The sequence below is a fragment of the Salvia splendens genome, chromosome 4 (genome assembly GCF_004379255.2).
Source record: "Salvia splendens isolate huo1 chromosome 4, SspV2, whole genome shotgun sequence".
In the NCBI taxonomy this organism is placed as follows: Eukaryota; Viridiplantae; Streptophyta; class Magnoliopsida; order Lamiales; family Lamiaceae; genus Salvia; species Salvia splendens.
The window spans coordinates 12780874-12851958 of NC_056035.1; the positions used below are offsets into that span (position 1 = coordinate 12780874).

Consider the following 71085-nt stretch of genomic DNA (forward strand, 5'->3'; position numbering starts at 1 on the left):
ATTGCTAGAAAAAGAATGTATGTTTTCTTAAATAATCCTACATCTACACAATACTTAAACACTTTAGCATTGAAAATCCTAAGAAAAGGTTTTTCTTTTTCCAGATGGAATTATTTTGTCTCTAGTCAAGTGTTTTTCGACATTGAATGAGATCAAGAAGAATGAGACAAGTTCCATAATTGGAAGTCTCATATATGCTATGATGTGTATTAAGTTAGATATTAGCTTTGCCGTTGGCATAGAAGCATGATATCATTTTAACCATGGCCAAGGACATTGGATTGGGTAAAGAATATACTATAGTACTTGAAGAAGACTAAACGGTATGCTCTAGTTTACCAGACATCCATGTTATGTCCTTTAGGTTATATCAACTTGATTTTATAATTGATTGATGATCGAGTTATCCTCTGACTATGTGTTAACGTTAGGAGTTGAAAACTGAGTCATGAAGGAGTGTGATTACATCACAGACTCTATCATGAAAATTACAAGTGTGGTTTCATCATAAACTACTAAGGTAGTTGTTAATCTCAGTAACTTCCTAATAGCTTTGACCGTGAATCCGAGTATGCCTATGAGTATTATATTTTGTTATGATTACTCTAGCCAAGTGTCTAACTCGAGGGAAACACGATCTGATAAAGCTAAGCAATCACATAGAGATGAAGTATGAAATTAATTAAGGATTAAGTGCGCAGCAAGACGTTATGGTTTCCAAGATATCATCAGAGAACAACCTGGCAGAACTTTTCACAAAAAGTCTATATGGCAACATGTTTTACACATGAGGTGAAAAGTACGGTAGTTCGATGTATCATGGCCCGAGACCTGCTTAGAGTATAAGTGGGAGAGTTTTGGCAGTGGGTATACTCGAAAGCATGATTTTTTGTATAAGTGGGAGATTGTTAGGATTGGTATACTGAAAAGCATATTTCGAGCATGTTGCACGGATAGAATTGCTTGTATACAATAAACTCTACAATCCACTTTTAACCCAAGGCGAGAAGAATTAATTTTATCGCATTGGTGTTTGCTTGTGCATTTATAAAATGTATCTCAAACATTTAAATGTATAAGAAGCAAATAAGCCTAATTCTTCTGCATAGTAGACTGGTCGTGAACGACGTTCACAGAAGGTAACGCAGTCGGTCCTTTGTAGAAGAGAAATAGAATTTCACAACCTAGATAGGCTTTGGCTACCTATCGTGAAAGGTTGCAGTGTCAGTCCGCATGTTTCCTTACCTTAGGAAATAAACGACACTGGTGTGGTATGGCACTGAAGGATCTAACAGTTGAGATAAGTCTTTCTTGCTATTTACTGAAAGACGAGGTCTCGGTGATTGTTATTTCTTAATCATTGTTGATATAACATTGAGCATACGATATTGATTATGCACTACTTTGATTTATCAAATGGTGCGGATTTTTTGCAATCCAAGAATCCTGGTATCTTGGGTAGTGGTGATCAATGTCTAGAGGTGCTAGTATTGTTATTGCAATGAATCGTGTGTTGGGTGAGTCCAGTTTGATAATATTCTCAAGAGGTGATCGAAAAAGGTTTTATTATTCAGAAACCCGGCCGGTTGGAATTTATTCCAGAATAATAAATAAAGATTTTGAACTAGACAACTCTTGGAAAAAGATATTAATTAATTAAAGTCAAATAGCAGACTTAAATTAATTAATGGATATTTATATCTTAAACACGGGAAATAATAAGTTAAAGAGGTAAAGCTCGGATTACTCGTAATTTGGGATTGGACGGGCAGTCAATATTATTATACTATAGTGGATGATAATAATATTCTATTGGACTTGTATTAAATTGGGGCTCAATTTAATTAGTAAAAGTCCAACAGGTTTGGCCCAAGTCCAACCTCCATGGATCCCTAATCTGGCCCATCATAACTCTATATAAAAGGAGATTAGAAAGGAGATTCAATGACAATTTAAGAGTTAATTTTCGTGCTCCCCTCTGGGAGTGGACGAAAAAATCGGTTTTTGACAAAACTGATATTTAGTCTCCGTTCTAATCAAGTCCTTTTCGATTCTGACAAGCTTTGCCCACCCAAAGGTCATTATCTGAGTTCGGGATACAGATTAGAAGATTCGTGGTTGAGTACAAAGATCATCACGTGGAGAAGGCGCAAGCAATCGTCGATTCTTTGGAGAATCAGATCGGTAATCCTAAACCGTAGAATATCATGTATTAGGATTTTAATTCCATAAGCATGAATTATGTGCGTTCTTGTGTGCAATTCAATGTTTAACATGTGAATCAATTAATCCCATAATCGGTCAAATAGATCCATTTGTATGATTTATTTGTGAATGCATGACTTCCGCTGTACAAGGGGCACCAAACCCCAACACACGATCTCTTCCCTAACTTGCCCAACTTCCATCCGTACGTTGTGTACTTCCGTTCTTACTCCCGTGACCTCCTTCCGTACTCTCTCACTTTCAGCACTGTCCTTTCCTTTGCCCCGTAGGGCCACGATCTCTTCTCTCACCATTTTAATTTCGGATCTTATCCATCCGACTTCCTTCCTCATTACTTCCACTTCCACGACTGACTGTCTGGCTCCATCCACATCAGCAACTTCCTTCACTCCCGCAACCTCTTGCTCTTGTTTGATCTGGGCATCCGACTTACCAACTTCATAGAAACAGACGTCCTTCCCGTGCGTGATTAGCAACCCCTTGTTAAAGAAGTAATCCATGTTGAAAACTTCTGGGGGTAGACACATCTTCACTTCTCGGCAGGACTTGTGGATTTTCATAATCACATTCCGCTGTAGATACGCCCCAAGAAGATGGCATGTGTATAGATGCCGGGAAGGGTTGGCAGTTACTTGGTGGTGAGCCTTCGAAAAGCTAGTTTTAAATTGACCCACCCTCGGGTGAGTCAAGAATTCCCATGCGCTCTGCGCTTTGAAGCCTGGTGTGAACTTTGGTGGGCCAACCATTCTCTCGTTCCATAATCCTTCGTCATCTTCTGTACGCATCAACAGACCCATTCGTAAAGTCCACTCACGGATGCTCATCACATGCTCTTCATTGAAAAACCAGAAGTTGATGGAATCGGCATCCAAGTCAGTGGTGGATTTAAACCGAAAAGTCAAGAAAAATTCCCGGGCCAAGTCTATCGGAACCTCAAGGGTGCTATGTTTTAGCAACCAGTCAAAGCCGATTGCCTCTATATACCCCCAAAATTCATCGTTGCTCGAGATCTCCTTTAGTTCCGCCGAGTCATACATCTTCCCGGACTTAGCAACCTTTCCTAAACCACTCTTCTCCGTGTATATTGCTGTGCGTTTTGGATCCACGAACTCCCTCATCTCATTCAGCAGCTCTCTAGTAATCCAGATTTCTTTCGGCTCAAAGTTGAGCTCCACCTCTTGTTCTTCGTCGGAGTCACTGGACTCAGCAGCGTACGGTACTTTAGCAGGTGGAGTGAGAGAGTGTTCAACGGTCTTTCCTTTTGCTTTCTTGATCGAGGAAGGAGCAATCTGTTTTCCTTTCCTCTTTCTATCCACCGCCTGGCGACGCTCCTCCTTGTCACTCTCCTCATCGTTAAGACTATGAGAGATTACCTGCTCAGGGGCTGCAGTCTCTAGACCCAGCGACCCTTCTTCCGTCTGCTGGACGGTTTCATCTATCTCATCAAGTAGGCTCCGGCGAGCTTGCCTCCTTGCTTCCCTTGCGTTAACCGGCGAATCGGTCCCTTCGGGGACATCAGTCAGGTCCACTATCAAATTCATCCCGTCGCCGACGGGTTCCTGTACATTTCCAAAGACGAGGGTTTCTCCCTCTTCACGCAGTAAAGGGGTTGCCCCAGTGATGTAAATAGGGGTTTCTGTCCCCTCCAAACCATCTTTATCATGGGCTTTGGCACCCACCGCTTGTACAGGGGTTTCCCCCTTACTAACGTTTTCTTGGGCGTCATCGCCCTTTGGAACATCATCACCAACAACAGGGGTTTCCTCCTCAACAAACTCCTCCAAAACAGGGGTTTCCCCCTCTGTACGACTATCAGTAACAGCAGAAAGATCCACACCCTCAGATTCAGGTAGGGATTCTCTCTCAACAAAATCCACAGCGGCAAACACAGGATTCACCTCTTCAGAAACGTCAACCACGTTACCTTTTACCTCTAAAACAGGGATTTCCCCCTCAATGACAGAACCTAACCTGGGTTCACTTACGACCAACAATTCCAACCCCGCGGTCAGATCTGCTTCTTCTTCACGAGTTTCCGCGGCGGTGGTTTCTTGAACGGCAGTAGTGATTTCTGGAACTGCCTCCGGCTCAGTGGTGGCTTCTTGAACTGTCTCTGGTGGCGGTGTGGTGGATGTTGAAACGGCTGGTACGGATTTCCCCATCATAGATGCGAACATGGCGAACGCCTCCATAGCTTTTTCTAGCCCCCCAAATTTTTGTAGTAGATCAGCCATGAATGCCGCCGCGTTAGAATCGGCGGAACTCGAAGTGTTTCCGGTATTCTGCTTGTTATCCATGAAGAATTCTGTAGAAATTTTGACAAAAACTTGGACAGAAATTTTCTTGGATTAGGGTTAGAGAAAGAAAACCTAGAGAGAAATTTGGGAAATTCTGGATGTAGAGAGAGAGAGTGAGTAAGGAAAAATAAAAGGCAGCACACGGTTATTAGCTGATGGGTATGGATGAGGACGGTTTTGCAGGCATGACGCTAGCAACCGTACGTCTCCTCATAAAGGTGCCCCTTTAGTTTTGAAATCCGAACCGGTGCTAATTCCCGCCAATGTTTTGCTCCTCAACTCCCTGCCCCAGTAGATACTCTCTGCAGAACTACACATAAGAAGAATCAAACTAAAAAATTGAAACGCCAGACCCCCCAGATCTAGGATATGACAATATCAAAAATATTCCCAAGGAGTCTGGTATTTCGAAAATATTTTTAGAAGATTATTTTTTTCTGATTTGTTTGAGTTTTCTTGATTTAAGGAAAATAATTAAATATTTACAAATTGTGTTCAAGTGTTCTCACGATTCCTAGGTCAGGTCATGATAAAACTTTTTGGATACATGGACCTAGGAAGTCATTAAGAACACTCTCTTCCTAGACCGATAAGGCGATATTAGGGAGTGCGCGTAGTGGCATTTCGTCCACTACACACAGCTCCGAGTTATCCCTAAATACCTTCACACGATGACCGTTGACAAGAAAAGGAGTTGAGTTTGAAGCACTTCCCTGGATCTCTATTGCTCCATTTGCACGAAGACTCACAATAGTGTATGGTCCAGTCCATTTGGACTTCAGCTTACCAGGCATTAACTTGAGTCGGGATTGGAACAGGAGAACTTTCTGCCCAACTTGCAGTTCCTTGGTCCGGAGATTCTTATCATGCCAAAGCTTGGTCTTTTCTTTGTACCACATCGCTGATTCGTAAGACTCAAGCCTCAATTCTTCCAACTCCTGGAGCTGCAGTTTCCTCTCTCCCTCATAGGCTTGAGGACTCATATTAATCTCCTTGACTGCCCAGTACGCCCTATGCTCAATTCCCACCGGCAAGTGACACATCTTGCCAAATACTAACCTATAAGGAGACATTCCAATAGTGCGTCATCAAGTCTCTTACTCTAGTTCTTCCTTGACGGATTAACCGTCTTTTCCAGAATCGCTTTGATTTCCCTGTTTGATATTTCAGCTTGCCCATTTGATTGAGGATGATATGGTGTGGAAAGGTGATGGTGAACTCCGTACTTTCTCATTAGAGCTTCAATAGTCTGGTTACGGAAATGCGTCCCATTATCAGATATTATAGCTTTGGGCACGCCGTACCTATTAAAGATGTTAGCTCTAAGAAATTTCGCTACCTCTTTGGCTTCACACGATGCGGTCGCCTTGGCCTCGATCTACTTTGAAACATAATCAACTGCCACAAGTATGTATGCGTTCCCGTATGAAGACGAAAATGGATCCATGAAATCCATTCCCCAGACATCGAAGATCTCACACACAATCACTGGAACTTGTGGCATTTCGTCCCTCCTGGAGATTCCCCCTGTCTAATGACACCTCTCACAGTTCTGACAAAACTCGAAAGCATCCTTATGCAATGTAGGCCAGTAAAAACCACTATCTAACACCTTCCTTGCGGTCTTCCTAGGTCCAAAGTGACCTCCACAAGCTAGGGCATGGCAATGGTTCAGCACATCCCTTTGTTCCCATTCTGGTATGCATCTTCTAATCACTTGGTCAGCTCCCATTTTCCACAAATACGGGTCGTCCCAGAAATAATACTTGGCCTCACTTTTGAGCTTCATCCTCTGGGCCCGGGAAATTTTCTGCGAACTGGGCACCTCTCCAGTGACTAAGTAATTTGCCAGGTCAGCGAACCATGGCTCATCGTTTTGATGACATTCCCCTTTTTCGGCTTCCCCTGGACCTGTTAACGCCATAATCTCTTCCCAGCTGATAGGTCGAGGAAATTCTTTCACATAGTACAGATGTTCCTCGGGGAATGCATCCGGTATTGCTTCCTCGGTCTCCCCTTGAAATATCCTACTCAAGTGATCGGCCACCTTATTTTCTGTCCCCTTTTTATCTCTGACTTCCCAATCGAATTCCTGCAAAAGCAACACCCAACGGATTAATCTCGATTTGGACTCTTTCTTCGCCAACAGGTACTTTATAGCCGCGTGGTCGGTGAAGACTATCACCCTCGACCCAAGCAAGTACGGGCGAAATTTCTCAAATGAGTACACTACCGCCAGCATTTCCTTTTTAGTAGTGTCATCATTTCTCTGAGCCTGATTCTGCGTTTTTGAAGCATAAAAGATCACATAGCTTTTCCCATCGACTCTTTGACCTAGCACCGCTCCCACGGCATAGTCGCTTGCGTCGCACATGATCTCAAAAGGTAGATTCCAGTCGGGTGCTCTAATAATGGGAGCAGAAACTAACCTGTCATTCAACAACTGAAAAGCTTTTTTGCACTCCTCATCGAAAACAAAATCAACATCGTTATGCAACAGGTGAGTGAGTGGCTGAGCAATTCTCGCAAAATCCTTTATAAACCTCCTATAAAATCCTGCATGCCCTAGATAACATCGATTTTTGCTTGATCTGCCTGTATGCCTCTTTCCGATACCACATGCCCTAGGACAATTCCCTCGGTGACCATAAAGTGGCATTTCTCGAAATTCAAAACCAAGTGCTTCTCCTGAAACCTCCTCAGTACTACATCCAAACTTGCCAAACACGAGTCAAATGAATTCCCGTACACGGTGAAGTCATCCATAAAAATCTCGATGCAATCCTCCAGGAAATCCGAGAAGATACTATACACCGCTGAAAGGTGCCGCTGAAAGGTGTCTGGCGCATTGCACAGACCAAACGGCATCCGTCTATAAGCATACGTTCCAAAGGGACACATGAAAGTCGTCTTCTCCTGGTCCTCGGGATCCACATAGATTTGAAATACCCACTATATCCATCCAGGAAGCATAAATATTGCTTACCCGCCAACCTCTCCAACATCTGGTCAATGAAAGGTAACAGGAAGTGATCCTTCTTAGTAGCCTCGTTCAGCTTCCGGTAGTCGATACACATCCTCCACCCAGTAACAAGTCGAGTGGGGACCAACTCATTTTTATAATTCTTAACCACCTGTATTCCTGACTTCTTTGGTACCATATGTACTGGACTAACCCATTCACTGTCTGGTGTAGAATATATGATTCCAAGGGATAGCAGCTTCAATACTTCCTTCAGCACTTCTTCCCTCATGTTCGGATTCAACTTGCGTTGCGGGTCCCTGCAGGCTTTTGCTCCTTCTTCTAGACGAATGTGATGCATGCACATATCTGGACTGATCCCAACTAAGTCAGAGAGTGTCCACCCAATAGCCTTCTTGTGTCTCCGGATCACCTTCAGCAATTTCTCTTCTTGTCCCTCGGTCAAGCTGCTGTTAATAATTACCGGGAAATTTTCATTTTCCTCCAGATACGCATACTTGAGCCCTGGTGGAAGTGTTTTCAATTCTTTCTTGGAACGTCTTTTTCCTGGGGCAAGGGATTTTTTTCTGTTGCTTCCGTTGTCATTCCCTTCGTCGACCCAGCAGAACCTTCCACACTCGCCACATAAGGTGTATTCCTTGACCTAGCTACCTCAGGGTTTGCACAGAATTCCAGAATTGCTTCAGCTAACTCTTCATCTGATAACTCACTTGTGTTCATTGCTTGACACCAACTGGCCACTTCTCTATCAATGGCATGACTCATCTCGGAATTCTCAATCTGTTCCTGCATTAATTCGGTCTCAAGATATTCCTGGACCAAGGGGTTAATAACATCCATAGCATGCAGATTTTCGACGTCAAGAGGTTTCTTCATTGCCTCATCTACACTGAATGTATATTTCTCCCCATTATAATCAAGGCAGATGGTTCCATCAAAGACATCAATGATAGTCTTAGCGGTACGTAGGAACGGTCTCCCTAAAAGTACTCCGCCAGATTCTGCAGATTCATTATCGCTCATTCTAATCACATGGAAATCAGCTGGGTACAAAAAGTCATGTACCTTCACTATCACATTCTCAAGTACCCCTTCAGGACAAATGCATGACCTGTCTGCCAATTGGATCACAACTTTCGTGTCCACCATGCCTACCCCCACTAACTTCTTGTATATAGACAGTGGTAACACATTTATCGATGCACCCAAATCACACATAGCATGCTCGATTATCACATCACCAATAGAGATGGGTAAGGTAAACATACCTAGATCATTGCATTTCGAAGGCATCCTTCGTTTTTGAATCACTGCAGAGACGTTCTCGCCTATCAAAATTTTCCCACTGGGTCTAGCCTTCCCAGCTATGAATTCCTTGATGAACTTGCTAAACACCGGCAGTTTCAAGGCTTGTAAAAATGGTAGATTAATCTCCAATTTCCCGAAAATATCCATGAAGTCCACCGGTTCTTCCTTCTTCTTCTTGGCTTCCCCCCGGCTTGGGAAAGGCTTCAGTCGCTTCCCTGCTCCTGTAGAGCTTTCAGCTAAGAATTCTCCAGTTTCCTCCCTTACTGCCTCGTTCTCCAACTCCGGCTCTGGATCGAGGAAAAAAAACTCAGCGACCTTGGCAAGGGTTTCTCCACATTCCCTGTCTTAAGGTCATCCTTGATCCAGGAAGTTCCTAGGCCTAGGAATTGTAGCTTCGTCCTTGCCTTCCTTGGGGCTTGTCGCTTCTTTCGTTCTTACCTCTGGCCAATCATATCCTTTCCCGGATCTCAAGGTAATCTGACTTATATTCGCTCTATCCGGTGGCCTTACGGAGGCGAGAATCTTCCCTTCATTTCCCCTCATATCACTCAAAGAAGTGGCTATCTGGGATAACTGCTTGGCCAGCATATCCATTGCTGCCTTTTGCTCCTGTTGAGCTTCTTGAAGCTTGTGCACTACGTCATTGTTCGATTGCAGGTTGTTTTGTATATGCTGCTGAGAACTGACGAGATCGTGCACCATATCATCGATACCCTTTGGTGATTTCGATGGCTGACTGGGCCCTTGCCCTATGCTCAGAGTCGGTCCACTCACTTGACCCTGACAAACGTTTCCCTGACCTCCTGAAGAGTTGTTGTATTGATTTCCTTGACTTTGGTAATTGTTCTGAAAATTCCTTTGGTGCGGTGTTACATAAGAGTTCCCTTGACTGTTCTGATTTCTGTTTCCCCAGCTCGAGTGGTCTCCTTGGTTCTGATTGATCCAGCTGCCCTACCCCTCTTGATCCCTTCCTGACCAGTTACCTTGTCTTTCGGGCTGAGGTGCAAAGTGCTGACTTTGTTGTGGTGCCGGCTGATTCTGCTCATTGTCAGTCCATCTGAAATTTGGATGGTTTCTCCAGGGTGCATCTCTCTGTCTCCCTGGATTCCAGCTCCCATCGGGATTCCAACTTCCCATTGCATTGACTTGGGCTTGATAATCTCCGTCCTGGGTCCCGTAATATTGTTGAATTTGATTATCTCCTGAACCAGGAGGTTTCTCCTTCCCTTGTGAAGCCAGTGGAATCGTCTTTTCAATCGCGTTCAAAAGAGCTTTCTCGAGCCTATCAATTCTTGCTTCTACTTTGTCATCTTCCTGCTCTCTTACAGCATGCACCGATCCTCTCCTCACTGCATTCCTAGGGTTATCGTATGCTTTTTTAGCGTCGATCAACTTTCCCAGGATTTCTCTTGCCTCACTTCCTCTTTTTCTTGTGAAATTCTCTCCACTCGAGGAATTTATTAAGTCCTTTGACTCAGGAGTTGCCCCTTCGTAAAACAGAGAGTAGGTCTCTGCCTATATCATTCGGTGGTTCGGGCATTCATCCAACAACCCCTTGAATCTCGACCAATATTGACTCAGCGATTCCGCGTAATCTTGCTTACACTCTAGTATTTCTTTTTTCAGGGCATTCGTCTTGTTGGATGGAAAGAAATAATCTAAGAATTCCAAATTGAAGTCCCTCCATGTGCGGATAGAATCTGGGGGCAACCTCAATAACCACGTATTAGCTTCCCCCTTCAAGGTAAATGGAATTGCACGTAGGCGATAATCCTCCTCTGTTGCATCATTCGGCCTCTTCTGAATACCACACAACTTACTGAATTCGTTTAGGAACTCATACGGACACTCATTCCTACGCCCAGAGAACGTTGGTAAGATGCCGAGTACGTTTGTCTTGATCTCAATAGTCCTCTGGCGTGGATTCATCACTATTGCTTGAGCTGGTTCTCCATCTAAATGGGCAGTGTGCGAACCGATTTCTGGATCTGGATCTACTACTTGCGCCATGACTACTCCCTCTGCTTCCCCTGTTTCTGACTCTATTTCTGATTCGGGTGGTGACTCTGGATCTTCGCGTCCTGACGACGTCCAAGATTCGTCGCTAGTAGATTCACTCGGAAACGGATCTCCAGTGGTGAACCCTGATCTGGTGGTCACAGTAGAGACTGTATCCTTAATCCGCCAGTTAAACTGGTCGTGCTTCCACCCAGATGAGTTGCTCCAGTAGGTAGATCTTGAGCCTCTGCTCATAAACTACAAATAAAAGAGAGAGAAAATAAATCAAAACTATTTACACCACAGGCTCTGAACACTATCACAAAGCACGCCATCCATCCCCGGCAACGGCGCCATTTGAAGGTTGTGCCCGCGAGTGCTCGCTAAGATATGACTCAGGAGCGGAGTGAGCAAGTGTGCACAGAGAAAGTTAATGCAGATACTCGGTCAAGACTCCGCGCTTCTTAAATCCACTGGATCACTAGGTCCAAGAACTCAAGGAACACAGAGTGTTTCTGTCGTTTGACACACTCGACTCCCCTTTAACAATTAAATCCCTCAACCCCAAATACTATGGATTAGTATAGGGAAGCGGGGTCGATCCCACGAAGATGGATTCGTGAAGTAGTGCTAGAGACTCTGGAAACAAGCGGCTGCTGGCACGCAAAGGGTTGAGAATTTTACCTAACTCTAGTCCTAGGCACGAAATGTAAATGCTAGACCTAGGAAACTGTAAACACACTGACAGCAAGCATCGTCATGATCGCGAGGTATTAAAATCACTTCCTAGACCGTGTAAACGATTCACAAATTAAGACTAGACAGAGAGAATAAAAGCAGTGGGGACCACGACTCCAAATATAGCAAGTACGGTAAAAGCTGCAAACAACCAACTCTTGCCCTATCTAACAACGACATACATTTCCCTAACCGACTCAAGTACGTAAATGGAGAAAACAGAGCACGTACCTAGATTCAAACAGAATATAGAAATCAGGACGCCGGAAACTTGCTACGAATCGGAAATACATCAGATCGACATAAACTAGGCGAAGCGAAATGAAAACACGTAACTAGGCATGAAATTAAATCAACACTGCTCAGATTCACGTTGAGTGCTCAATCCACCCCGGATCCAAGCCACCCGAACTCAACAACCATCAAAATCAACTCCATAACTCCGATTCTTACAGATCTGCTCCGATCAACTCCGAATTCCAACAATCACAGACAATCCTACAATATCAGCAAGACAAAACCCCGATTCATCCACAAACAAACTCCATTCTCGCAGATCCAACCACGAACCTGCAATAATCCGCGAAAACAACCAACTCCAACAATTCCAACTCTAGAATTCAAGTAAACACAATCAACAAACAGAAATCAACACAATCAACATAAGCGAAAACGAAACTTGCATTAAGATAAGAGAAATATTCAGCAAAGTACGAAACGGAAATTAAATTGTTTCTTCGCCCCACAGAAGGACGGTGTTACAACCCAATCGAGAACGTGAGAAAGCTAGATGCGAACCCAAGGTGCGTCACCCAGAATCTCCCCTCCAAAAGAACCCAAGTGTGTGAAAAGTGAACTAAGTTACAAGTTGTTAGCGAGGCCTCCAACCGAGAAGGTCCCTCCAGCTTGCATGCTTCTTCCTTTTATAGAAGCGGACATAGCCTTCTAGAGTCTTCGTAGAAATCCCTATTCTACCCTTCAACTCCGAGGCTTCCTCCGTCAAGCAATTCTCTTCATAATGTCCACTCTTTCGCCAGTTTCCTAGGACCATGCAAGCGTCCTCTTCCTTTCCTGGATCTAGCGAAAACCTTCACACACCTGGCTTTAAACATGCGTTAGACCCAGTGTTTTCATGAAATAAAATCCCTAGACCGATGCATGAAATTGGCCTTATCAAATACGCATAAACAAGCGCTTTGACATGCGAAAACGGCGCCTAAAGTAATCTTTCGGAAACCGCGGCTGGTCGGAAAAATAGTCGGCAACGAGCCTTTCGTGGGCTCCCTCCCGGTCACGATGAATTTAGTGGCGAGTTGATCTAGTTGGTTGAGGAGGAGGGGCGGGGGTATTCGCTGCGACATATGCTTCATAAGCGGCACGATGTTGTTCGTAGTATTCTTGTTTTTCGCGCTCCGCTTCCGCAATGAGATGGGTGAAATCCATTTGAGGTTTTGAGTGAGAGATGAAGGTGTAGATAAGTTTTATGAAAAATATGAATGAGAGATGAATGAGAGATGATTTGATGTGAAAAATGGATGATGAATGTGTGTATTTATAGATGATTTTTTTTGGGGGGGAATAAATAAAAAATAAAAAAATACAGAAAAACGGGCAAAAAAATGGCCATTTTTTTGGGATTGTGAATATATATATATATAGGGTAGTGTTAATCTCCTTTTCTCCCCTTAGATTTAAGTTCCTTCTCAATATAGAGCGTTGGATTAGATTGATGGACGCTCTGGATTATAAGCCTAGATATGATCCCGTAGGTTCATTATTTGGTGCATTTCGTGCATCATGGGGGTGAATTAGTAAATTTATACACTCAAAAACTCCCGAAAACGGCATGTGCGAGATTTAAGCGGGATATACCCACGACCTTCCATCTACTCTACACATCATTCACGCCAAACGTATTAACGAATCAATCTCTCTACCCGCTTCTTCCCCCCAATTTCCATCCCCTTTCAAAACCCTAGCCGCCTTTTCTCAAGGTTCCGCCGTTCTCTCTGAACTTCAATCGATGTCGGATTTACTGTCCAACAACCCTTCCGGTTTTGTGCAAGTTTCTTCTGCGGGTCGACGAGGAGGTAGGGTTTTTCGAACTTTAATTTACTGGTTTACTTTCTGAGTTCCATCAAGCGTTATCCCTGATTTTCCCATCATAACACACCACCCACACGACGATTCAACCGTTTTTCACCATTCAGTTGTAGTGAGGGATTTTGTAGATGAAATCTTATAGGGTTATGTTTATTTGGTGTCTTTCGCAGATTTAAAATTTCTAAAAGAGGACGTCCGTCAATTTCACAACAATCGCAGAAGGAGGGTGAGCAAACAATTTCATTTGCATTTTGAATACATGGACTGTTGGACTGATTCTGTGCTTGATGTATTGGGTTTATATCAAATTTCATATGCGCATTTTTTAATCGCGTTTGTACAGACTGTTGGACTGATTCTGTGCTTGATGTATTGGGTTTATATCAAACTTCATATGCACATTTTTTAATCGCGTTTGTACATTATTTACCTAATTGTGTGCATTAATAACCCTTAAGTAGCCATTATGTGTCTGCTGTTGGAAATTAGTCTATGAGTGAATGCAATATTAGTGTGTTCATTACTCTAATGGATCTGCACATTATATCAGTATTTATATGCATTACAGTATCATGTATCATGCATCATGTAACTGCTGTTTTTAATTGTCGAAGATTTAATGGAATATGTGTATGTGCATTACTTGTTGTAATCTCTGCATTATATGCCTATATGAATGCATTATATTCACTGGTACAACCTTCAACCAACTGTCGTTGGTCATTGGTTAAGTAGTGAATGCAATAGTTTTATGCTCATTAATTCAATGAGTCTGCTCATTAATTGCCTATTTTTATGCATTATATATCATGTATCATGCATCATGTCACTGATGTTTTATATTGTCAAAGAGTACATGGAATATTTGTTTGGTCATTACCTGATATAATCTCTGCATTATTTGCCTATATGAATGCATTATGTTCGCTGGTAGAACCATCAAGTGACTGCTGTTGGTATGCATTATATTTCATGTTTCATGATGCATGTTGCTGTTGTTGTATAAGGTCAAAGAGTCAATGGACTATTTGTATGTTTATTACCTGATTTGCAAAGTGCATTGTTTGCCTGTTTGAGTGCATGCATTATTTGTTTGATGTGAGACATTATTGACCAGATTATTGCAGGACCCTGTTTTGGCATATTTCAAAATTTACAGTATAATAACTACTGTTTGATGATTGAGGTCTTGTTCTTGCAATCTGAGTCCATTATTTCTGTTGTATTGTTGCATTATTTGGTTGGTGTGGTACATTATTGTAGTATGAGCGAAGGCTGAATGTTTATTTTCTAAATGTACATTACTGGGTTAATGTTATGCATTATTAGGTTGATGTTGTGCATTTTTTTAACTATTTCTATGCATTATATACATGTTTCATGCATCTAGTGTCTACTGTTGTACATGAGTTAAAGAGTGAATGGAATATTTTTTATGTTCATAACTAGCCTGAATCTGTACATTATGTAGCTATTTCTATGTATTATTTATCTTGTTTTATGCATCATTTGACTGCTGTTGTACATGAGTCTAAGAGTGAATGGAATATTTTTATATGTTCATTACTTGAGTGATTCTGTTCATTATTTGGCTATTTGAATGCATTTTTTATCCTGTTTTATGCATCATATGATTGCTGTTGTACATGGGTCAAAGAGTGAATGGAATATTTGTATGTTCATTACTTGACCGGATATGTATATTATTTAGTTATTTTAGTGCATTATTTATCATGGTTTATGCTTTATGTTACTGTTGTTGGACATGAGACAATGGGTGATTGCAATATTCATGGTGCATTTGTTGATTTATTCTGAACATTATTTGATTATTAAAATGCATTATGTATCAGTTTTTAGGCATTATTTTGATGCTTCTGTACAATAGTGTATAAGTGAATGCAGTATAATTGTCCACATTATTTTATTCAGTTTGTATATTATGTAACTAATTATATGTTATTATTCTATATGTTATACAGCATCAAAGCAGCTAAGATTGGACATCGACGAGGAGGTCGATGATATACTGCCAGTAGGAATTGCCCAGAAATTCCGGGAGCGAGTATCAGAGGCCGGGACTAGTACAGCTCCGAAAGAGACGGAGGATAGGAAACCAAGGGGTAGGAACGTCGACCATCTGTATTTTCGACGAACCCTTACCGAGTTTCTGAATTGTATAAAGAGTTTAACTCCTCGGCAGAATGAAGCCGTCACGGAACTTGTACATGAGTCTAACAATGAATGCAATATTTGTACATTATTTAGCTATTTCTATGCATTATTTATCATGTTTTATGCATCATTAGATTGCTGTTGTACATGAGTCTAAGAATGAATGCAATATTTATATGTTCATTACTTGAGTGATTCTGTACATTATTTGGCTATTTGAATGCATTATTTATCTTGTTTTATGCATCACGTGGTTGCTGTTGTACGTACTAGACCCTAGCCCCTAGGCTTGTTAAACCCTTAGGGAAAACAAGAAACGTGCGCCAAACATCGAAACACGGCACACCTTAAATGAAACGGGGCAGGATAAATGTTCATTACATATCACAAATAATGCATTACAGAAACTAAAACTATGCATTACACTACATAATATGTACATAATATATCTGTTTTAAAAAATACCTACGCGTTATGCATGTGCAACCCCAGACAAATTACTGCAGCTCGTGTATTTGGACGACGTTTTTTAGACTTAAAACATACTACACCCTAGCCCCTAGGCTTGTTAAACCCTTAGGCAAAATAAGAAACGTGCGTAAAACATCGAATCACGACACAACCTAAATTAAACGGGTAAGGATAAATGTTCATTACATACCACAAACGATGCATTACAGAAACTAAACTACGCATTATACTACACAATATGTACATAATGTATATCTGTTTTAAAATATACCCGCGCGTTATGCATGTGCAACCCCAGACGAATTACTCCAGCTCGTGTATTTGGACAACGTTTTTTAGACTTAGAACATACTACACCCTAGCCTCTAGGCTTGTCAAACCCTTAGAGAAAACAAGAAACGTTCGCCAAACAACGACACACGGCACAACTTAAATTAAACGGGTCAGGATAAATGTTCATTACATATCACAAATAATGCATTATAGAATCTAAAATACGCATTATACTATACAAAATATACATTATGTGCAACCCCAGACGAATTACTGCAGCTCGTGTATTTGGAAAACATTTTTTAGACTTAGAACATACTATACCCTAGCCCCTAGGCTTGTTAAACCCTTAGGGAAAACAAGAAACGTGCGCCAAACATCGAAACATGACACAACTTAAATTAAACGCGTCAGTATAAATGTTCATTACATATCACAAATAATGCATTACAGAAACTAAACTACGCATTATACTATACAATATGTACATTATGTGGATCGATGACCGAGTTCACGTTCACCAGCACTTCAAAGTCCCCGAGTTGAACTATTCAACTCACCAGCGCAACCTCTTCTACCACTGTGTTTCGCTCTACCTCACCTCCCTCCCGTCGCTCGAGGACTCCGATTTCACCAACCTCTCCGTCGGCAAAAAATCAAACGACATTGTTTTATCGCTCGACGACAATCGGACGATCCACGACGATTTCCTCGGCGCAAGAGTCTGGTGGCTGAATCGCTGCAACCCAAGACGAATTTCCTGTTAAACAACGTTTCGGATCGGCGACTGATCTGAAAATAATTTACAAAATAAAACGTAGACTGATGGAGAAGGAATGAAACGAAATCTGAAGAAAATTTGTTGAAAACCCGCAGAGATCCTCAGCGGAGGAAATCATGGACCATTTACAAAATAAAACGTGGACTGATGGAGAAGGAATGGAACGAAATCTGAAGAAAATTTGTGGAAAATTGATAATCGAAGTCGAAATATGGAAAATTGAAAATTTGTGGAAAAAACTTGAAAACATCCAAATCAACAAACATGGGCGTAAATTACCTTCTTCCATTGATAATCGAAATATGGTGGAAAATCAAAATCAGTATGCGTTTGATTCAGATACGATGAAGCTGTGAAAAACGAATTTATCGTAGTGTGATCGAAGCAAAATAAATCGCAGCATGATGGAGACGATGAAGTTGTGAAAAACGAATTTATCTCCGTGTGATCGAAGCAAAATAAATCGCGTACTGATGGAGACGATAAATCGCGGACTTATGGAGAAAGAATAAAACGAAATGTGAAGAAAATTTGTTGAAAAACTGGAGAGATCCTCAATCGGAGGAAATCATGGACCATTCCATAACTAACTCCAATAGTGATTCTCTATTTTGCCCTTTTGACGTAAAATATTGATTCAATTTGATAAATTCAGCCAAATATTTAAACCATTGGATCATCATAAATCAACGCATGAGATTAAAAAGGAGAAAGGATTAGTAAGGGGAAAAGGATTTGAATACAACTATATATATATATATATAGGATTGTATTCAAATCCTTTTTCCATATTTTCTCCTATTTCCTTCTTGATCTCAGCCCCACGATTTTGTCATCCGACGGTTAGATTGATGCCACGTGTCATTTAATAATGTAGATTTTCAGTTAAATAATGCACACCGACTAATAATGCACCATTATAGCGTAATAATGCAGATTTTCAGTTGAATAATGCACACCGACTAATAATGCACCATTATAGTGTAATAATGCAGATCATCTGGACCGTTGATGAATGAGATCTAACGGTCCAGATTAAGAAGGAACTTAAATCTAAGGGGAGAAAAGGAGTTTAACACTACCATATATATATATATATATATATATATATATATATAGGGATGTATTCATTTCCTTTTTCTATATTTCCTCATTTTTCCTTCTTAATCTCTACCGTCAATTACATCAATCCGATGGATGCAAAAGTTCGCAGATCACATTAAATTATAATCAATTAAATATCTAAAAAGGGCAGATTTGGTAAATTATTATGTTGCAGTTATGGAAATTCCATTATTCTCTCCTTGAAGATATTCACGTTCTTTTTTCACATCTCACGTCGAAGAAGGAAGGGTTTTAGTCAGACGTACAGGTTTTTTTATTCCGATTATTAGCAGCAAGGTTTCAATTCTCACAATTCTCAATTTTGACGTGAATCAATAAGTGGTCTTTCATGCTTGTCTAATTGGCGGTGTAGCAATCGTTTTTGGCAATAATAATGGAAGAAGGTAATTCTGAATTAGCCGTATTGTTTTTTTGTTTCAGATGTTAGGGTACTAGTTGTAGCAGTCTGATTATTTGATAGTTAATCAGCAAGTAATTCGTGTAGTGTGTTGTCATGGTATTATATGATCGCTTGCTGTGATTATTTGATCGATATTTAAGCCCTATACAAACGACACATACTAGCGGTCCTATCTTAATTGGTACAACATACACATTGCAAATAAGATGTTATGCATTATACAGACAATATAATCCATTACGCATATTCATTTGGTGCATTATTTGTACGAACATTATTCAGCATACAATGTGCATTGGACACTTACGTGATTTATGTATAGGTCAAACACAAACTATGCTTAAACATTGTTATTAATGTTTACGTACTATACCCTATCCCCTAGGCTTATTAAACCCTTAGGGGAAACAATAAACGTGCGCCAAACATCAAAACTAATAACCGATAACTAATCCCTAGACAAACGAGACATACTAGCGATCCTATCTTAATTGGTACAACATACACATTGCAAATAAGATGTTATGCATTATACAGACAATATAATCCATTACGCATATTTATTTGGTGCATTAAATGTACGAACTTTATTCGGTATACTATGTACATTGGAAACTTACTTGATTTATTTAAAGGTCAAACACAAACTACTCTTACACGTTGTTAGTAATGTTTACGTACTATACCCTAGCCCCTAGGATTATTAAACCCTTAGGGAAACCAAGAAACGTGCGCCAAACATCGAAATACAGCCAAAAAATTTAGACCTTATACATTGCTGCTCAGGAATTATGCATTATATATGCTGAAATATTCATTATACGTGATCAATTTGTGCATTACATGCATCGTTTTAACCAACTGCTGTAGATATACCGAGAGCGAAACCCTGAAGGAAGGCGTCAAATTCGTCACGGATTAGTTATCGGTTATTAGTTTTGATGTTTGGCGCACGTTTATTGTTTCCCCTAAGGGTTTAATAAGCCTAGGGGATAGGGTATAGTACGTAAACATTAATAACAATGTTTAAGCATAGTTTGTGTTTGACCTATACATAAATCACGTAAGTGTCCAATGCACATTGTATGCTGAATAATGTTCGTACAAATAATGCACCAAATGAATATGCGTAATGGATTATATTGTCTGTATAATGCATAACATCTTATTTGCAATGTGTATGTTGTACCAATTAAGATAGGACCGCTAGTATGTGTCGTTTGTATAGGGCTTAAATATCGGTTATTTTTTTTTTTTTTTGCACACGTTTCTTGTTTTCCCCTAAATGTTTAATAAGGCTAGGGGTAGGGTATAGTACGTACACATTACAAACAACGTTTAATAATATCGTGCATTTTACGTATACAAAAATCACGTAATTGTCCAATTTAAATATCTTACACATTAAATTAATGAAAATTGTGCATTAATTGTCTACTTACTACATTGCAAAGTGGTACTTTTATGCTGACCCCTTTTTTAATTATGTACAATGGTCGTTGTACCTGAATGTTCTCCCGATCTGAAGCCTGTTGTAGGTCAGAAATTCCAATCCTTGGAATTCGCTTTCGCTTGCTACGAGGTATATGCCCGCGCTGTTGGCTTTGATACGCGCAAACAAGCTATGAGGAAGGTTGATGATGTCACGACGTGGTATCGTGTTGTATGCAATAGGGAAGGAAGGAAGAATGGTGATGAAGATGACCAGTTGAATGCCCGTTCTGGTTTCACTATCAAGCGTAGGAAGTTATCTAAGCGGTGTGGTTGTACGACTAGTATATCGTTTAGGTATTTCTCGGAAGATTGCTTGTCAGGTTACATAATTGAGGAGTTCAACGAGATTCATAACCATCACATGGTTGAAACGGAACATCAGCAATTCATGTCAAGTAATCGCAAGTTGGATGATGTACATCATAAATTCATCCTCGACTGTTCCAAAGCTAATATAGGACCCACGCTCACATTTAAGGTATTGAAGGAAATTCTTGGTGGGTTTGACCTAGTTGGTTGCATTGTTGGGGATATCAGGAATGCCTCACGGGACATCAAAGCATACGCAAAAGGATTTGATGTACAAATGGTGTTGGATGATATGGCTAAGAAGAAGAAGATGTCCGAGGCGTTCACCTATCACTACGAAGTTAACGAATCCGACCAGTTGGTTGCTCTGTTTTGGTGCGACGGTTTGATGAAGCAGAATTACCACATGTTTGGTGATATTGTGTCCTTCGACTCCACGTACAACACAAACAGGTTGAAACTAACTAATGTGTTGTTTACCTTGTAGTTTATATCACTGTTCTATACCATGTGCATTATTACTGTACGTCACTGCATTATGTAATTCCGCACATTGCATTATGCAATACCGCACATTGCATTATGATTTGTTTACATCTCTGATGCCACGTTAATATGATTTATTCAGGTACTGTATGATCTTCACCCCTTTCACTGGAAAGGATAATCATGGTAGTCCTGTCACATTTGCGGCCGGATTGGTGTGCAGCGAGAAAACGGGGGCTTTTGCTTGGTTGTTCAGACATTTTGTAGATTGTATGGGTGTAGCACCCAGGATGATTGTGACCGATCAAGATTTGGGTATGAGATCAGCGATTGAAGAGGTCCTAGTTGGCACATGTCACCGTTGGTGTATGTGGCATATAATGCATAAGCTGGCTGTCAAGGTACCAAACAGATTGTTGCGGGACAAAGATTTCAAAAAGGAATTTAACGCTTGTGTTTGGTCGGACCTAGTTGAGCCGGACGAATTTGAGGAGGAGTGGAATAGATTGGTCGAACATCATCAGCTATAGGACATCGACTGGTTCAACACATTGTATGCGTATAGGAAGTACTGGATACCGGCGTATTTCAGAGATTTTCCTATGGGATCGATGATTAGGACTACGTCCATATCTGAATCAGAGAACAGTTTTTACAAAAATTTTCTGAAGCCCCGAGCTAACATAGCCGAATTCTACTTGAATTTCAACCACGCCATAGAATTCCAGCGGAACAGTAGAACAGCTTTGGACTACCACGATGCCACTGCCATACCCATACTAGCAACTACTATGCCGTTCGAGAAACATGCTTCCACGTTGTTTACAGACAGTATGTTCAAGAAAATACAACAAGAAATTGTGGAGGATAATGACAGATGTCGTGTGCTGGGTTTTATGTCTGGAGAAACGGTTGACACATACAAGCTTGGCGATAGCAAACGTAATGCATACTTTGTTCGTCATGACAAGACTGATGATACTTACTCGTGCGAATGCAAACTATTTGGTCGGCATGGTTATTTGTGCAGCCATATATTTTTCTTATTTCAGAACAATGAGGTGAAAAAAATCCCGGATAAATACTGTGACAGCCGATGGATGAAGACTCCCTTAGCCAAGGCTGTACATGGGGAGTTGCAGGATCCCGTGCATACCCATTCCTCCTCTGACGATAGGCAAACTGTGTCTAAGCAGGCGATTTCGATGTTTTATGGTTTTCTTAGACAGTTTGAGACCGACATCGATGTATTACGTGCATTTGTAGGTGGCGTTGGAGAACTTGGTAACTCTCTTCAAACTGGTACTCCGGCAACCTCAGCTGCTGAGAAGAGGCGTATGGTTGAAGAGTTTTATGGAATGGTAAGGCCTGAATCTGTTGCGGTTCATCCTCCGGATGTCGTGAAGACGAAGGGCCACGCCAGCAGCTCTGCGAGTCGTCTGATTTCGAAGAGAGAGAAGGCTATAAAGGACGCGACAAGGCCTCTTAGACGGTGTAAGGCGTGCGATGAGATGGGTCATCACGACTCCAGGAACTGTCCACTGCTTAAAGAGATGACCATGGAGAAAGATGCGAGCAAGGGTAAAAGAACAGCTTGAGTTATGTTATTTAAACAGCGCATCACAGCTTTTGTATGGGCTTTATTAGTATTGTTGTTCAAATTTGTTGACGTACTGTTATAAGTTGAAACAGGTGGTTGTTGCATTAGTAGAATTTTTTGGTTAATTATTGGATTATATATAAGTCGAGTACTGTATATATGTGTGTAGTTAACTCAATGACGCCATGGATACTTGTGTTCCCTACTGCATGCAAAATAATGAACATTTGTTGATGCATAATGCACGCTTTTAGTTCAATAATGCACACATAACCAGGATAAATGTAATCTACCAAATACAAAAGTACGTAAGACACTAAACAATTACTCGCCTGTAAAGGACTACACAAAACCAACTTACGCATATAAACGGGATAAATCTCATAATGCATAATATATTGTAAATAATGGTTTAATAAGTATTCGTAATGCACTACATAAACAAACGTACTGCACATAATACATTTCTGAATAAGTGCATTATTTGTGTTATACCGTGCATTATATACTGTGTTATTTTGCATAACTTGGAATACATTAAGGATCCTTTAAGTAAATGCACAACATCAAAACAGTAAGGCACACAGCATTTGTTGATGCATAATGCACTCTTTTGAATAAATAATGTACATATCTACTCTCTGTAACTATATCCACTTTTCCAAAAACAATGCATCACATAACATAAGTAATGTCAAATTTTTTGTGGCTGATATGGACGGTGATGCTTCACTAATGTAATATACCAATTAGAAAAGTACGCAAAAAACTAAACAAGTACACGCCTGTTAAGGACAACAAAAAAACCAACTTACGCATATAACCAGGATAACTCTCATAATGCATAATATATTGTAAATAATGCCTTTGTATGATACATAATGCACTGCATAAATACACGTACTGCACATAACACATTTCTGAATAAGTGCATTATTTGTGTTATGCCGTGCATTAGTTACTGTGTAATTTACATTACGTGGAATACGATAAGGATTTTTTAAATAAAATTAGACAACATCAAAAATGTTAGGCACACAGTATACGGATGAATAATGGCATGTACTCCATTCATAATCCATCTTCCCAAAATCATTGTCCAATATCAAAAAGCTACTACAAAGTTGGGAAAGCTGTTAGTTCCAACGCAAAAAGTCAACCAAGCAATCAAGGAAGTCAATAACATCCATCACCCTATAGTCGAACCATCAATCCCTACAGTCCATAATTCTCGACCCACTGTTCAAAGTTGAACTTGGCCGGTCTCTCCCTCCAAAACCTCGTTGCCTTAGATTGGTTTGCGGCACCTCGGATGTTGTGCGCACAAGTCAGGAGCGTCCGTGCAAACTTGATTCTGAACATCTCCAAGCTTTTTGTTCCCTTTGCGCTAAGCCCGCAATCCCAATCTTTTTCTTTCTCCTCGAAATAGGTTTCCATATGGCGCATCACGCACACACCATTCTCCATCGTTACCAAGTTGTTCCTCATCGACCACATCTTCTATGTCTACTCTAAGCTGCTTATCTGAAATGGCCCAAACAACACATTATGAACAGAGTTTACAGAATGAGTAATGCATATATAACAACATATTATGCTTAAGTCATAACAAATAATGACTTAAGTATGTTTCTTAACCACCACAGCTAATACCAATACTAATGTTTAATATTCCGACTATAATGCATATATGATGGTACATAATGCACAGTTTAAGTTCAATAATGCACATAAAAATTTGTCTTGAAACCAATTTGTATAACACACAATATACACTACATACACCTCTGAAATGCACCATATACTGCAACATATGCTATTATTATTTTACATAATGCACTTTATATCTAGAAAAACAACATCAGCTGAGATAAATAGGGATAAATACGTACAACAAGACACACATGATGCATTACGAACAATTAATGAATAAAACCATACCCATAACAAACACGATGCATTAAGTCATAACAAATAATGACTTAGGTGTTTTTCTTAACCACCACAGCTAATACCAATAGTAATGCTTAATATTCAGACTATAATGCATATATCCTGGTAAATAATGCAGAGGCTAAGTTCAATAATGCACATAACTATTTGTCTTAAAACTAATTTGTAAAACACACAATACACTACACACACACCTCTAAAATGCACCATATACTGCAATGTATGCTATTATTCTCTTACATAATGCACTACATATTTAAAAAGACAACATCACAAGAAAAAAGTCGGGATAATTACTTACAGCAAGAGAAACATGATGCATTAAGAACAAATAATGAATAAAACCCTACCCATAATGCATAAGATAAAGCAAATAATGATCATTGTGGATGCACGCTTAATCATTTTATATCTAATCATCAAACAGATTCCTCTGCAACAATCTGAGGCAACAAACCAATACAACCAATGACCAATGTTAAAAGCAACACAATGCATACATCATGATACATAATGCACTGTCTAGCATAAAAAATGCACACAGAATTCTTACATACTGTATTCTGCAGCACACTATCTACTCTACATAATGCACAATTTAAAACACACAATGAATCTCCAAACATATACATAATGCACTAATCCGAACAACCAATATATGTATATATATATATATATATATATATATACTCTTAAGTACTACACATCCAAATACCCCTAAAATGCATTCTTTACTGCAAGTCATGAAACTAGACATCTAAATAATGCTATGCATATTCATAAACAGTGAAAACACAGACAAAATTTTAACGAAGCAATTGACCTCAACACATTTACATAACATGGTCCAGTAATCCCCTTTTTACACTGTATAATGAGCAACAAATAGACATGCAAGTAGCAGTCCTCACAAACAACAGATACGATATTGAAAAACACAACCAACGAGTGAAATATACATGCATCTTGTGATGCTTGAGAGCGCGGACGAACTCTTTTTGGCATATTTGATCTGGCATAAACCAAAAAATATAAGATACCTGAATCGAGTTGTGGTTAACCCAACACAATGTCCAACACTAATAATCAGAGACAACCCTACACGAATAAGTGGGTAATTCCGATTTGCAACAGCCTAGGCATATGCAAAGTTGAATGTTTTACATTTACATACCTGCGAGATTTGTTGAATATATGAAACGCGTCAACGCCTGTCGATTTGTGGCAGATGTAACCACCGGTGGAGTGTAATCGCCGAAATCTGGGGCGGAGGCTGTCAATACCTCAGCTTTGGCGAACGACTAGGGTTTTAGAGAGTGGAGGGAGTGGGGAGAGTCGAATCGGCTGCTGGAGTAACGAATGAGAAAAATGAAGAGTCGGATGATTGCAAACCGCTTAAAATTCGCGATTGCCAAAAATATGGCGGTTCCATTTTCCCAACTTTACTATATTACCCCCATAATGCACAACGAAAGGTTCTATAATGCAACGCGGAAATAATTATTAATGATTAACGTGGTCCGTTGATTGAAAGGATCTAATGGTTATTAGTAAGAAGAGAAAAGGATCTTAGAGTGAAAAAGGAGAATAGTGCTCCCCTATATATATATATATATATATAGAGAGAGAGAGAGAGTAGTGATCTATGGCAAATACACCTTAACCAAATAACTAGAGAACAAATCCTAGCCACAAGATCAAAAATATCAAGGGCTAGTATTACTTTTTGAATTTAAGGAGATATTAGTTCCATTAATCATAAATTTACTCTATAATAAAAATGCAGGGGTATTATGGTCAAAAGTACATATCATAATTTATAATAAAAATGAGGGGTGCTCGGTGGTGGAGCCATGGGCGGCGGTGGTGTGCGGGTTCGTGGAAGCGGTGGTGCTGATCGGGTGCAACAGGCTGGCGGAGAAGGTGAAGTTCGACGCCCACTGGAGGCCGCGCAGCTGTACGGGGGGTGCGGGACGTGGGGGGTGATATAAACGGCGCTCGCCACGGAGAAGTATGTGAACGAGGTTTACCCGGGGCGGCCGTACGGGCTGTTCATGGGAGGCGGGGGGACGCCTGCTGGCGGTGCATGTGATCCAGATTCTGGTGGAGGTCGGGTGGGTCAGCGCCACCATGGGTCCGCTTTTCTACATATTGCATAGGCTGAAGCTGCTTCGGATCTCGAAGGATGATGAGCTGGCGGGTATGGATCTGACCCGGCATGGTGGTTTTGCTTATGTCTATGAGAATGACTCGCATAAACATGGGATTCCAATGAGGAAAGTTGAGCCATCTCCAAATAAAATTTGGACTTTTAATTATGTTTCTTTTATCTTTTTTTTAGTTGAGGGGAACTCTCTTGTTCTTATGTCATTATGTGATATGCATTTATGATATTTGTTTTTGGTATGTAAAGATTTTAAGAGAATTTTTTAATTGTGATATTTGAGTGTGTTAGCATGATAAAGTAGATTTTTTTGACGAATTCGAAACCGTATTAGTCTTTAATCATCTGGCGTATATGACTTTTGGTGAAAATATAGAATTAGAAGTGAACAAGATCAAAAATGCTGGAATTCGACATTATTGAAATTTGAATGATTAAATATATTAATAAGAGTGATGTGTTTTGTGAACAAGAATGAAGTAAAATTATAATAAGAGAGATGTGTTTTGTGAACAAGAGTGAAGTAAAATCATAATAAGAGTGATGTGCTTTGTGAACAAGAGTGAAGTAAAATCAGAGTAAGCGTGATGTGTTTTGTGAACAAGAGTGAAGTAAAATCAGAGTAAGAGTGATGTGCTTTGTGAACAAGAGTGAAGTAAAATCATAATAAGAGTGATGTGTTTTGTGAATAAGAGTGAAGTAAAATCATAATAAGAGTGATGTGTTTTGTAAACAAGAGTGAAGTAAAATAAGAATAAGAGTGATGTGTTTTGTAAACAAGAGTGAAGTAAAATCAGAATAAGAGTGATGTGTTTTGTGAACAAGAGTGAAGTAAAATCAGAATAAGAGTGATGTGTTTTGTGAACAAGATTGAAGTAAAATCATAATAAGAGTGATGTGTTTTAAATTATAGTAGTCCATGTATATTCGTTGAGTAATATTAAATTTACATTAACTACAATAAAAGCACTGTATCAAATTTCTCTTGTTGCAATTATGACAACTGAAATATTTAATTAACAATTTGTTCATTGCCAATCTCTTTTCTTTTCCGATGATGCTGAAGTCTCCATCAGTTGATCGAAAACCATGCAATGGCAGCCAAAATTGAAGTCTGACTTTACGAACACAAAGAGATCAGAGATCACACTTGAAGCCCAAATTCAAAGAATGAAGATGAGGCAAAGTGGTGGAGTTACTTGGATATATGCAGGAAACGATGCAGATAAATTTTGGCCAATTGATTTGAAAATGTAACTAGAGAGGGTATGATTATTTACCAGGGTTTGGTTTGCAATTATGCCTTCGTAACCTTAAGGGATAGCCAGCTAGTCTAGTTGTGATATCAAGCATGAGAAAATAGCTATAATTATATATGTCGAGAGTTAGAACTCTCTCCATCGCGCTTGCGACGTCGGTTTCGGTAATGAGATCGGTTATCAACGCCGTTTGGATCTCTTCGTGCAGTTGCTTGAACAATCTGGTGGCGTTGCGCTGCTCTTCAGCGCGAGGGTTGGAGCTTGTTCACCGCCGTCGTCATCTCCACGAACAGCCCGACGGAGGACGCCTTCAGGGGAAGAACCGGCGCATGTGCTGCGGCGGCGGAGAGGCCAGCCATGCAGAAGCGAGTTCTCCTGCAGAATCGCCTCTTATGAATTTCATAAAATGATTTCCAAAAATACCCTTGGCCTATTTTAATATTAAAATAAATAATATTTGTTCCATTAAGATGTGTGGTTGAGATTTGTTCTCTAAATATACACTTAAGATTAGTTATATCTTGATCACTAACATATATATATATATATATGTTACTGATCAAGATATAACTAATTTTAAGTGTATAACTAGAGAACAAATCTCAGCCACAAATCTTAATACTCCAAATTAATCCTATGGCTTAGTTATTTTTACATGTTTTAAACAAAAAGTAATTAATAAGGGTATTTTTGGAAACTAAATTCAACTTCAACCGGCTCCTTCAAATTTCCAACTCCAATTTCAAAAATGGGGCTTCTATTCACGGTCCTTTCCTCTACCCTCTCTTCCTCCTCTTCCCAACCTCCGCCGCCGAGCTCAAACGCTGTTAATTGGAGCAGATTCATCATCAGTATCATCGCTGCTCTCACTTAATGGATCTGGAGCATCTACGGGCAGAGCTCGCTTCATCTTCTTGTCATCGTCGTCGTCCATCCCTCTGCTCTTGTTCGCCGCCGCTGCCACAGACATGGTGAAGATCAGACGCTTAAGCTGGCAATTAATTACTTCTCTTCTCTCTATTTCTTTCTCTCTCTAGCTAACAATTAGTATTTCTCTATCACAAACAGAAAGGAAGAAGGAGAGTCCTATTTGTTGACATGAAATTGGGGAGAAATGCAGTTTGGAAGGAAGATTGCAGCTTCAAATTGCGTTATGTACACATTGTGATGATGAATGTGATGGAATCTGTAGATTCATTTTTTAAGAAGAAAATATATGTGATTTTGGCTAGGATTGTGGAGGTGGAATATGAAATATATAGTGTCAAATGATTTAAATAGCCAATAAATATACCATTATTTTTAATAAAGTTCAACTCTTGAAAGTAGCAATGACTTTAAAGACTAGATTTGTACTACAAAAGTATTGAAAAATAGTAGACATTTTTAACTGACTTTGCATTTTAGTGAAATTTCTTAAAGCATTAATTATGATTTTACTTCACTCTTGTTAACAAAACACATCACTATTAGTATAATTTTACTTCACTCTTGTTTACAAAGCACATCACTCTTATTATGATTTTACTTCACTCTTGTTTACAAACCACATCACTCTTATTCTGATTTTACTTCACTCTTGTTTACAAAACACATCACTCTTATTCTTATTTTACTTCACTCTTGTTTACAAAACACATCACTCTTATTATGATTTTACTTCACTCTTAGCATGATTTTACTTCACTCTTGTCAACAAAACACATCACTCTTAGCATGATTTTACTTCACTCTTGTTTACAAAACATATCACTCTTAGCATCACTCTTAGCATAATTTTACTTCACTATTGTTTACAAAATACATCACTCTTATTATGATTTTACTTCACTCTTGTTCACAAAGCACATCACTCTTATTATGATTTTACTTCACTCTTGTTCACAAAGCACATCACTCTTAGCACGATTTTACTTCACTCTTGTTCACAAAGCACATCACTCTTAGCATGATTTTACTTCACTCTTGTTCACAAAGCACATCACTCTTATTATGATTTTACTTCACTCTTGTTCACAAAGCACATCACTCTTATTATGATTTTACTTCACTCTTGTTCGCAAAGCACATCACTCTTATTATGATTTTACTTCACTCTTGTTCACAAAGCACATCACTCTTATTATGATTTTACTTCACTCTTGTTCACAAAGCACATCACTCTTATTATGATTTTACTTCACTCTTGTTCACAAAGCACATCACTCTTATTATGATTTTACTTCACTCTTATTCACAAAGCACATCACTCTTATTATGATTTTACTTCACTCTTGTTCATAAAGCACATCACTCTTATTATGATTTTACTTCACTCTTGTTCGCAAAGCACTTCACTCTTATTATGATTTTACTTCACTCTTGTTCCCAAAGCACATCACTCTTATTATGATTTTACTTCACTCTTGTTCGCAAAGCACATCACTCTTATTATGATTTTACTTCACTCTTGTTCGCAAAGCACATCACTCTTATTATGATTTTACTTCACTCTTGTTCACAAAGCACATCACTCTTATTATGATTTTACTTCACTCTTGTTCACAAAGCACATCACTCTTAGCATGATTTTACTTCACTCTTGTTCACAAAGCACATCACTCTTATTATGATTTTACTTCACTCTTGTTCACAAAGCACATCACTCTTATTATGATTTTACTTCACTCTTGTTCACAAAGCACATCACTCTTATTATGATTTTACTTCACTCTTGTTCGCAAAGCACATCACTCTTATTATGATTTTACTTCACTCTTGTTCACAAAGCACATCACTCTTATTATGATTTTACTTCACTCTTGTTCACAAAGCACATCACTCTTATTATGATTTTACTTCACTCTTGTTCACAAAGCACATCACTCTTATTATGATTTTACTTCACTCTTGTTCACAAAGCACATCACTCTTATTATGATTTTACTTCACTCTTGTTCACAAAGCACATCACTCTTATTATGATTTTACTTCACTCTTGTTCGCAAAGCACTTCACTCTTATTATGATTTTACTTCACTCTTGTTCCCAAAGCACATCACTCTTATTATGATTTTACTTCACTCTTGTTCGCAAAGCACATCACTCTTATTATGATTTTACTTCACTCTTGTTCGCAAAGCACATCACTCTTATTATGATTTTACTTCACTCTTGTTCGCAAAGCACATCACTCTTATTATGATTTTACTTCACTCTTGTTCGCAAAGCACATCACTCTTATTATGATTTTACTTCACTCTTGTTCGCAAAGCACATCACTCTTATTATGATTTTACTTCACTCTTGTTCGCAAAGCACATCACTCTTATTATGATTTTACTTCACTCTTGTTCACAAAGCACATCACTCTAATTATGATTTTACTTCTCTCTTGTTCACAAAGCACATCACTCTTAGCATTATTTTACTTCACTCTTGTTCACAAAGCACATCACTCTTATTATGATTTTACTTCACTCTTGTTCACAAAGCACATCACTCTTATTATGATTTTACTTCACTCTTGTTCACAAAGCACATCACTCTTATTATGATTTTACTTCACTCTTGTTCACAAAGCACATCACTCTTATTATGATTTTACTTCACTCTTGTTCACAAAGCACATAACTCTTATTATGATTTTACTTCACTCTTGTTCACAAAGCACATCACTCTTATTATGATTTTACTTCACTCTTGTTCACAAAGCACATCACTCTTATTATGATTTTACTTCACTCTTGTTCACAAAACACATCACTCTTATTAATATATTTAATCATTCAAATTTCAATAATGTCGAATTCCAGCATTTTTGATCTTGTTCACTTCTAATTCTATATTTTCACCAAAAGTCGAAGTTTTGATGTCACATCTCCCTTCTAATTCTATAAGTCAAAAATGCTGGAATTCGACATTATTGAAATTTGAATGATTAAATATATTAATAAGAGTGATGTGTTTTGTGAACAAGAGTGAAGTAAAATTATAATAAGAGTGATGTGTTTTGTGAACAAGAGTGAAGTAATATCAAAATAAGAGTGATGTGTTTTGTAAACAAGAGTGAAGTAAAATCACAATAAGAGTGATGTGTTTTGTAATTAAGAGTGAAGTAAAATCACAATAAGAGTGATGTGTTTTGTAAACAAGAGTGAAGTAAAATCACAATAAGAGTGATGCGTGTTGTAAACAAGAGTGAAGTAAAATCAGAATAAGAGTGATGTGTTTTGTAAACAAGAGTGAAGTAAAATCAGAATAAGAGTGATGTGTTTTGTAAACAAGAGTGAAGTAAAATCAGAATAAGAGTGATGTGTTTTGTAAACAAGAGTGAAGTAAAATCAGAATAAGAGTGATGTGTTTTGTAAACAGGAGTGAAGTAAAATCAGAATAAGAGTGATGTGTTTTGTAAACAAGAGTGAAGTAAAATCACAATAAGAGTGATGTGTTTTGAAATTAAGAGTGAAGTAAAATCGCAATAAGAGTGATGTGTTTTGTAATTAAGAGTGAAGTAAAATCAGAATAATAGTGATGTGTTTTGTAAACAAGAGTGAAGTAAAATCAGAATAAGAGTGATGTGTGTTGTAAAGAAGAGTGAAGTAAAATCAGAATAAGAGTGATGTGTTTTGTAAACAAGAGTAAGTAAAATCATAATGAACAAGAGTGAAGTAAAATCGTAATAAGAGTGAAGTAAAATCATAATAAGAGTGATGTGCTTTGTGAACAAGAGTGAAGTAAAATCATAATAAGAGTGATGTGCTTTGTGAACAAGAGTGAAGTAAAATCATAATAAGAGTGATGTGCTTTGTGAACAAGAGTGAAGTAAAATCATAATAAGAGTGATGTATTTTGTAAACAATAGTGAAGTAAAATCATGCTAAGAGTGATGCTAAGAGTGATGTGTTTTGTAAACAAGAGTGAAGTAAAATCATGCTAAGAGTGATGTGTTTTGTTGACAAGAGTGAAGTAAAATCATGCTAAGAGTGATGTGTTTTGTTGACAAGAGTGAAGTAAAATCATGCAATGGTGATGTGTTTTGTTAACAAGAGTGAAGTAAAATCATAATAAGAGTGATGTGTTTTGTGAACAAGAGTGAAGTAAAATCATAATAAGAGTTATGTGCTTTGTTAATAGTGATGTGTTTTGTTAACAAGAGTGAAGTAAAATCATAATTAATGCTTTTAGAAATTTCACTAAAATCCAAAGTCAGTTAAAAATGTCTACTATTTTTCAATACTTTTGTAGTACAAATCTAGTCTTTAAAGTCATTGCTACTTTCAAGAGTTGAACTTTATTAAAAATAATGGTATATTTATTGGCTATTTAAATCATTTGACACTATATATTTCATATTCCACCTCCACAATCCTAGCCAAAATCACATATATTTTCTTCTTAAAAAAATGAATCTACAGATTCCATCACATTCATCATCACAATGTGTACATAACGCAATTTGAAGCTGCAATCTTCCTTCCAAACTGCATTTCTCCCCAATTTCATATCAACAAATAGGACTCTCCTTCTTCCTTTCTGTTTGCGATAGAGAAATACTAATTGTTAGCTAGAGAGAGAAAGAAATAGAGAGAAGAGAAGTAATTAATTGCCAGCTTAAGCGTCTGATCTTCACCATGTCTGTGGCGGCGGCGGCGAGCAGGAGCGGAGGGATGGACGACGACGATGACAAGAAGAGGAAGCGAGCTCTGTCCGTAGATGCTCCAGATCCATTAAGTGAAAGCAGCGATGATACTGATGATGAATCTGCTCCAATTAACAGCGTTTGAGCTCGGCGGCGGAGGTTGGGAAGAGGAGGAAGAGAGGGTAGAGGAAAAGGAGCGTGAATAGAAGCTCCATTTTTGAAATTGGAGTTGGAAATTTGAAGGAGCCGGTTGAAGTTGAATTTAGTTTCCAAAAATAACCTTATTAATTACTTTTTGTTTAAAACATGTAAAAATAGCTAAGCCATAGGATTAATTTGGAGTATTAAGATGTGTGGCTGAGATTTGTTCTCTAGTTATACACTTAAAATTAGTTATATCTTGATCACTAACATATATATATATATATACAAAATCATATATATATATATATATATATATTTGGTATTATTTTTTATTTTAAAAAAAAAATGATTTTCCAACAGATATGTCGTTGGCCAATCAGAACGCGCCAAGCAGCGTCGTGCCACGTAGACAGCGTCTCCGTGCCGCTGCCACGGACGGGCGGACGCGTCCCTGCTCGCCGATGTGGATGCTCTTATAATTTAATAATTATTTAAAATTTACAGTATCTTATTTTTAATTCGTATTCCTTTCCCCGAAAATCACCGAGAATAAATTTCTTTACAGGTTTAGTGTAAAGTAGCTGAGTTTTTAATGTATTTTGTTATAATTCTAAAACAGCTATAACATGAAAAAGAAATGTTTTAAGGACAAACCCAGAATGAAAAATTATCATATAGTAGTAGTATTATTATTTATAGCAAGCAGAAGATGTAATGTATTTCACTTCAACTACTTGTCATCTAATAAACAATCCAATCTACTACAACAAATAAATATTACCACAGGCCTTAATCCTCACACCAAAAACAATAGGATCAAGAGCCACCAGCCATACATTTATAACAACAAAACTAACCATTTCTAAGTGTAGCTTGCACTATTTTCCTGTATGCACATCCTGTAGAGGATGGGACGGGCGCCCCAAAATGAAGGTGTGTATCTCGTCCCAGCTAGAGACCGTATATAGAATGTTGGATCTTCCATCGCGACTCAATATCCCCGTTTCTGGAAGCTCCCTCTGCTTGCTCAGTAGACCAGAGAACAATGGAACAAAAGAAATGCCAAAATGTTTTCCGAGCCTCTCAAGGCTGCTACTCAACCCAATCACGATGCCAAAATCCGCTTCCAACAGACACAACAAGTCACCAGCCGTACCCCCAATGTAAACTGTTGAGGCATTACCTCCATTTTCACTGTTGGTGACATCATTGAAAACTCGAAGCTTGTCCATGGGGGATTCCAAGTCTTTTGTAATGTCACCAGTGGAGACAGATGCTTCGTAGACTAAGTTGTTTGAGTGGACATTCAACACATTTTCTTCTCCTGATAACAAAGAGCGGTTAAAACTGAAACGCAGAGGTTGAAAATATTAGCACACATAGCAACAAAGCATACCTGATGAGAAGGCGGATTTGATTAGATCACCACACCAACAGTATGACAACACATGAATGTCTGAAGAGCGTTTTTTGCATGCCACGAGATCCTGAAAGAATCGCTTACAACCATCTTGGAAGGCGAGGTGCTCACCAGCCCTTTTTATCTCTGCTAGATTCAACCCTTTCAATACATTAGAGTGGATGACTCTTGAAGTAGCTCGCTTCTCGACTTCAGATATCTGCTCCATTGCTTTACACAGACCTTCGTAATCCAATCCTGTCCCTGTAGTTGTTAGATAGCATTTCACTTAACCACATCGACTGGATGATCTATGGTAAAATCTTCATATAGATAAAAATAAATCAAACCTTTGCTTGAATCATCAACACATGCTTCACTTGGCACGATGCTTTCTATGCATTGTTGATACTCTTCAACATACTGGCTGAAGAGATCATTCCACAAGGTTCTGATATGAGCTGATGATGTGAGCTGTGGCTCGGTAGTATTGGTTGCCGCTACAATTGCAAGCTCTGCTAGAAGGTTAGAGGAGTCAATAGCTGTACATGTCAAGTCGAAGTCGCATAAAGTGATGAGATTGTCTTCGACACTGTTGTGGAGTAGTGAAAAGGGAACTATGGTTTGCTGAACAATTGACTGGGACCAGATGAAGTCTATCTTGAGTTTCATGGCCCGTTGATAGAGCCTTTCCACGACATCTAGTTCTTCACCGGTCAAAGAAATGCTTAATTTATCAAGCAAGTCTTCAATTCTCGAAGCTGATGCCTAGATTTAAAGCAGTAAAATAAAGAAGCTATGTTAGTTCTAGTATTTGAAGCTCTTTTCACTTCAGTGTTGGGTAACAACAAACAGACACTGCCATCATATAAGAATCAGCATCCAGGCAGTGGAACAGACCTCAAATTTTTCAGAAGACAGGCTGTCGAACCACTTCTTGTAGATGTTGTTGCTCTCATCCGGGTCTAGGAGAGCCTGGATCTCTTTACTGATAAAACTGTAGAGCCTCATGCACGGTGAGATGGCACTCAGCGTATATGCAGCCAGTTTAGTTTTCTCAAAAGGTGTAACAATTTTGACAGCAAATTTCTCTCCTCCGACTTTCCCTGAGGCTGTCTCCATCAAGAACTCGGTATACTTTGATGTGGCATCATCGCAAACATGCTCTTTAGGAGGCTCAAAACCCCATTCCTACAATGATAGACTACTATCAAAACCTTAAAATAACAAACATCAGATATAATTATGGCCTCTAGTCATATGAGCTCAAAACTATTTCAGACCTTTAACCATATAAACCAATGTGGTGGAACAAGTAGCAAGAACATAATGAATTGCCATCATCTCCATTCCCTTATTATATTACTACTCTGAAGATGTTTTGGGTAAATGGTTCTTCACTACATACATAATTAATGAATATCTACAATCACCTCAAACTCTACATTTCATCTTCTATCTAGCCAATTAAGTCCTAACCTAATCCATGAAAATGGGTGCTGCTTTTACAGCCAAAAATTGGAGTAGCTATCAGCATTGAACTTGTGAAAGTATTTTAAACTAAAAATAGAAAAAAATTCGACTTTAAACCCTTACAGAAATAAGTTTATCCTGGTTTCGAAGCCGCTTCAAGACACGCTTTCGCAACTTGCCAATGGCTTCCTTGTCCTCATCATCATCTGCACACTCTTCTGCTAGTTCATATCTGCAAATGCACAACTCCTTCAACAAACCAATTTTGGCCCAAAAATAAATCCACCCCCATTCAATCAAAACTCAAGAAAGACTATAATTCCAATTTTCCAATGTAGAATGTACCCAACTAATTCAACGAAACATATTAAAAAAAACTTGATTTCAAGAATCGAAACCTCAAAAACGAAATCTTGATGCAAGATATTTAAAGAACTAGGAGTAATAAACACAAAACTTAATCAATCACGCACAAACACAAAGAGAAAGCTCTAATGATCTGCATTATGACCCAAAAATATTGAATCCCCCAACCATATATGCCGCCATGAGTAGGAAACCGGTATAATCAGTAATACACAATCACCAACGCGCACACGCATATATATACACATACAGAGAGAGAGAGGGAGGAAGGTAATTACGCCTGAGCAAAAGCTTGAAGAAGGTAGAAATCTTGAGAGATGCAATGAAGAAAAGAGGTGGGGTCCAAGGTGCCAGACGCCAAGCAAACAACAAAAGGGCTGTAAAGAGCTAAATCCCTTTCATTCTTGAACTTGTTCCAAAGCCTCTTGGCAACGCCGCCTTCGTGATCCGCCTCCAAACTCCCCATTTCTCCCCCTCAAGAATCAAAATCCGGCCCCCAAAGTGAAGTAGGTTTCTTTGAGAGAAGGGTTGGTGGCCTCGGTATGTGCGATCAATAGCTGGTGGAAACACTGATTTATGGAATTTATAAAACTGGCAAAACTACAGCTGCATCACTTTTTAACTACGAATAAGATTAAAATATGTTGGAATTGTCACGTTTGAATGAATTCATTATTCATTAGATGGAAAAATCCGTTCTTTTATAGAGGAAAGAATATCGAACTGTACATTAATATGACGTGGGGGGATGCGTCGGCCGAGGAAAAGGGGAAATAAATTGCCCTCTAGAGTAGAAAAGGGTGCCGGCGGTCAACTGTGATTAAATGGGAGTCTCGTGATTCAGCCATGCCGTCTTTAATTCAGCCAAGAATTCTCCGACCTACACAAGTCCATCTATTTGTTTTCGACGTCAAGTATGAGTATATGTTTACATATGACACAGTATGAATTTTGCAATAATGACATAAAACAGATTTATATCGGACATAATTGTCAATTAAATTATAAATTTTACTCACTTTACTAAAATTACTAAAACACTTTACTAAAATTTAGTTTGGTCAAGTAATATTTCAATTATTATGATTTAATGGCTGGAAAATCCACCAACTTTGATGTTTTAGCAACATAAAATAGATGCACCCAAAGTTTAGGTGACCACAAAAATGGTGTTACATTCTTCCTTTCATTTTTAATGTTGGAACAAAATCTGACATTTAATATACGTCGGTCCTAAAAAAAACATGCAATGTCAATTTTATACTAGTTCCGGTGTGGTCGAATCAAGAACGCGTTTTGCCTTGGAAAAATAATAACGCATGCATTGAAAACTAAGAGAGTAAAAAGAAAAACAAATACTAGTAGTATCAATTATCCATGGAAGAGCTTAACTTTTCAAAGAAATTGACGCTCTCAACCTGGCTTTGGAGGTTGAACCGATTCGTTTATTATGGAATTAAACCAACTGAACAAGTTTCAGCTGATTAGCATTCTCCACCATAGCCACAACAATGCGGTCACAAAAATTTCCAAGCATTATCATACAGAATGGGACCAGGAATGCAGGCAACAGGCGTCCCTACCTCAAATGTCTGCTAAAAAGGCTCAACCTCAATCCCATGATCGCGATACTTTCTCGCTAACTGTTGAACCGTACTGTGGTCCACCTTTACGGTACTGTATAAGAAACTCAGTTGGGTAGCCCTTCAGCTTGCGTGGCGTGATTCCCAGATCCTCAAATGTTAAAGCTGGTGTGCAGAAAAGAGTGAAGGTGAAAAATGTGTCTATGAGAACTCAATATTGGAATAAGTGGGAACCTTTTAACACACAATTAGAAAGACACCTACCATCATCAGAAACCACTGTATCAGTGGAAAGGGCTTCAATCTGATCAAGATTGAATATGGTAGGGACAGGCATTGGGAAGGGAACTTTGTTAAGCAATAATTCACGGGGTGTTGCAAGTACCTGAAACCAAACACGTCACCAAACAATTGTAGAAATTTTAGTAACATGATCCGGATCAAAACTAATTAGGGAGTGTTCACACTCGAAGTTAAATTTTAGAAACGAACTTCTTCATGAAACATGTAAATATGTCGCATCTTCATTCCATAACCAGATATGAATGCCTACCAACCCTCTACACCCAAAACCCCAAGACTGGGAAAGGGAAAAAAATATTAGAAAAGTTTACTTCCCACCAGGAAATCCCAACCAAATGAACCTGATACATAATGATATGGCCAATTAGGGGTGAAGGGAAAAAAAAGTTGAGAAAAAGTGTAGAAGGAAACTGTAGAGTGGATGATTGCATAAATTCTCTCTTGTAAAGTTGCCAATATTAACATCTTCTAGAATATGATAAAGCAAGGTACTTATCAATCTATCTTGAGCATACTGAATCTGAAGGCTGATACATTGTCACATTCCTGAGTTACAGAACAATGCACAAGCAAATGGCAAATGATATGGAAGTTGAAAAAGAAATCCTCATTCATATAGCACCTGCAAGAGGTGAGATTTACACAACAAAATATCTACATCATAGAAGTACAATTTTAAATCTTTGTTGAACATAACCAAAACATTGATCATCAAATTTTTGCGAATTTTTAAAATAGCATAAGCAAATGGCACATATTACAAAGAGAGGATGGGAGAAGAGTCACTACACTCCAGAATGAGATGAGATTGAAATTACATTATAATCTACAACAGATAAGTGATTAAAGATGTGCCTGAAGGACTTGCCTTAGCCACAGGAAAAGGAACTTTCACATAGCGAGGCCATTCACGAATGGTGTCATACATTAGTTCTGCCTGCAGTAATGCAAAATTTTTTATTAGTGTTACCAGGGAAAAATAAACAAAGAAAGGGGAATGACAGATTTTTCCCGAGCACGCTATCTGTTATTTGTTCTTTTGCGGGCAGGGAAGAGGTAGGTTCAGTGACATACTAGTTCATGAATAGTATAAATCTCTGGTCCACCAAGTTCATAAGTCTTGCCCATGCTGGATCCATCATCTTTTAAGGCCGCAATAATGGCAGAAGCAACATCAGCTACATATACAGGCTGAATTCTGTGAATGGCATGTTGGTAAGATATAGGTTTAACAATGACTAAGAATTCATCCAAATAAAGTTTTAGTAGAGCATACTTAGTTGATCCATCCCCCATAAGTGGGAGAAAGCTGTACTTTTTAGCAAAGTGTGCCCATGGGTTTAATATTCTATCCTCTGTACCAATCATCACAGCAGGTCTCATCACTGTGACCTGACAAATAAGGAGATCTATGAACAAAATAAAGCAATAATATATTTACGAGCACCACATTTTGGCCCCAGAAATAACAAGCATCAGAGTTACAGCAAAAGCAAAATATGATCATGATTGGTTTAAATACTTATGAGAAATCATACATACAACAACGAGGCTATAATCTTATAACTTAAATCATACATACAACAATGAGGCCATAATCTTATAACTTTGCTTCAAATATTTTAATGATCTATCTAGCGATTAGAGAAGAAGAACCAAGTAAACAAGCAATTCTAGATCCATGTGACACCGGAAAAATAGTGAAAATTTAACCTCGGGTAGCTCTCGTAAGATAGCTTCTTCAGCAGCTGCTTTAGCTTTAAGCATTCTGGATGGAGATGATGGTGATGCTCCCAAGCCTGAAACTTGGATGTATCTCATGATACCACCATGTTCTTTTGCAATCTGTGTATGTATGATGTGCCATCATTATACAGTTTGTCCACGAAGAAAAATGCCAGTAATTATGATGAATAAAAGTGGACAACAGAAGTGTGTTTCAAAAGCATTTTCTTCACTGAGAGTAAAATAACAATGTTATCAATCTCGTATGGCGGCTTATGGCGGTTCGCCTAAAAACCGCCACAGGGATATGGCGTATTAGTATGGCGGATATGGCGGTCAATAATTAAATAAATAAAATAATACTTATATATTTATATATAATTCAAAAATTAGAAAATAATTAAAATATAACATTTAAAACACTTTACACAATTAATAAAGTATAAAATACAACTCTAACTCCATGTTTCTTGCATAATGCCCCATTCCTAAATACAGTACACATGCAATGTTGTCAAAAGTCGGATATGGCAGTGTTATGGCAGCGACATGGTGCTATGGCGTTTTCCACCACTGAACGCCATGCCATAGCGCCATGGCGCCGCCATATCCGCTATTTGATAACATTGTAAAATAGTAAAACATTTTATCATAAAGATACATTTCCACCACATTCATTTGGCAATCAATAGGAAAGGGTTTTCTTTTGAATTATCAAGAGGAGCAACTTAGAGTGGAAAAGAATATACAAGAATAATGATGATTGACCACTGCCATATTCCATAACCAATTTAATTACCTTACTTGTAACACACATTTAGGAATTTTAAGATTTCAGCACCTTTCCATATGAAGTATGAACAAGTATATTAGTTTTTGGCAGTGAAAATGAAGATGAGCAACACCACGCATAAGAACAATTTCTATAAACCTTCTAATAGTAATAGCCCCATCTTGAGCTTCTCACTTCTTATAGAAGTCCAAAGATACTGAATTTAACAAGACAGAGTATGTCCTAAATTCAGTTTAACCTCAAGCAAGAGGAACTAATACAAGAGGTAATAAAAGGAGGGGACATGGAAACCTAACAGTATAAATAAGTCTATAGGTTCAACATACTGGATAAGTTCATAGTTCAAAGAAAGATAAAACACTCATAAGTTTCTTTGGAGGCTGACTATAGGGTGAACCAGAGTAAATTGGAAAATATATAGCAATACAACATACCACAGCAAGCTTCTCAGCCATATGATGGTTCACTTCCTCAAAACTAAAATTCCTTGTCTCGTACTCCCTTCCTGCTCGTAAAAACATTGAACACATAAAAATAATAGAAAAAGAAAATATTATAAGTTGGCATGTCATCATAAAATCATACCAATGAGGTTAATCACAACATTGGCCTTTGCCATCACTGCCTTTATAGAATTTTCATCTCTTGGATTATATTTCATGGGAACAATCTGCATGACGTGCAAAGTGTTAAATCTCAGAAATTTTAAGTAAAAACAATTATTGAGCTTCAATGACTTGGATATAAAAGACGATGCAAGAAGCCAGTCACCTGACCCAAATCACCCATCAATTTAAGGTGACGTTGAGAATCCTCAGGGCCTCGGAAAGGAACTAGCACTTGAGAACCCATCTTAGCTAACAACATAGAATGGAAAACATAACAAAGTAACGAAAATCAAAATGCAATCTTCAAAAGCATAACTGATTTAAGTTGAAAAACATGAGCCAAAAGCAAGAGTCAACAAACCAAGCTGTTGCACTAAATAGCGCCCAAGAAATCCTGTAGCCCCAAAGACTGTCGCGACAATGCCACTGTCAAACACCAAAAAAGCATTCCAACTTGCATCAGTTTGAGACATCCAAGACTAAAGAAAATGCAACCGCACCTAAACCAAGATGAAACTCAGGAGACTTAATATTCTCACATCTACCAATAATCTACAATCAAAATCCAAGGCATTCGCTAATGAAGCCATTTCTGAAACAAATACTTACCAGTAGAATCCATACACTGGCAATCAAAAAGAAATCTCTAGAATCAGGTCTAAACCAAATTAGGGATTTGAAAAATTAAATTACCTAACGGATGATCTTCCACCAGTGCCCTTGCGAACTAGATGACCCACGCCTTTGGTGGCAAGTGTAGAAGCGGATCTCGAATCACTTGCTCCATTAACTGAAATCCATGAACCACATTTACGAATTTGTTTTCGTTTCTTTTTAAAGATATTTCTGGAACTATAACGAGTACGAGCGCGTATAAATTCGGAGGAGTACTTACACCGATCGGAAAGAGGGATAAGCGATTTGAATGAGGCAATTTGTGCAGGTGATTGGTCGAAGTGGTGGTGGCGCAACCGCCGGTAAACGGACTGCATCTTTAATTCGACGGCGGAGTTTGAGACGAGCGAGGAAATGGGACTTCCCCTAGAATCGGAATTATATACCTTGGAACTTTGAAGAATATCGCATGAGCAAAGAGCGACTATTACTTATCTCATGATCTCATTCACTCTGTAAATGTCATTAGCTGAAAGTGTCATTTTAATCTTGGCTCGTTTATTATTAAGTTCAAACTTGAATTTTATTTAAAGTATCGTGATTCGTGACTCTTACAAATTTAATCCAATAATCTAAACAGTGAACGAGCTTTTTGGATTTACTTTACACTTGACATAGCAATTACTTTCTTTAAATTTAAATCATTTTATTCATAAATCATAGTAATATTATTATAACTCATTATTGGCGTGCTTCGATTATATTTTTTGTTGAAATATTATCCAAATCTTGTTAGTTTAGATATTTACTAAATTCAATTAGAATTATTATTTCACGCTGTACAATGTTTAATGAAGAAATTATACTTGCAATGATTTGCGATACATATCATTGTTTTGCAATACATATGTAGTGTTCTCTCCTCACAAAAAAAGTACTAGTAATCTGTAATTGTTGAAGACAAATCCGTTTTTTTTTCTTCCAAATAATGATAATGACTTGTGAATATATATAAACACCAGAATTTACTTTGAAGGTAAATAGTCTACAAGGGGCATTACATCAATAATTGACTCTAGTTTTATTGCTCTTGTAAAAATACAAAAGGCTTCATCTCTGCTTGGTCCTAACTAGAAACTTATTCCTCATATATACACACTGGAGGCTGCAGCAACTCTCCTTACTCCAAATATATCCCATCTCAGGTCAAACCCGTCTCGATTTTGCATTTCCATGTGGCCAAGGAGAGGATCCTTACATGCCGATGCTCATTTCCAGGATCGAGCTCTCTTCCTTTGCGATTTCCAGACATACAACGTGGGATTAGAAGTCGGGAATGCTACTCGATCTTGTTGAGTACTCAGAAACCAGCTTCATAAACATGGAAGACCTGTCCTCCAATAGTCGCGCTGGAGTGTCAAACTCTGCTACCCGACCTGCAAATCATTTACATGATTGAGCATTTGAAAGATTACATGATCAAACAAGCTCAAAATTGTTGAACAGCATACTGCTACCTTCCTATAATAAAAACGTTCGAAAGAATAGCTAAGTTGTAGAGCGTACCGTCACTGAGGACCAAAACCAGGTCACTATCGATGACTGTAGGAATACGATGAGCAATTGTACAGACAGTACAATTCTTAAACTCCGTTCTTATTATCTTCTGGATCAGGTTATCTGTGGCCGAGTCAACCGAGGCTGTTGCTTCATCAAGAACCAAGATTCTCGCCTGTTTGAGCAAGGCACGACCGAGAGACACTAGCTGCCGCTGCCCCACGCTCCAATTATCTCCACTTTCTAAAACTGTCAACATATACGAAAAAAGTAAGTCTCTTTGAGCCTTAGATTTTTCGTGTTTAGGTTGCCTAAGAAGATCACATCTAAGTAACATGGAGCATACCCGGTGTATCTAATTTATGCTCTTTCTGGCGAACTCTCTCTCCCAACTGAGACTTTTCAAGAGCCTGTGACATATATTACGTGTAAATGTTCACGGAATGACAACAAATGCAGGCATATGGAAAGTGAATGTACCTGCCAGATGGTGTGATCCGAATGCTCTTCCAGAGGGTCGAGGTTGCCTCTGATAGTTCCTTCAAATAATGTTGGCTCTTGGGGTATGATACTCAGGCGGCTCCTGAGATCATGAAGACCGACTGTAGAGATATCGATGTTGTCGATAATTATTCTACCACCTGCCGGCTCAATCAATCGAAATAGGGCCTGGATCAAGGTAGATTTGCCACTTCCTGTACGACCAACAATTCCAATTTTCATCCCACCAGGAATTGTGCAGGAGACACCATGGAGCACAATGGGAAGATTCTCCTTGTAGCGAACCTGAAATGGAAAAATAATAAAAATTCTCTCCCTCTTGCTCATCACACAAATCTTTTCCATGGTAGAATAGCTGCAAATCTTTCTTCACTGATGAATATAAAAGTGGGCTGATAACATTACAAAAGCACTAAATCTCAATAAGCATACCTTAAGATCAATAAGCTCAATTTGTCCATTCTCGGGCCAAGAGGATGGTGGACGAGAGTCTTCAATAACTGGTGGTGCTTCACTAGGTATTTGGCAGTATTGATGAATCCTTTCTATGGAGATGATTTTGTTTTCAAGCTTGCAAAAACTGAGAATCCATCTTGATAGACGTGCATTCAAGTTGAGGCCGTATGTCACTGCAAGGCCAGCCATACCTTTGGAGACAAATTCAGCATCAATAAATTATCCCGAGGTCTCCATTTATTTTCTTTAAAATCTTCTTTAAAACAATTAACATCAGAATTAGAGGAAGAATCTTAAGAGTGGTGTAACCAGTATGACCAGCAGTTTCATAACAATAAAAATGACACTACAAGTTTCTATAGGAATAGAATTCTATTATCTGATTTAAGTTGTTATGGAGGAAGGTTCTCAAAAGATCAGCAGACATGCATTTGATATATGAAAAGAAAGCCACTCACTTGGGTCTATAGCTCCCGGCGGGAAGCTCACGAGTAAGATCATGCAAAAAGCAAATACAAAAGTTGAGAGTAATTCCATGCGCAAGCAAAGCCACTCGATGGCTGCAAGACTGCAGAAGAACGGGCGAGCAAAGCAATCTAGAAGATACAGATTCCTCTTCATGAATCTTTTTTCTTGTCCAAAACCTCTGATATTAGCTGCTCCAGCAATGGATTCGGCAAAGAGATTTATCACTGGAGATTTCTGTATGCTAACAATGCGGACTAGTTCCCTGGATGAAGCCATATAGTATTTCTGCAGTTTTTTTAGCAATGTGAGATTCAACACAGTACTCCATGACATTTCATCAAAAGTAAACATGCATCATATTGGCATTCGATTTAAAATTCCTTTTAAGTTATTAATTTATTGTTTACTTGATGGATGCTTGATCATCAAAATGATGTAGAGGGTCAAAGGCTGAATCCCAGCTCACAACATGCTATGATAGCTTACCTGCATCCACAAGCAAGCAATTGCCATAGGGACAACGAGAAGCAAAACTTGCCAGGTAACTTGTGTCATCACTCCAACAATGCCAAGAAGTTGGATTGTCGTTGAAGCAAAGCCGCCTAGTCTGAAGGGAATATCAAGATCCACAACACTTTGATCAATTGACACCTGTCAGATTAAAGAAATCATTATAAAGATGTAAATGGTCTTGATAATGGACAATAGGGAAATAATTAAATATATCAACTCTTAAGAGCCTAAAGTTTTGAATAGAAGAAAGGTAGGAGGGGGGAAATTTTTCAGAGGAAGACATGTAAGTACGCGGTTCAGTATGCGTCCAGCTGGAGTAGAGTCGAAGAATGACATCGGTGCTCGAAAAACTGTCCTAAGCATTTTCGTAAATAATTTCTGCGCAGCCGCAAGACCAAAAGTAGCAACAAGAACAGCCCTGATGAATATGAAGCAGGAGCTGCCAAAAGCAAGTGCGGTATAAACAACAATAAGCTCCACATTAGTAGTTTTAGGTATGTCCCCTGTGGTTTGCGGATTTGCCCAAGCCATCCACCAGCTACTGGCTATTTGAAGGACCTGAAATAATGTTTGTGCGAGGATAATGCATGGAATCAGTAAGCCCTTATAAGCAGCTGTCATATATGAGAGATACACTTTCATGCTAACTCTTCCGCGCTCCCTTTCCTCTTCCTGCACGAGTTGTTTTCTTTTAGAACGTTTAACTTTCTTTTTTTCTTCGATTGCTTGCATATCTGAAGATGAGACATTTTGTTGGACTTCACTAGCCATTCCGGCAATATTGCTTCCAACAGAATTACATTTCTTACTCATGATCACCGAGCTATCAAGTGGATCATGTTTATCAGAATCTTCACATGACTGGTTGCAAAAATCCATGGCTTCAATGGCTTCATGATGAGCACACACAAGTGTGTTAAAATCTGTCCCTGCTTGCAAAAGCTCATCATATTTTCCAGCTTGAATGATACGGCCCTCCTTCAGAACCTGTCATAAAAGGAGGTGCAAAATCAGCAGAGAATAAGGAGCATTACACAACTTCAATACCATTGAGATTATGACATCTCTTAGTTTCGATGGGGATGCAGCATATGCACTATATTGTGGTCCATATCGAAGTCAGAAAGACATAAATAAAGATAAGACAATGCTAACATTTAAGGAAGCACGTTTATTAACAAGCTCAAGCCAGCTTATCCATAAGATTACATATGAAAGTTTCAAAACTCAACAGCGCAAGAACCAACTAGCAATTTTACTTGTTTAGCTTTTTTTAAAAAAAATGTAGCAGTTGAATCTCTACCAAAATCAAGTCAGCTGCAGGCAAAAATTCAACTTGATGAGTGACAAAGACAACAGTTCTTCCAGCTAGAGCTGTCAGTATATACTCCTGCAGTTTCACCAACAAAATAAAATATTAGCCAGGGTAATGGTTTTATCTTGGAAAAAAATTTAAAACCAGACCAACCTTAAATAACTCCGAGCCAGTATGTGCATCAACAGCACTGAAAGGATCGTCCAGTAAATATATGTCAGCATCATGATATAATGCCCGAGCAAGTTGTACTCGCTGCTTCTGGCCACCACTAAGATTAATACCTCTATCACCAATAATGGTTTGATCACCATGGTATAATAGCTCCAGATCTTTCTTTAGTGAACAAGCATGAATAACACCCTTGTATTTTGCCTTGTCCATTGGGCTCCCAAACAAGATATTTTCCTCTATATTTCCTGATTGTATCCAAGCTGACTGAGAGACATATGCAGCAGAACCACATGTTCTAACCTAGAAAAATCAAATATACCCATAAGTTGGTAACATGATTCAGTCAGCTGAAATTCCTGGAACTAAAATTTTGCAGTCGCAAAGAATAGGTGCCAAACAAGAAATAATAGTAGCATTAGACTCGAACTTACGTCGCCAGATATTTTCGGAATCTCACCAAGGATGCAAGAGAGAATGCTTGATTTACCCGAACCAACCACTCCGCAGACTGCTACACGCATTCCCTTCTCCACCCTTAATTGAATGCCTGACAGGGTTGGTGTTGGTGAAGATGGATCCCATGAGAACTCTCCATCATTGATCTCTATAGCCACATCGGAATGACCTCGTGGCAATGCGATAGTAGCATCTTCCTGCAGCTCTTCATCCTGCAAGAATCCCATGATTCGGTCAAGGGAAACTTTAGTCTGAGCCATCATGGAAACCAAGTCGGGGAAATTTCTAAGTGGCTCTTGCAGAATACGAAAAGTAGCCAGAGCAGAGAGAACACTGCCAGCTGTTAGCTGACCACCCAACAAAATGCAAGTTCCAAATGTAACAGCTGAGACAAATATAGGTGAGCTCCAGAAAATAAATGTGATGAAAGCCTGGGAGTAAAGCGCTTTCCTCAGATACTTAAATTCCACATTGCGCATGTCTTCTAGCTTGAGTCTGTATCTATCTTCCCATGCTTGCAACTTGAGGATCCTCATATTCTTAAGGCATTCTGAAGTCTTCCTCATCCTATCGTCTTTTGCCCCCATTAATTTGTCCTGGTATTCTTCCTGAACCCTTGCCAATGGAACAGTTGCAACGATTGACACAATGGTGGCAATAAGTGTGGCAACAGATGCGATTCCAACATTCTTGTATAAAATAGCAAGAGCAAGGATAATTTGGAGAGGAAGCATCCATATGTCATGAAGATACCAGGAATAGTCCCCAACTCTCTGAACATCAACTGCCATGTAGTTAACAATCTCACCACTAGTGTGACTTTGCCTAGCTGAGCTTGAAAGTTTGAGTCCCTTGCGGTAGACCATTGCCGTGAGAGCTGATCTCACATGCATACCCAAAATGTCGACACCAAGGTACCACTGCCGGGTTGTTAAGGTCTCCACCAACTTTGCAGTGAAAAATATTGCAGCAAGAATGTATCCCTCATGTGAGAAAGTCTCCCTCCCTCCTAAGTAATCCACAAAATAGCTAATCAAGTATGGGCCCACATAAGAAACTAAGGTGTTTACTCCTGCAAAAATAGCATTGCAGGCAGCCTCTTTCCAGAAAGTCTTGATGATAGCCCAAGCTAAAGAAGGCTGCGTCACAGGACCCTCAGCCTTCAACTTCTCACAATTAGAGTGCAATGCTTTATAGTTAGTCTTGGAACGATCTTTCTGCGCAAGAAGTGGAATATCCTTTAGTTCAAGGGGCCTCTTTGCCCCGGTTGAAAGAAGTGGATTCAACCAGGAAAGAGTAGCCAAACTAAAAATCCCAGCTTCACTGTACGGAGTAACTTTGAGACACCCTGCCTCTTCTTCAAGCAGTAGTGGCTCATGCAGATCAGGATTCCTGGGGACCTCAATGCCGGTGACACCCCTGATTGCATTAAAACATAAAAAAGCAAGAGCAGGAACGACAAAACAATTTGCCAAAACATGAGAATTCAAATGGTTTGATCCTTCTAACACAAATCCTCTGCTATCAACGTATAGAACAGACAGAGAAATTCCAAAAGATGCAATCCACCAAACTCTCAACAGCAATGGGAATTTCTCAGCAACTTTGCATTTTAGATAAAGAGCTGAGAAACTCAGCACAAACCAAGATAAACTCTGAACTGCAGGCAAGAGTACATAAGCCCAGTGTGTTCGATCACCCTTCCCTTGTGCAACCGCCTTAATTATACGAACACCGTCAAACCCCAGCACCAGAACTTGCACAAACAGGACATAGAAGCAGCAAGATACCGAAGCCTTGTAGCTGTTAGTGATCACAAAGCTCTGAATCTGCTCACCACTATCCACAGAAGTCCTGTTGGAGTCCTCTTTCCTCACTCGAATCCGGCCTAGACAGACCCCAACCTGCCTCGCGGAGACAACAGAGAGAAACACGAGCAGCAGAGTCAAGTTGATGCAAATTGAGGCTAATTCGAGGACAGGAACATGGAGAAAGGAGCCGAGGAGGTGGTTTTGGGGTGTGGGTTGAGCATTCAATACAAGATTGATATCCATAACAATCTTTACAGATATCAATCTTCAAACCTAGAAAATGACGGAATCCGATGACTAGGAGACGGAGTGCAATTAGTGTGATATTAATGCGATTCAACAAAAATGTGATGATGGGCGAGAGATCAAAATCGAATCGTGTAAAGGGCATTTCACCATCTGGCAATACGATTCAAAGCTAATGCCAAGTCGCGGAGAGAGAATCTGCACATTGAAAACAAACTCTGTTTTTATCATCAAAACCAACACAGAAACCAACAGAAATGTGCAGGAGAGTGGGAAGGTGGCGAAACCTCTCCCTCCTCCTCTCTCTCTTCTCATTCATGTTACATGTGTAGATATCTCTATAAACATTTATTATATTCTATCCCATCCATTAACGTTAAAATAGTGGAGCAAGAATCGAATTTGATATAAACCCATGACATAAAATACCAAAATCTGACCTGGGCTTGAGGCAAATTGTTGATGAGCTATGGATCATGAAGATGGGAGAGAAACCGAGAAAACACACCCCACAAATCCACAGCTAGCCTAGTAGTGATGATAGCAGTGGAATTTCTGAAATGGGGTTTGATAATTGTTGATCAGAGAAACAAAACAACTCGCATTGCCCAACATTAGTCTATTTATAGGTGTAGGTTTATGGAGTAATTATTACTTAATCATCCATTATTTTTTACATTAATATATTCGACATGCATCACAGGAATATTACGTAAAGGTTATCAAAATATACTCCGTACTCAGGTGACAAGCAAAGCAGTTATTCTGTGACTACTGTTGAGACTCTACTTTTAGAACATATTTTTTGAATATTCTCGTTAAAGGTGAAAATTCCTCAAATCTGAAAGTTTATTGTATTGCTAAATCTAGTATAGTTTCCGTATTCAATTGAACAGATTAAATTTTACGTACAAATATAATAAATACTATTTTCTTTCTCATTTCATTTTATATCTAAGTACTACTATCTTGATTCTTGAGGGTTGAATACGTTGGTCTAAAATGGCAGTAAATAGCAACAAAAAAAAAGTACTCCTCACTGCCCCAAACTACTTACTACTACTTTTTTATAGTATCGATTTAAAATTTGAGAATATCTTTGATTTATTTTGTTAAATTTCATGTATAAAAGTCCATCGTATCAAGGAGTAGTATATTTCTCTCAACAAAATCTCAACTAACTGGCAAAAAAATTGACTAGTTCCTCGCGTTTCTACATGCTGTGAGTGAAGGAGCTTGGAATGAAAAGGTGAGAAAATATTAGATTGTCATGGTATACTAAGGTGGCAATCCAATTTAGTATGTCCTATCAATAAATTTTTACATGTAGATTCCAATTTCAACTAGATGCATAACAATATGAAAACATACGTATTCATTTTTTTTTCAAAAAAACCATTAAAATCAATTGAAAATATGCCAAAATAATTGACAATCATAGACGTAATATTTATAAAATATACACATACAAAATCCTAAAGTGAAGTATGAGGGAGAAAGAGAAAATGTGAATAAAGTATGAGAGAAAAATATAAAAAGTGATTAATAAATATGGACTTGCTTTCCATTTATAGTTCTACTCTTGTCTTGTTACAATTACAAGTGATTGATTTATATTGAGTACGAGATCTTAGAAATTGTTATTTATCGAGTTAGATGGGAAGATTAAAATAGGATAGAGAGGATAAAGTGGATGAGAGAAATAAAGAGTACAGCTATGAGAAATAATAAAGTAATATAAATTATATATTTTATTTTTAGTTATAAATTGATTGCTTAGCCTAGTAGGAAGTGGTTTTTATAAGCACGTGGATTTGGAACCCTCCTTATCTTAGTCTTGAATCATAAAAAAAATAAATGTAAAATCATTGTTAATTAGTCTTTCAAAAAGTCAAAAAAAATTGTATGACTAAGAGCTAAGAGGTAACAGGTTACAGGACAGCTACAGCGAACGCCTTCATAATGTAATTAATTATACTACTACTTTAGATATTTGATTGTTATTTTTTCAGATCAAGGCAAGATTATGAAATTGAGCAATTAAAGAACAATTTCCCTTTCGAAAATGCGAAATTTTCTAATGAATTCACAATTCAGATTTGACCTTACGTGATTAATTAAAAAGAAGAAAAGCGAAAAAAATCACGAGCTTTACAGTCTAGTTTCCACTAAAACTTTTTTATCTTCTAGTAGTAATCCTATTTATTAATATGGATGATAGTATTACACATAACGTGACATGCAACGTGTACTTCCACAAGCATATTATATGATGAGTCATATTGCATATGCCTATGCCTATGCCTACAGAAAGTGGATATCTACGAACTCTCATACTTTCATGATAGCATCAGATTTTTTTTGGTGCTAAAATAAGAAATAAAATATTACTAAAGGAAATTAGTTTGTTTTGTTATTGTTGTTGCATGAATATTATTTTAGTAGAAAAAATATATTGTGATAGTTACGTAAATTAAGAAAAAGTAGATGAAATATGATTTGCAATTTCAAGTACAAAAAGATACTCCTAGTTTAAGGGAAACAATTGAGCTATTATTATGGCATTTGATTATTTCAACAAGAGTAGCAACTGACAATCTGAACTCTCATCTTTAATCGTGACAAAATGCCAAAAAAATAATAAAATTGGACACATTTAGTGAGCTATTATCAAGGAATGGTGAAATATAATTTGGATAGTAGAAGAGTTTGAGTGTGCGATTTCAAAAGCTGCACCCACGCCTTGTCTCTCTATTCGTTCTCAATGCACATGAGACGATAATCTGACAAAACGCTGAATTGCTGTGTCTCTACAAATAACTGCAAAACACACATTAGTTTTATTTATGTCTAAAGAAGTGGAATGAAACCAAGCTAACTTTTTCAATCTTGACTTGGAATGAATAAGATATGAAATTGAAAATTGAGAGGGAAATGATAGAGATCAAACAACCACATTTACAATGAAATGGTGATTGGTGAAGCATGTACCTTGATAAAAGGCTGGTCTTTTATGGGGAATGAATCAATATAGCTGTCCTTAATAAGTATTGCAACCTGAAATGAAACAATCAACTCTTATCAAACACTCACTACACACCTGATTATACTTTGAGATACAGACATGTACGCAATATGACCTTCTGATTGGATTGTACATTTGTGATCGTGTGTAACCTCAAATCCGAGCAAATCGATTCCAGATATTTCCTCAACACGGTTACAAATTTAATGGCGAATCTAGACTGCAAGTCAAAATATGTATTTAATGAAGAGACAGCATATAAATGAAACAAGAGCATACTAGAAAATAATGTTCAGCTCCTAATGATAGTGAAAAGGAAGACAATTTGAGTTGGCTCAGGCTGTACCTGCACTGCATCACATTTATAAACTGGATGTCTTGGAGCATCAGCGTCTTCACACGACAGCTTCGAGTGGATAGGCCTAAGTTCCGAAACAAGCCATTGGTGTCGGGGGAGTTTAGGAAGACTACAAGAAGTCACCTAGACCAGATAATGCAATAATACAGATTTTTATTACACAGTAAACATTCAAGGAAGCATAAGAGCAAAAAGATAATGCTATATGGGCATCAAAACTTCCTGCATAAGATTAATGGATTAAAATGTAGAAAACATAAAATAGATTTTAGATCTATCTAGTGGTCCACCAGTGGATCTGATGTATTAATGCATAGAAATTGGACTTACATGGTCGTTCATTAGATTAATGTGAACAAGATTAGGAGATCTTCGTTTCAGATCAGTTAGTTTATGCTGTGTGCCGACCTGCATGGAATTTTTGAATAATAGTTTTTTGAAATACAGGTGTTCAGAAAAAAAAAACACATTTTATAGAATCAACTAAAACTCACAATGAATGGAACAGGAGCATCCAGAAAATCCACCATCCTCGCTGGTAGAATCTGCAGAAACAGATAAAATCATAGGATGGTTCACATCTAAACAAGAAACATTTGTGTTTATATAAACTTAAGGATACAACATAACTATATAAGTGGTAGTAGTAAATAGTGATCGTGAGGGAAAGGAAACAAAATATACATGGTAAACTTACCGGAAGAAATAAACTCTGCCACTCAAATGGACGAATCATGGGGATGACGGACAACACCACAGCTGATAGAATACCCTTGTAGAGAAACAAGAAAACAAAAGGTAGTTACTTCTTTAAAATGTGAAAAGGAGAACTCCTAGTTTTCTCTATTTCAAGGGGAGAAAGAGTACCAGGTTTGGGCACATCATTATAATTTGTTTCTCCAACAATACACCAGTGATCAAGGTAAGGATCTAGACACAGGAAACTCATCAGACTCGTGAATTTCATAAATAGCATTAAACTTAACAAACATTTTGTAGTAAATCTAGCCAATTCTTACAGGAGATACTATCTTATAATAGTATTAAAGGAAGGTAGTATAAGTGCTTAAAGTAATTCTGCTAGAATCAGGAGAAAATGAACAAAAAGAGGTTAAAACTACATAACAAGAACAAAAATCAAAGCGGCCCATATTTCAACAAAGTTTTCTGTAATTAGCATTTCTTTTGCAGAACATCGTCTTCCAGCATGATCTGAGGATCAGTAACGGTGTCCTATAGAACAAAGCATTGCTCCTTCATGGAACATAGATGGAAAGTACCAAATTGACTACTACGATGAACTATAAAGTTAGGTTATAATTGGAGTGTTTGGTGTTGTTCTGCTCAGAATGCTCACTTCAGATATATTTCACGGAAAAGATCACCTACTAATTCAAACACAACAATAAAAAATAAGGATTAAAAGTTTAAAAGGGATTACACTGTCAAGAGAAAGAACTCGACATATTGTAGATATTGACCATAGAGAGATTGAAGAAGCTTCCTCGGCATTAGCTAATTTTAACTTGACCTTCAAAATTAGAAAGTATTAGTAAGAATGGTTTTCTAATGCACAGGCTGGTACACCAAAAGCTGAATAATCATTTGACAATCTAACCTCAGAATCTTCCTTAGAAACTTTCGTTATTTTTTCTATATACTTATCAGAATACCCAAGGTCAGCAGCGGAGAAACGTCGAAACTCAATGGGCTGCATATGCTCCAGCGGCTGAAAATTGACTTTGCTTCCTCTTTCAGGAAGATTAAGACGATGATAGCCACAAACTATCTGTAGCAAATCATTCTTATTTTCCTGACATAGAGATTTCAGAAACGAGCTGGCTTGAGCATGAGAAGTCGAGAAATGGCAATCTAAATACAAGATATATAGCTTAGGAAGCGTTACTGAAGGCATTATAAACTCACCCTTGACCATTCCATTATCACATCATCAGTTGGATCTTCGTCCTGGCTAGTGGAACCATCATCTGACGCCATACTTCTAGCTGGACTGCCAAAACAAAGTATATTTTAAGAAAAAAAGTACTGAGAAAAACAAAAGATGGTAATTGTGTTTGAACTAACTCAAAATATTATAGACAGGTGGATGTATATTTGTATGGAAAGCCCAAGTAAATTGTTCTGTCACCTAAACAAGGATTCGAGACTCCGAATGCTTGTTACTGATTGGTTTCCCAAATTCGCAGATGGACTATCAATGTTCTTGCTAGATGGACTATCAATGTTCTTGCTAGATGGACTATCAATGTTCTTGCTACTATCCTTATCCAAATCCTTGATTTGGCAATTCTCTGATGCATCACTGGCCGTAGCACTCCTAGGAGAATTTTGACACCTTGATGATGCCTCCGTATCAGATATAATGCCTGCTGCTGCTGCAGCAAGAGTAGCAGCATGTTTAACGGGGATTGCAGAGGCCATCCAGTTTGTGTCACTTGCAGAACCAGGAGGTTTCACATTTGAATGCTGTTTTTGCATAGATGGAGGAGGTTCAGAGGAAGCAACAGCCATTTCTTCAACAAAGCTAGTAATCCGATTCAGACGATCTTGTGCAACCATGCTGCATACAGGCCACGGAACATGAAAATAATTAAACAGAATCAAGAGTTGGATGTCCATTAAGTTAGATAAGACTTCCGAGACAGAGAAATCCAGAAAGTTGTTAACACGCATACCTGTTCAGTATCTGATAATGTAATCCGAACAGCGGCACCTTTGTCAAGATACAATAACAACGAGGAGCAGCAATCAACCACCTGCTGCCGACAGAATTTGGTTGAGGAAGAGGTGATCGAGACCCATATATGGCAGGTGGCCTCTGAACAACCTCTTGAACTCGCAAGCAAACACCGTAAAGTGTTGCATTGCCTGCTACCTGCATTAGGCACAAAGAACGTCTTCATAAAACCTTGCCAACTCTAATACAAGAATACAGAGTATTTTGAGAAGAAACATTGATAGTATAATAATTCTTCTGTCAAGGAATGGTAGGAGAAAAGATAAACTTGGACTTGCCTTTAGTGAAAATATAAATGAGAAATCATCTCTGGTCAAGTGTTCCTGAGGACAAATCAAACCAAACAAATAAATTATGTTTCGTCATAGCAAGTCATAAATTCAATTAATTGAAGGGGATATCTGAATTCTTAAGTGCTAAGGAGAGTACATATGAATGTATTTGGTGCATACCTGTCCATAAACAAGCCCATTCAACTCACTTAATGATGGTGATCTCTCCAGTACACGAGCCTAGGTGAAAAAAGGGGTAGACATTAGGCAACATAAAGTTAGAAACTAATCGAAATTGCACAACAGAAATAAGAAGCTCCAGCAACTTGAGTCGATGGGTTATTTGCAAATAAGTTCTTTACTTCCAAGGTCTAACATCTTATATTTTTAATATGCAGATATTTTATCTTCAAATAAGCAAAATCACATATGAACAGCAAAACCAACATAAAGGCTGGTTGAACATTTTGAAGCAGATATATCGACTTCCTTAGGAAAATCAAATAGAAATATAACTCCCAAACTGCATCTCAACAGTGGCAACCAACAAGAAATGTCTGTCAGCACAGCCAAAGGTCTATATTATTGGTTTATTAAATACACAAGAACTATTATGTCAAAATGTTAACGAAAATCTTTCGTGTACAACAACATATTATGAACTCCAAACAACAATTGTATGCTTATTTGGAAAGTATTGCTCTAATACAGAATATGACTCAAAACAAAGATATTGATGTATTCCTCAACATTAAGAAAAACAGCCAGAGTTACAGAGCAAGTTCATATGACGGTGACCATAAATAAAACAAAGTTACCAAAAGTGATGTGTACGAATGTCAAAGTGTTACATGTATTGAGTGACTCGAGTCATACCCGTATTTCAAAATATTCAAAAACTTAAGAAATCTTATGTCCATATTTAGAGGATTTTGAGAAATCACATACCTTAACACCTGAAGGAAAGCAAAATGCAGCAAGATCCTGTAATTGCAAATCCAACTTCTTTCTAGGAGGATACATAAAGAGCACCTATTGGATACAAATCGGAAAAAAAATTCAGCACCCTAAATACAGTTTCACTCAGTAAAGCCAACACTAAGCACAAACAGTTTCTGAGTGAAGCACATAGGTTCACTGGATAGACTATACTTTGCATAAAATTTGTATGGTTACATCTACTATGGGGGGAGCTTCTAAAGTAGCATCGGATCAAAACCAAAGGAAAATATATTCTCTGCGTAGACTACAAAAAAAAAGAGCAATCCAAAACCAGAACCATACATGAAAACGATGGTGCTCATGTAGCATACTACGATTACTTGGATAGTACTAAAGCTTTTGTTACCATCCGTAAGCAACCAACCTGAGGTTCCATCATTGGGAACTTGGGGGGCCGAAGTGGCCGCATGTTGAATTCGCTTGTTTCAATTTTTTTCATTTGTTGCTCGAATTTCTTTCCCCTTATATATGCATCCTCGACAAACTCAAGCTTGGCATCTGGTTGGAGCCCCACAACAACAAAGTGTTCAAAAAGCGAGGATGGCTCTTGAAATACGTCAGTACCCTACAATCAAACTCGTGTGATGTATCCTCAATCTCGACAAGAAGCAATCATGCACCAATAAGTACCAAATTACCAGCAAAGCCAACTACCAGGCATACACAAATATTATTATTGTAATATAGATAGAAAGATACAAGAGAACCCTTGAAACTAATATAGAGAAAATGGCTTTATGATTAAAACTTGTCCCTTCCAACATTATGCCTGACTAAGAGCTTTAAAATTCAGATAGTATAATTTTTCCTCAGACTAGAAACAGATCTAGAAGGCACAAAGATTGTACGAGTATGAGAACTTGCGGCTGTAACTAAATTATACAAAACAACATATTAACAAGTAAAGAAAAAAAAGTGAGAGAGGGATGAAGAGACCATAAAATTTTGAAGAAGTAGAGTGGAGTATGTTGACAACTAGACTAACAATGGTGTGAGGCTACATACCAATGCTTTAGAGTTAAGTTGATACCACTGCCTTTTCTGATTAGCCAGAATCTCAGGATCGAAAGATGAATACTGGCTATCATCACGTGAACAACGGCCATTCATGTGCAAAGCCCTTTGCATATGGCCCTTCAGCCTTTGGAAATTACTGGTGCTACCGCTTGGATTATGATATGAAGTGACTATTTCACTTCGCGAGCGCCTATGCCTTGGTACTGACTGCAAAGTTGGAGTATTAGCTGGATAGGCATGGTGCCATGCCTCACCTGCCATTCTGACTGCCTCCTTGGACAACTGCTGCAACACCTCAATCGGTGATGGTGGTTCAGACCAGTCATCCTGAACAACATCATTTTCTCTCGCCCCCATTTCCACAATGATTTTGCCTCTAGTATTATGCAGTTATTATGAAGCAAGCATCCTCTACCATTATTTCATACTTATGTCTTCAAAACTCAAACAACTTCCTCATCACAGAACTGCCCAGCCACAAAATTCTCAACATCCGAACAACTAATGATCATCCTTATTATAAACGTTGTAGCAAGATCAATGTTTCACAATTAGGTGTGCATTGGTCGCCCTGTTGCCAAGAAAAAGAAAAAGATGGATCTTTACAGTCTCTGGAATCAATTAATTGCACAAGCTTTAGGGGAAAATATTAGGTTTGGCAAATTTTCATAAATTTGTCACCAATTCAAATGATCATGACATCTCTCTCTGGTAATTCAGAAGGACAAGATATATGAAATTAGAAAAAATAAATGCACGTAATTTCCCTGTTCTTTCCACAGCATTGGTACTGGCGACATTTGCATACATGTAGATAAACATATTGCCTACATTTGATTATGTAATTCTCCTACGCCCTAAAAAGGTATCCATTGAATCCACAAAAATGAATGAATATGCAGTGATGAAGAATCGCGATCTCTGTACCTTTTTGATCGTTATTAATTTTGGAATTCTATTCTTGAAGAATGGTTTCGTTCTGCTTGTACCTTTTGATCATGCAATGCAGAAGAGGGAGGTTATTTATGCGAAATGCAGAATTTCCTGAAACTCGAACTACCCACATTACATAATTGCTACAAAACAAAATAATACTACTACAAATATAGAAATATTTATGGAAGTGTAACTAACTAACGCTTTAGTGATTGTGTGCATGTACGTACGTAAATTGTACATAATATCTATGGGGTATTAAGATGAACCCTCTTTATTGTGACATCATACCACCATTTTATGCCATTGGATCTGAAAATCGTGTGCTTGTCAAGTTGCAATGTGGTAAATCAATTTAAAATGCGGAGGGGTAAAATATGAAATTTCTAATTTTACATTACCCGATTGTAGTGTTATTCATTGAATATTGCGGTCTTACCCAACAATATTGCAGTTTACCATGCCAACAATATCTAATATATTGGACTGCAATATCTAATACGCTAGACTGCAATCTATAGATTGTATTGTAGCGTTTATTATATTGCAGGATATGTGATGTCACAGTGTCACTTTAAAAGGGGTTGTCATTTTAACGCACCCCTATCTTTAAATATTTAAATAGAAGTGAATTTAATTAAAAACTAGTTTTGTTATTTATTGTATTATATGTAGCAATAAGAAATAAGTGATATAGAAATTTTGTGTCGAATCGTATTTTGAGTTTGGTTCGAATTAATTATACAATTTTTAGTAAGATTTTTTTTTGCTTAAATATATAAATATTAAGTTAAAATTTCAATTTCTTTGAAGTGTTGCAAAATGATTAGTATGAAATTTATTTTAAATCAATTAATGATTATAAAATGATTTTCATTGTAAAATGTTAAAAAAGTTAGATTATGTACATTTATCACTACCTGCTTTGTTATACCATGTGAAATGATATACTATTATTACGTAGTACATAATTATACAAATAAAAAGGCTAAATTCCATGGTCACATGACTCGCGTCGTTTGGATCTTATACAATATGTTGCTATTTGATAACCATTGTTTGTACTTTGGGTTATTTTTCCTTTTTGGACTAAACCTGTCAACACTAAAAGACCAAATCTATCAATTTACCCATATGTTGATTGTTGACGACTAAAAATGCACCCAATTTTTTTTTTAAATAATTGGATTAAAAACCAAAAAATCATCAAATTTTCGAATAAATCAATGGTACAATCGCAACAATCTTGATTGAAGATGAACTAAGAACATTTAAATTTGTAGAATCCTACATGAAAAATTCAGTTTATTTTCCTGGAGCTTGCAATTCCGGCAGCGACTCAGATAGGGCTAGATCCTGCTCGCTCCTTGCTGATGGCGGTGAGGTTTCAGGGAATGCACAGGCGGTTTTGAGTTATAGTGTATGAGAGGCATCAGCGTCGACAAATGCCTTGCAAATTTCAAGGCTAGGTCACCCTTGGAACTTGCTCCGAAAGTTTAAGGTCCTGCTAAACAACGAACATGGTTAACTACATTCAACAAAATCACGAATCAAAATTGCCATTGTAGGAGGGGGAAGTGAAAAGGGTAAGATAAAAGCAATGAGGGCTGAAATACAAACACAGAGAGCTAAGTACCTGTTGACCAAGGTCAGCTCTGGACAAAGGCTTAAGCTGGCTGCTTTGCATATGGGAAAGTAACTGAACTACAGTATCAAGATGAGGCAGACTGCAACAATATAATTCTTAAGTGTCATGCAAAGCAATGAAGAAAAAGAATACTGATAAATAAAACTGTAGAAGTTATAAAAATTCCAGTGATAACATTGTTGTTGGTTTCTGTTACTTCCATGGAAATGTTAGCCATTGCTACCGAAAATGTCTGATACAATCATATAACGCTGATCCACACAATATGAGAGAGTGTATTCATCAACTGAATTTGGAATAAGTAAGCAGACACATATAGAGGATACAGAGCTTAACTTCCACTCTAATGAGAATCTGCTTGACAATAAAATGCAATATGTTCAAGCTTGGCAATGAATAGTTTAATCAGCATAATTCATCTGCCTACGTAAACAAAGAAAAGGAAGCTACCTTGGTTTTTAATGAATCAACAATTTAACCTTGTGTTTGTGCGTACCAACTATCAAGTGCGCCAGCCATTTGAGATTTTTTAATGAACACTTTTATAACTCAGGATAGGTCTCTAAATGGTAGCTGTACACACATTTATATTATAACTCATGTAAAGCCTAAACAGACATCATTGACGTGTTAAACTGCCAAAAGGAGTTCTGTTTAGAACATGTAGCAGAAGCCCAATCACCACACATGATAAGAGCACCAAAATGACTCCACATGAATGAGGTCTTATTTAGCATTTGACATATCAAGAACACAAACCATATGAGAAAGTTCAACTACAACGTGTATTAGTGACCAACAATACACATGTCGATGTTATATTGTGGCTCTGTGGAGCATTACACTTATGCCATTTTCTGTTAAGCCTCAACAAATTCTTGACTTTCATTCATCTCTGGAGGCATGGGTGTTCATGTATCGAACCAAACTGGAATGTTCAGTACTATTTTCCATACCCTCTCCGATGTGGTTTAGGGAATGAGCCAAGAGCTATGCCACTACCTCATTTCCCTTAAATTAGTGGATGTAAATGTATTTTCTTTCTCAGTCTCTTTCAATCATTTCTTAATCTTTTAGATCCTCAGAAACATAATCAGAAGTGAACCGAACAAACATAAGTGATTCTAAAATAGTAAAAGTATGTTAGATATCATTTTAATTTAGGGGGCATGTGCTATCAATGAAAGAACAGACTGAAGAAAGAGAAACGGTTCTAAAGTGGCAAAATAGAGCTTTTCAAACAAAGGGAACGCAATTTTAAACTAGCAGTAGTAAATCAGACCATTGCAATCCTCTTTCTACATGTGTGTCCAGAGATGAAACAACTTGAGGCATCTGCTCCAATACCTGCATCAAATTCAAGCACGCGTGTTATTATGATAATGATCTCAATCAGATTCAAGTTCAGCTTAAGAAAATGCACTTACTGACTCTGTGTTTTTTATGGTGGAAGTCAGAGACAGAAGATTTCTTGGAAGCTTCATCAGTTGAGCCTGAGAAGGTCTATAGGTTTTTACATTCGAATTTTAATAAATCTATAGCCAAGATCTCGAAACAATTTCACGTGAGAGATCACAAGCACAGATTCACTAAAAATTTAATTATTGATTCAAACAAGGGCAAATCAGAAATTCATAGAGAGAGACTGACGCGAGAGGGGGAGGACTGGAGCATGAGATGAAGAAGATTGGAGGTGGACTGCACAGACTGCGAGATTTGATCAGCCACAATTTTGGTTGACCCTTCTCTCCTGCCGCCGCCGCCTGTCGCAGCCATCGGAGATGAGGGTGTGGTGGAAGGGTGAGACCGTTACTATAATTTCTAATTACGTATATTTAATTCTTTTTATTTAGATTCATATCCAACTGAAAAACTCTACTCCTAGTACGAATTTTTTTAAGTAAAAAATTATAAGTATATTTAAAAAAAACTACAATTATTTGAAGAGCTGTTTTTTTTACATATGAAACTGTCTTTAATGTAAATTTTGTAATACAAATTACAAAGATCAATATGCAATAGAAAGGACCTGGGCTAGATTAGATTAATATGGATTAAATAATTATAGTTGGGCTACAATTAAAATTAGTCCATAAGCCCAACAATCATGAAACCCTAATGACTCTTTGTCTATATAATGGTTATTTATTCTCCATTGTGGGAGATGAGAAATATCGTAACATTAGAGAGAAAATACATAAAGCTTTGTAGAAAATTTCTAGCTTTCTCTATAGAGCGATTGTACCGAGGAATTGTTCCTGCATCGGATCAGAATACACGTGGACCTCGATAGTAGTGGATTCAACTTGCAGGACACAATCGTAGAAGAAAACACAACAACAAGTAAGATTTAGTTCCATTGCGTATTACGTGCTCAACTTGCAATATGATTATGAATCTAGATCTGTTATTATTGTATGCAATTTCCGCTGCGCTCATTAGATGAACACAAGAATTACCAACAGTGGTATCAGAGCCCAGGGCTCGATTCATAATTAATTTTGTTTCCTAATTAATTTGTGGATGATTTTGGAAATCAAAATTCTGAAATTGGATTTCAAAATTCTTTCATCGTCTTCACCGGGAAGCAGCCGTAGTCTTGGACAGCGGCAATTTGCTTTCCGGGCAGCCAAGGCAGCGAGCGAAGGGCTAGACAGCAGCAACGCTGCAGTCGCAGCAGCTCCTTCGCAACGTGCTCCAGCAGGCAGCAGATCCGGCGGGCTGGCGGTGGGGAAGGCGGCGCGTGGCGGTTGATTCTGCCGGAATTGGATGAGGATCCGAGAATTGGTCCGTGGATCTTTGAGATGCGTACGCAGCCATTGATGGGGATTTTATGGAGTATTTGAAATTTTAGTACTCTGTATTGAAACTGGCAAACTCAAGACTAATTTGGGGTATGTATTAACAAGAGTGAGATGCGAATACCAGCGGTTTCACACGCTTAACAATTAAGTAATCTCAATACGAATTCAATGAATTGAAATTTGATTTCAATTGTATATACACCATGAAGGCAGAAGAACCATGGAGGCGGTTTTTTTTTCCAAGAACCCTAGCGGGTGTTGTTGATAATTTAGAATTAATAATACTCCCTCCGTCCCTGAAAATTTGTCCCAACTTACCATTTCGGTCTGTCCCTGAAAATTTGTCTCACTTCAAACTTACTAAAAATGGACATATCTATTAACTCCTCCACATTATTGTTATTTGCATTTTTTGCCCTTTCCCACTTCAATCGGGTGAATGCATTTTGCATTCAACCCTTTCGTCTCCCTCATTACTCCACCGCTTCCTTCACTCTACACAACGACCCACTGCCTCTTTAATCAATGCACAACCACCCCACCGCCTCCTTCATCAATGCTACGCAACCACCTCCATTGCCTCCCTAATTTAAATCATCGACATTCATTCTGTGTTATAGCCCCGATTGAAAACCCTAATTTTCTCTCAACTTCGCCTCCGTCCTAATGTCTCATGGAAACCCTAATTTTGGTGAGGAGGGTGGAGATCCCGACTCCTGGGATGGGTTGTCGGCCGACGATCTGGACGACATCGTCGTCCCAGACATGCCAGAGCATCTGTGGCCTTCATACCCCCCCATTGTCGCCCCCTATCACACCGGTACCTTTACTGACACCGTTGTCCCCGAAACGGAACCGGAGAACCTCCCCTCACCTGAGATGTTTGTGTACTATGGCTCTGAAAGCCCATACTACGGTCCACCTCCGCCCCAGCCACCCCCTATTACGATCCACCCCCCAGCCACCCCCTACTACGGTCCACCACCACCACCATCCAACTCTGACATCTTACCTCAAGCTTCCCCCATCGTGTATTCGGCTGTTGAGAGAGAAATATTTGCGATCTTGCTGCCTAAGTTTTTGGATCTAATCTAAGTATGTTGTCCCTCAATTTCATATATTTCGACTAATGATTTGTTTTGGAGGCTGAGATGGGGTTGGAGGCAGGGGGCTTTTTTAGGGTTTGGAGGCTGGGGGTTTAGATGGATTTGGGGTTTGGAGGCTGGGGGTTCAGATGGGGTCGGAGGCTGGGGGTTTGAGTTGATTTAGGGTTTCTAAAAATGGGTTTGGAGGCTTGCTTTTGTGGGTATTGATGGTTTTGGAGGCTGGGGTTTTGGATTGAATTTGTCTTTGTGCTCATATCCCTTAACTCTGCCTCTTATGTTGACAGGTACTCCACTCTGAATTTGGAGTTTTGCTTCTGCCCAAATTCTCTGGGCTGTCTTCCTGCTAACACCAAACTGTGTTGCTGCCTTTTGAATAGCTCCATGTGGTACTACTCCTGCCTTGCTCCATTGCAGCAGTGTCTGAGCTAGCAGATTTTTTTTGCTGGTTGGTATTATACGAGAGTCTCTTCCAGCAGGCTCCTCCTCCATAGCCCAGTGATGAAAATTTTCTGAGGGCACTAGTTCAAAAATTGTGAAATTGTAGTTAGATGTACTCCTATTATAGCTATGTATAGCTTGAAATTCCCTCCAATATTGTGTGTTGTAAATTGTGTTCCCTCCATTAGTTTCAATTGATTTTCCCTCTTTGGAGTAGGTAGTTGAGGTATGGCCTCTCAACATGTATGGAATAGGGTGCTAGCCCTATAATTTGGAAATACAGATACATGGTTGTATGTATGTAAGCCATATTTGTGTGTTTTTGAAGAATTTTCACTTCACTGGATGCTTACACATTTGCAGGGTGATATCCCCAAAAATTTCATTATTAATCACATTACTTATTTAACCACAGTAATTTTCGTATTAAGCCTTTTAATCACATTAAATTTGTAATCACCACATTAATTAATCACAATACTTATGTAATCACAGTTTTAATCACAACATTAATTAATCACAACATTAAGTAATCACAATTTCATTTCGCATTACTTCTACGCAATCACAGATTTTTTAAGCACATTACTTTTGTAATCACACAATTAATTAATCACATTAATTATTTAACCAAGTTAATTTCGCATTAATCATTTCATAACAATAATTAGTTAAACACAATAATTATTTAATCACCCCTCATGTAAACAACCATAAAAGAAATACATCCATGTGGGACCCAAACTCCACTACACTCCTTCATTTAATACAAAGTCAAATAACTCCTTAAAACCCGTGCCCGGTCAAACCGGGACGAATTTTGGGGGACGGATGGAGTATTAATCAATCTAATAAATTATTACTATCATTATTTTGAATAATAATAGTAAATGTGTTTTAATATTGTTTTAGAATTAATATTAAATATCTGTTTATATTAGTTTGGAATTGATATAGATTAGATGATAAATTTATTAATTGGATTAATGGATTAATGAGCTTGTTAATATTATTATTTTTGGAATAATAAATAATATATATGCTTGATGATGATTTGGAATTATTACTTGATTTACAAATTTATTAATTTAGAATTAATATAGATTGGATTAATTTCGTTAATTAGATTAACAAATTGGGACATAGTTATCATCTGAAAATATTCTCCACAACATAATATTAATTTGGAATTAATATTAAATATGTATAATTATATTAATTTAGAATTAATATAATTAAATCCATATTTAATTAGAGAATAAAATTTGATTTTATTGGTTGAGCATTATTTGATATCATATGTGATAAGCATGCTATTTGATTTATGCTTATTTATTTAACTATAGTAGTTAGAGACCGTTTTATTGTCTGGGTAGGCGGCGCCCAGTATGTGTAGTCCGTGTTATACTATGTCTGGGTAGGCGGCGCCCAGTATTTGTAGTCCGTGTTATACTATGTCTGGGTAGGCGGCGCCCAGTAATTATTTGAAATTTAATATTGGATATTATATTCACAAAATTAGTATCACAAAATTATTCCCCACAAAATACAAGTCTTGTTTTGAAACAAACGCGTCGTCCATCACAATTGTTTGATGCTCCTAGCCTTTTCGACCACGAGTTTTACGCCCTCGCGTTTACTCTAAATCTACAAGGTTTAGGCTCATTCATAGATGCATGGTTGGCATCGTGTGATGGGGTTGACTTGCTTAAATTATTTTGAGTAGCCCTCGCAACCAGAATAATTTATGGACGTATATTAATTATATTAATAAACCAAGAATTGTAAAATTGTTGTTACAATTGGCTTGGAGGCCTACCTGGTGATATTATTGTAGTCATCAGCCCTTGCAGAGGCTGCAATAATATAGACTTGGATCTTGGACCACTAATATTATTTTATGTTTGGGGGCCATAATATATGTTAAAATTAGTGGGAGCTAATCAATACAATAAACCCTTGTTTGATTAGTGATGCGAATGTGATCTTTGTATGCTTTTCTGATTTGCTTTCATTTTATTTTCTGTTCAGATAATATGTCAAACTTATCTTATGAATGTATGATGGAAACAAACAAATTGACTAGGTCAAATTTCACGGAGTGGCAGAGAGACTGCCTAAAACTCAAGGCACAAGGTGCAATGAGTGGGAGCTCAGCTATGTTTGTCATTGAGATAAATATGTCTATGAATAACTCACAATCTTGGGTATTGGATACCGCTTGTGGTTCACACATTTGTAATAATGTGCAAGGTTTAATTGACAGCAGGAAAGTGAGGCCTGGGGAAGTAGACCTACGTGTTGGAAATGGAGCAAAAGTTGCTGCCGAACGCGTGGGAACTTATAGATTAGATCTTCCCTCAGGACATAGACTAGATTTACATAATTGTTATTTCGTTCCAGTTATTTCAAAGAATATTATTTCCATTCCGATGTTAGACATTGAAGGTTTTTCCTTCCATTTTGCAAACAGCAGATGCTCGTTTTCTTTTAATGGATTGTTTTATGGAAATGCCACTCTTGAAAATGGATTATATATACTTGAATACAAACGGGATATTCTCAATGTGCAAAATAAAAGACTTAAGCTATGTAATACGGATAATGCTACATATCTTTGGCATTGTAGACTTGGTCATATCAATGAGAAAAGGATAGCGAGATTGAGAAAGTTAGACTATCTAAATTCATTTGATTTTGAATCATATGGTGCTTGTGAATTCTGTCTCAAATGAAAGATGACTAATAAGCCACTTTCTGGGAAAAGGGTGCGTGTTAATGATGTGCTAGAGTTGATCCACACAGATGTGTGCGGACCGTTTCCAACTCAAGCAAAAGGTGGTTATTCGTACTTCATTACTTTCACTGATGATTTGACAAGGTATGGATATGTGTATCTTATGAAACACAAATCTGAGGCCTTTGAGAAATTTATAGAGTTTAAGTGTGAAGTTGAGAAACAACTTGGGAAAAGTATAAAAACTCTTCGATCAGATCGAGGGGAATACTTGAGCCGAGAATTTCTTGATTACTTGAAATCGCATGGAATTCAGTCGGACTGGACACCTCCTGGTACACCACAAATGAATGGAGTATCTGAAAGGAGAAACCGAACATTATTAGATATGGTTCAATCCATGATGAGTTTAGCTAGTCTTTCTTTATTTCTCTGGGGTCATGCTTTATTGACTGCTATTTACATTCTGAATAGAGTTCCATCTAAATCAGTTGAGAAAACACCATATGAGTTATGGTATGGCAAAAAGCCTTGTCTTAACTATATGCGGACCTGGGGTTGTCCAGCTTTTGTTAAGAAACAAATGACTGATAAGTTGGAATCTAAAAGTGAGAAGTGTTACTTTGTGGGATATCCTAAACAAACTAGGGGATACGATTTCTACTGTCCTGAAAATCACAAGGTGATAACATCAAGGAATGTGACGTTCCTTGAAGACAGTTATGTCTGCAAGGAACAAGGTCAAAATACAGTAGATCTTGAAGAAATTCAAGAACCACAAGTTAACAATGAGGATGATGTATTGTCAAATGGTTTGAACAATAACTCAGTGGGAGTTTTTGATGATCTATTGGGAGGGGAAAATACTATTAGAGGAGACCTTAGAGGGACTCTCGAAGAACCTTCTCAAGATAATGAGATGCATCAAATACAAGATGATACAATAGTTGCATCACCTTACCTCAAGAAGATCATAGTGATATTCCTGGGCCTACTCACAATCAGAATGAACAGCCCGAGCCAGAAGAAAACCAACTCAATAGGCCTAGAAGGATTCGTCGTGCACCTGAGAGACTGAATCTAATGGTTGAAAACCAAGATGATGAAGTTGATTTAGATGATGATGAGCCTAAGACCTATACCGAGGCGGTGTCGGACACCGATTGAGAGAAGTGGCTCGAAGCCTTGATATCTGAAATGGACTCGATGTACTTCAACTTAGTTTGAGAACTAGTTGACTTGCCAGATGGGGTTTACCCCATAGGTTGCAAATGGATCTTCAAAGAGAAGAGAAATGCAGATGGCAAAGTACAAACCTACAAGGCTAGGTTAGTGGTAAAGGGTTATAGTCAACGCGAAGGCATTGACTATGATGAAACCTTTTCGACAATTGCTAAGATCAAGACCATTAGGATATTACTTGCAATTGCTGCATACTACAATTTCGACATTTGGCAAATGGATGTCAAAACCGCATTTCTCAATGGAGAATTAGAAGGCGATGTCTATATGACACAGCATAAGGTTTTGTATCGAAAGAAAGGCCGAATGCAGTGTGCAAGCTATAGAAGTCCATCTATGGACTTAAGCAAGCTTCGAGGAGTTGGAATATTTGTTTTGACAGAACAATCAAATCATTTAGTTTTGTCAGAAGCAAAGAGGACCCATGTGTTTATAGTAAACGCGAGAATGGAAACGTTGTCTTCCTCATCATATATGTTGATGACATCTTGATTATGGGAAGCGATCGTTCCATGATGCAATCCGTGAAAGAATGGTTGTCTAGTTCCTTTATGATGAAGGATCTGGGTGATGCTTCCTACATCCTTGGAATCAAGATCTATCGAGATAGACCGAATAGGATGTGTTGGTTTTGCAGCGGAAATCATTTAGTTTGATTGAACGATTTACATCTAAACATGCTTTCATCCGATTGTAAACTAGAAACATGTTTATAATCACATATCATATTAAATATATATGCAATTAAATACAACGATTTACCGTATGAATTCAAGTAATTGAATTCGAACTCCTTCTTCAATCGTCTCTACCACGAATCTTCTGATCTGTTCCCTTTAACTCGGAGTTGACCTTTGTGTGGGCAAGCTTGTCAAATCCTCAAAAGCTGGAGAAGAATTTGAAGACAGAAATCTCTACGCAAAGAAAAACGCAGAGAATGAATTTTTTTTACGCCAGAATTAAAAAATCTGCCTTCTCTTCTTCTCCCTTTTATAATAAGTTAATTATTTTGGGCTAGACCAGGGATCTGTGGAGGATTGGATTGGGCCACAGTTCAGGCTTTCACTAATTAAATTAAAATCAATTTAATTCAAGCCCAAACTTAAATATTATTATCATCCACTATAGATATAATATTGACTGCCCGTCCAAACCGAAATTACGAGTATTCCGGGACATCCTCTTTAATTAAATCATTTCCCGTGTTAAAGATATAAATATCCATTAATTAATATCAAGTCTGCTATCTGACTATTATTAATTAATTTCTTTTTCCAAGAGGGTCTAGTTTAGAAACATTATTTATTATTCATGGAATAAATTCCAACTGGCCAGTTTTCTGAGTAATAAAACCTTTTCCTAAACACCTCTTGAGGATATTATCATACTGGCCTCTCCCAGCACACGATTCATTGCAATAACAATACTAGCACCACTTAGACATTAATGATCATTACCCAATCTATCAGGATT

At 38.1% G+C, this 71085-nt stretch overlaps 6 protein-coding genes across 9 annotated transcripts; 1 reads left to right on the plus strand and 5 right to left on the minus strand.

The window, feature by feature from the left end:
• Window positions 1-20370: 20370 nt before the first annotated feature.
• Window positions 20371-22765, plus strand: LOC121800678 (protein FAR1-RELATED SEQUENCE 5-like). The gene is made up of 3 exons (XM_042200197.1): window positions 20371-21134; window positions 21310-21414; window positions 21733-22765. Exons 1-3 carry the CDS (start codon window positions 20371-20373, stop codon window positions 22763-22765), a joined length of 1902 nt encoding a protein of 633 aa, XP_042056131.1.
• Window positions 22766-34567: 11802 nt separating this feature from the next.
• Window positions 34568-38202, minus strand: LOC121798646 (bifunctional TH2 protein, mitochondrial-like). Of its 3 annotated transcripts, none has more exons than XM_042197745.1 (7): window positions 37875-38202; window positions 37424-37702; window positions 36903-37011; window positions 36207-36497; window positions 35657-36074; window positions 35304-35570; window positions 34568-35231 (listed from the first exon to the last, which is right to left on the minus strand). In XM_042197745.1, the coding sequence occupies exons 2-7, from the start codon at window positions 37609-37611 to the stop codon at window positions 34786-34788; spliced, it is 1719 nt and encodes a 572-aa protein (XP_042053679.1). In that variant the 5' UTR covers window positions 37612-37702; window positions 37875-38202; the 3' UTR covers window positions 34568-34785. The 3 variants fall into 3 exon arrangements, with proteins under 3 accessions (XP_042053679.1, XP_042053678.1, XP_042053677.1); XM_042197744.1 differs by having other exon boundaries at window positions 37424-37767; XM_042197743.1 differs by lacking the exon at window positions 37875-38202 and having other exon boundaries at window positions 37424-37862.
• Window positions 38203-38485: 283 nt separating this feature from the next.
• LOC121798647 (NADH dehydrogenase [ubiquinone] 1 alpha subcomplex subunit 9, mitochondrial-like) lies at window positions 38486-43210 on the minus strand. Its single transcript, XM_042197746.1, has 12 exons — window positions 43053-43210; window positions 42851-42947; window positions 42519-42583; window positions 42321-42406; window positions 42135-42219; window positions 41984-42054; window positions 40745-40876; window positions 40308-40423; window positions 40106-40229; window positions 39900-39968; window positions 38993-39113; window positions 38486-38893 (listed from the first exon to the last, which is right to left on the minus strand). The coding sequence occupies exons 1-12, from the start codon at window positions 43147-43149 to the stop codon at window positions 38757-38759; spliced, it is 1200 nt and encodes a 399-aa protein (XP_042053680.1). The 5' UTR covers window positions 43150-43210; the 3' UTR covers window positions 38486-38756.
• A 570-nt stretch (window positions 43211-43780) lies between these two features.
• LOC121798648 (ABC transporter C family member 5-like) lies at window positions 43781-50850 on the minus strand. Its single transcript, XM_042197747.1, has 12 exons — window positions 50710-50850; window positions 48188-50467; window positions 47736-48056; window positions 47571-47657; window positions 46559-47254; window positions 46241-46405; window positions 45745-46039; window positions 45263-45477; window positions 44810-45115; window positions 44676-44739; window positions 44339-44578; window positions 43781-44208 (listed from the first exon to the last, which is right to left on the minus strand). The coding sequence occupies exons 2-12, from the start codon at window positions 50264-50266 to the stop codon at window positions 44096-44098; spliced, it is 4581 nt and encodes a 1526-aa protein (XP_042053681.1). The 5' UTR covers window positions 50267-50467; window positions 50710-50850; the 3' UTR covers window positions 43781-44095.
• A 1964-nt stretch (window positions 50851-52814) lies between these two features.
• On the minus strand, window positions 52815-59746 carry LOC121800679. The gene is made up of 19 exons (XM_042200198.1): window positions 59629-59746; window positions 58690-59272; window positions 58049-58249; window positions 57631-57714; window positions 56863-56922; window positions 56689-56733; window positions 56349-56548; window positions 55802-56233; window positions 55579-55663; window positions 55271-55465; window positions 55094-55183; window positions 54520-54582; window positions 54350-54424; window positions 54147-54197; window positions 53983-54060; window positions 53641-53775; window positions 53410-53514; window positions 53261-53326; window positions 52815-53089 (listed from the first exon to the last, which is right to left on the minus strand). The coding sequence occupies exons 2-19, from the start codon at window positions 59056-59058 to the stop codon at window positions 53021-53023; spliced, it is 2403 nt and encodes an 800-aa protein (XP_042056132.1). The 5' UTR covers window positions 59059-59272; window positions 59629-59746; the 3' UTR covers window positions 52815-53020.
• Window positions 59747-60825: 1079 nt separating this feature from the next.
• On the minus strand, window positions 60826-63128 carry LOC121801187 (tobamovirus multiplication protein 2B-like). 2 transcript variants are annotated; one of them, XM_042200633.1, is made up of 5 exons: window positions 62936-63128; window positions 62713-62778; window positions 62568-62632; window positions 61274-61364; window positions 60826-61144 (listed from the first exon to the last, which is right to left on the minus strand). In XM_042200633.1, the coding sequence occupies exons 1-5, from the start codon at window positions 63059-63061 to the stop codon at window positions 61103-61105; spliced, it is 390 nt and encodes a 129-aa protein (XP_042056567.1). In that variant the 5' UTR covers window positions 63062-63128; the 3' UTR covers window positions 60826-61102. The 2 variants fall into 2 exon arrangements, with proteins under 2 accessions (XP_042056567.1, XP_042056568.1); XM_042200634.1 differs by having other exon boundaries at window positions 60826-61141; window positions 62936-63123.
• Between the last annotated feature and the right edge of the window lie 7957 nt (window positions 63129-71085).

What these genes read in the sequence shown, in the direction of transcription:
- LOC121800678 (XM_042200197.1), top strand. Translation starts at nt 20,371, where the DNA reads ATGGTCGTTGTACCTGAATGTTCTCCCGATCTGAAGCCTGTTGTAGGT. An exon ending in TCCACGTACAACACAAACAG is followed by an intron (nt 21,135 to 21,309) that starts GTTGAAACTAAC and finishes TGATTTATTCAG; the next exon opens with GTACTGTATGATCTTCACCC. An exon ending in AAAACGGGGGCTTTTGCTTG is followed by an intron (nt 21,415 to 21,732) that starts GTTGTTCAGACA and finishes GTATGCGTATAG; the next exon opens with GAAGTACTGGATACCGGCGT.
- LOC121798646 (XM_042197745.1), bottom strand. Translation starts at nt 37,611, where the DNA reads ATGGGGAGTTTGGAGGCGGATCACGAAGGCGGCGTTGCCAAGAGGCTT. An exon ending in ACCAGGATAAACTTATTTCT is followed by an intron (nt 36,498 to 36,902) that starts GTAAGGGTTTAA and finishes CTATCATTGTAG; the next exon opens with GAATGGGGTTTTGAGCCTCC. An exon ending in CAAATCCGCCTTCTCATCAG is followed by an intron (nt 35,232 to 35,303) that starts GTATGCTTTGTT and finishes CTTTGTTATCAG; the next exon opens with GAGAAGAAAATGTGTTGAAT.
- LOC121798647 (XM_042197746.1), bottom strand. Translation starts at nt 43,149, where the DNA reads ATGCAGTCCGTTTACCGGCGGTTGCGCCACCACCACTTCGACCAATCA. An exon ending in TGGCTGAGAAGCTTGCTGTG is followed by an intron (nt 40,877 to 41,983) that starts GTATGTTGTATT and finishes ATACATACACAG; the next exon opens with ATTGCAAAAGAACATGGTGG. An exon ending in TACAGTGGTTTCTGATGATG is followed by an intron (nt 38,894 to 38,992) that starts GTAGGTGTCTTT and finishes TCTGCACACCAG; the next exon opens with CTTTAACATTTGAGGATCTG.
- LOC121798648 (XM_042197747.1), bottom strand. Translation starts at nt 50,266, where the DNA reads ATGGATATCAATCTTGTATTGAATGCTCAACCCACACCCCAAAACCAC. An exon ending in CTGCAGCTGACTTGATTTTG is followed by an intron (nt 47,255 to 47,570) that starts GTAGAGATTCAA and finishes CTTTTATGACAG; the next exon opens with GTTCTGAAGGAGGGCCGTAT. An exon ending in GGTTTTGGTCCTCAGTGACG is followed by an intron (nt 44,209 to 44,338) that starts GTACGCTCTACA and finishes AATGATTTGCAG; the next exon opens with GTCGGGTAGCAGAGTTTGAC.
- LOC121800679 (XM_042200198.1), bottom strand. Translation starts at nt 59,058, where the DNA reads ATGGGGGCGAGAGAAAATGATGTTGTTCAGGATGACTGGTCTGAACCA. An exon ending in AACTTAACTCTAAAGCATTG is followed by an intron (nt 58,250 to 58,689) that starts GTATGTAGCCTC and finishes GTTTGATTGTAG; the next exon opens with GGTACTGACGTATTTCAAGA. An exon ending in GGCAGAGTTTATTTCTTCCG is followed by an intron (nt 54,198 to 54,349) that starts GTAAGTTTACCA and finishes CTGTTTCTGCAG; the next exon opens with ATTCTACCAGCGAGGATGGT.
- LOC121801187 (XM_042200633.1), bottom strand. Translation starts at nt 63,061, where the DNA reads ATGGCTGCGACAGGCGGCGGCGGCAGGAGAGAAGGGTCAACCAAAATT. An exon ending in CCATAAAAAACACAGAGTCA is followed by an intron (nt 62,633 to 62,712) that starts GTAAGTGCATTT and finishes AATTTGATGCAG; the next exon opens with GTATTGGAGCAGATGCCTCA. An exon ending in GTAGAAAGAGGATTGCAATG is followed by an intron (nt 61,365 to 62,567) that starts GTCTGATTTACT and finishes ATATTGTTGCAG; the next exon opens with TCTGCCTCATCTTGATACTG.